Source organism: Parasteatoda tepidariorum, chromosome 6, assembly GCF_043381705.1.
Source record: "Parasteatoda tepidariorum isolate YZ-2023 chromosome 6, CAS_Ptep_4.0, whole genome shotgun sequence".
NCBI classification, from domain to species: domain Eukaryota; kingdom Metazoa; phylum Arthropoda; class Arachnida; order Araneae; family Theridiidae; genus Parasteatoda; species Parasteatoda tepidariorum.
Window position 1 is genome coordinate 35055048 of NC_092209.1, and position 61353 is coordinate 35116400.

Sequence of the window (61353 nt, forward strand, 5' to 3'; positions counted from 1 at the left end):
TAGCTACACAACAGCGGTTACAAAAATGATATCACATTGATTTTTGATTTATTGAGAATACGAAGCATTTGTTTTAACCAAAAATCTAATTTTTCTCACATTGTTTACAGTTTATTTACTGATGCAGTATTTTTACACAGAAATGATCGACGTTTTTTCTTTTGGTGATTACAAGGAGAAAATTCGAGAAAGTTTCAAACCAAATATTTTTTTTATCCTCAATAGTTATGTGTCGTTTAAAATAAATTATATTAAAAAAAAAAAAATTATAAAATATGAAACGGTTAAAAATTACAGAAGGTTTTTAAATTGATCATTAGCTGGGTTTAAAGCGAGTTTGAATCGGGTAATTTTGCATCTACCCCAGAGCCGTTTTTAAGGATGGGCCAAGTGGGCCCTGGCCCAGGGCCCCGAGTTCTAATGGGGCCCCCAAAAGTCTAAAATCTCATTGCATTAATTGTTTGTTCTTTTTTAAATTCTAACTCAATTATTATTTATAACTTAAGAGGGCCCCAAACTCCACTTTTTTCTTCTTTTTTTTAAAGTTTTATTCAGAGCTGAGGCCCTCTGAAGCCCATAATATGCATATTTTTTTCTTTCTTACACTGTTGGATTCTTTTCAAAATCTAATCGCAGTGTTTACAAATATAAAATTGTTACTCTTCACTTTTCTAACTAAAAGAGCAATAAAAAGCTCTTTTCACTAATGAAAATATCCCCACTTTCGTAGCTACCACCCACAGAGTTGTCAAATAGCCTTCTCACCTTACACTGTGGGAAAATGTCTTTAGCTTCTTTATATTGCCTCGGGGCTCTTTTTTCCTAACTTCGAAAATATCAGATATCCACAGAAACACCCCTTTGTCTGATTTCTGCTCATAAATTTCTAGGAAGAAAAATTTCTTGGACTGTAAATAGGGGGAGAGTCTTCTTAGAATTCCATTGGGTCACTCTGTCTTGAGATTTCCATAGTGCCTTTAAATTGGGCCTCGTTCAATTCTAAATTTTCTTTCATAGAAAATGTATATATTTTTTTTAAATTTTTTATAAAAGCATTTTTTTTAATCATCTTAAATATTTCAACTAGCCCAATAGTTTTATTTGCTTAACTTTTGTAGTTGATTTTATTTTGTTATTTTTCAAATTAATCGTAAGAGAATCCGTGAATTGGAATTTCTACATCAAATTTTCGTTGGATATTAAGAAGACATAAATCTTTCACGTTGGAGGTAAGCAAATGTTTTTATTATATCAATTTTGGTTGTGGTTAGGGAAAACATGAAAGGTTTGCGCAGTTTTTTATATATACGTTGTGATTTTTTTGTTTATTTATTTAAATGGCCGGCCAATATTCAATTCCCTCTTTGACTGGCCTGTCTGCCAAAACTCTTGATTTGTTCTGTTCTGGATGAAATTGAGATAACAAATGTAATTTTATTTTAATTTACTTACTGCTAATAGACAGAAACGACATAGGATTTTGTTTAATCGAGCATTGAAATCAAATGATCATCAACTAAACAAATGTTTAAACACGAGAAAAAAACTTTTTAAAACTCCTGTATGACCAAATTTTCCACGTTTCCCCTAAATATGAAATATGTTTAATTTGTAATATTATATTTCGTACACAAAATTAATTTATTTAGTTTGCTTATGATTTTATTGTTTATTGATCATATTCGTTTCTATTTTTAACTCCCTGATTTTTGTTGTTATTATGTGTCTAAAGTTAATAAGGCTTCTCAAATTTTTAATTAATAAGACTTTTAAATTTCCAAATCAAGGTCGAAACAATTTCTTAAAATTGTAAATCGAAACTATATATGAAATTTTGACAGCTTTGTTTTTATTTTAAACGTGTGCATTTAATTTAATAAAATAAAAATAAATGAAAAAAATATAAATAAATGCCTGAATAAAATAAAAAGCTTCGTTATCATATCATCTTTTCAACAATTTGAGTATTAATAAATTATTTAAAAATAAGCAAATTTTTAGTTTAAAAGGTAAAATTTTTTTTAATTTGTTTAAAAGGTAATTGTGCTCCATCATTCGATGATGAGACTATTTAATATCTGTTCCTAAGGATCAGAATTCTCTTTTATTTTACTTTATTGTGTAATATATTTAATACTTTCATGTGATATGCTGCAGTTTTAAATGCCTAAAAGATGACTGAAATTGTCAATTCAAAAAAACAATTAATACTTTTGAACATGAATTTAAATAACTCCATACGTTTTGTTTGGCTATCTCATTTTACATTATCACAGTATTTAGAGCAGACAATTACTTGTCGGTGTGGATGATATAAGTAAAAGAAGCATACAAAAAATAATAATAATAATAATAATATTTCAGTTAATGCCCTCAATTTTATATTTTTAAGCTTCTCGCAAAAATGTGTTTAAAAAATAATTGTCACAAACAAATTAATATTAAGTAAGAACGAAACAAAAATGATATCAAAATATGCTGAATCACTAATGAGATAGGTGGGATGAAAGACATCGAAACCAATTTGATTGAATAGTAAAACTAGAAGGTGTTTCTAAAATCCGGAAATCAATCAGGTTTCAATATTTTTTAGTCACAAAATTTATCAGGGGCTATTCGTTAGATTTCAATATGGGTTATGTTTTTTCTTTGATTAAATATTAAACATTAACAAATATTTGTCTTTTAAAACCTTTCATTCTATAATAAAAATAATTATTCTATAATTGTAATTCTAAAACTAATTGCTAACTGATATAAAGCTTTAGTGTGTTTCATTGATACATTAAATGTCTTCTATCGGCGGAACCCCGACATTACGATTAAGGTAATTAACATTATAACCTAAAAGCAGACTATTTTTAAAATATTTAATTCGAGGAATGTAGATTTTTCATCTCTTTATCATTATCAGTCTTAAATAAGGTTTTATATCCGACAGTTAAGTTTGCAGTCCTTGTGTTATATCTAGTCTAGTTTTGAATTTATTTTTGGTGCATATACATAAGCTGAAAATGAATAAGATAAGCCGAATTATGGTTCACTTCTAAATGAACTGATCAATTTGGAAAGCATTTTTCAAGAATGTTAAGTATCCAAATGACTTAATTTATTGAATTTAAAAAAAATTTTAAAAAATATCCGCAAGGCAGGTTTGTATATTTGGGGCTGATGATTATGAAATCTAACACAAAACTGTGAGATCGGGGGCTCTATTCCATCTGATGACAGTCTTTAATTACAATTTATTAATACTGAAAAATGTTTTTCTTATTTTTTTTTAAGTATGCATGCTAAAAACTAATAATTTAACAATTATTTAAAAAACTAGAAGGCTCCGCTCCCTGTTCATTTTGCTCATTAACCCTTGTGGTTGCTTCCGCATTTATTGCAGAATAGGAAGTTAAGAACAGATGGATAAGAACAGTTTATTTCCATATTTTTTTCTACAAAAGTTACGATTGGATTACCATTTATATTTTGAAGATGACTAAATTTCGGCAAATCAATAAAATTCGTACCAATTAATAAAATTAGAAAATTGGCACCTGCCGCAGAGTTATTACTCAATGAAGATGGACTCAAGGAATAGAGCATTCTCCTCTGAATGAGGTGCACCGAGTTCGAATCCCAGTGATGGCTGGTCGATATGAATTTCACACCCAACTTTTACCGACCACAGTGCTGACGTGAAATATTCTCTGTTATAGACGGATCATGGGTTAGAGTCCCTTTACCGTCAGGCTAACCGTGGAAGGCACTCGTGTTCTTCCTCTCTATGTACCGTAAATGCGGGTTAGTTCCATCATAACGTCCTCCATGAAGGCAAAAATTTCTTCCAATACTTTATCCTGGAGTTCTCCTGTATGATGGATTGGGTTCAAAATTACAAGGCTACGGAGCTGAACATTAGTAGTCGTAAACTCGAAATTGATTGGGCTGTTATAAAATAAACTAATAACTTGGCCACGATAGCTTGGTTGGTAGGGCTATGGACTCCTGCTCGTGAGAATGGAAGTTCGAATTCAGCCGGCCGAATAATACCCATGTATAAAATGGTGACTGGTGCATGTTAAATCTGTCGGGGTCATAAACTCCTCCAAGTTCTTATGACAATTCAATACCTCTGCGAACTGATCCAGGAGTTTCCTTGTCTTCTGGATTGGTTCAAAAATTTCAAGGCTACGTAGTTAAACATTGGCTCAAAATTGAGTCAGTTTTTCAACGATTATAAAAAAAAAACTAATAATCAAACTGTATTTTCTTGTATTCTTTCTAACTCCTAGCATATTTTCTGCACACCTTCATAATTTGATGTTTCTAAGTCTTACAGATTTTGAGCTGCAAAGCAAACTGTATGTCTTACAGGAAATTGATTTTGATGATGTGATAGAAGATTCGCCTCTCAAAAAGCGCGAAAAGTATTGTTACCTTAAATTTTCGATAAAAATAATGTATATAAGTTTTTATAATTAATTTATATGTTTTTTTACTCTTAAAATAAAAAAAAATTAAAAAATTATTCAAAATAAAAAATTTTTCTCTAAATTTACTCATAAAGGGCCCCCAGATAATGACAGGCCCAGGGCCCCTATAAACATAAAAACGGCTCTGATCTACCCCCAAAAAAACTATCCTCCACTACATCCCTGAATACGTAAAAAATGAAATTAACATTAAGGGAACCATATTTCACAGAATGCGGCTACCCTCTATATTTCGTGGTTAAGAGATCCGTATTTGTCGAAAAGAAGGTATTGGTATTATTATTCAGAGTAAGTACGTTTTTGTGTCTGATCTCGAAAATTAAAATATACTTTTTTACATCAAATATGTTAGTTAATTAAGACATTTGAGGTGACTGCCCTCTAACCATTAAGTTTGAGTCTTTCCCAACATGATCATTAAATTAAAAGTTATTCAGAGTAGTCGGTTTCTTTTTCTTTTTGCGCACAGCATATTAAATTTTAAAAAAAATAAATTTTTAAACAGCAATTTAATTGAATATTTCTTATCATTATTTCAGTTTTAATACATTTACGACAAATATTTATATTTGCAATAAATAACTTTTGTAAAAAGTATTAATAAATAGTGTAATAGGATTGTCTGAGGAAAAAGGATTACCTTTGTGCCAATATTATGTATATTAATTCAGTAAATAATGATTTGATGTGCCACCCACTAATAATAATGAATTTAAAAATGTAGCTGATATAGACTTATAGTTAATCTGACTTCTTCTTTTCTAAAAGCTTAACTTACTTTATTATTAATAAATCTTTTGAACACAGCAATGTCTGCACCTTAAAAAGACATAATTATATATTTTTTTCTGTTTTGAAATCTTAACTCATGATGTATTGCATAGAATGTTAAATACAAAGGGACTGAAAATTTTTCCAATTAATGAAAATAATAGATGACAGGATGTGTAGCCTAATCTTTTAACAAAAAAATAAACACCTTTTAAGCACTCAAAAATATTTTTAAGCACTATATACATTAACAAAATGTAAAATAATTTTTAAAGATTTGACATGATGATAATAAACAAAAACTCTTTTCTTGATTATATTAGTCATTATAAAATGATCAAGAGATTTTTCGATATCAGAGGACAGGAAATGAAGCCTAAAATTGAGAATATCTTGCAAAATGCAGCAGAGTTGCACATTAAAGTGCAATAATCTCACCGAAACCAGCTCAGTCGACGCACATGCGGACTCGCAAGTATTTCATCAAACTTGTAAAATGATTGGCGCTTTCATACTGGACTGACTGTACGCCGAAATAGATTGCGTTTGAATGAATTGCGAAAAAGTTGAATAAAACTATGTGGAAAGCACGCTATTGCATAATACGTGGCGAAAATCGACATGGTAAAGAATAAAATTACATTTTCGAAAAGGGAAAATTAAGAACTTTTAAAAACACCCAATGAAAAAAGCACCTTTAAGGTCTTTTAAAAAAAGAAAATGGAAGATAAGTACCTTTAAGCACTTTTTAAAGACGTTACGCACCATGGATGAGTACAAAATAATTACAACAAAAGCTAATAATGCCACTGACTTTTTATTAACAAGGATTTATTCATACATAATATTTTAAAATAAATAAGTTTATGTACAAGAGAAAGACAGAGGTTTTTCAAACAACAAAAATAAATAAATAATTAAATGGCACATGATAAAATGCTATTAATTCTCAATAAATATACCGGTAAATCCAATGACTGGATTTTATAAAAAATCCTCGACTAAAAGCTCAGCCATTGAGTCATTTAGAAACTTGTATATAATACAGTCATATAGGGCAACAGTTGATGGATGATAAACTTTTTTTAAAATCTAACAAATATCACACTAATGTATAACAGAATACATTTTCAGAATTTTCAATCTTTTAAAATAAGTTTAGTTTCTTTGACACTTTTAAAAACTTCAATAGAAAAATAGATATGCACAAAACAATTTGTTAAAATTGCTTTGAGCAAAACATTCTTGTATCAAACTCTTAATGTAGTTTCAGTTGCAAATGGGGATGGGTTGCTCGCACAATAAGAAAGAGATTTTCCCCTGATACACTCACTTCTATTTAATAAAGTGAAGTAGTTTGCTTCATAGAAAAGAATGCAAAAAAATTATCAAAAATTATAAACAACGAAACAAAGTATCTGCCTAACATACCCACTTTTTAGATAAATTAAATGAAAATCAAAGAAGGTCAAAAAATTTGAAAGAATGAATTTAAAACATTAATTTCTAACTTATCTCATTCATTTCTAACTACATTTATAACTAACTTAGAAGAAAAATTATTAGTAAAAAAAATTATTAATAATTTTTTTCTTTTCTTAAAAAATATTTTTTTTCCCCTTGTTTTCTTTATTTTTAACGTATAATATATATACATATAAAGTTAAAAATACGAAGAAAACAAGGATGATAAAATGAATTTCTTTTAGTTCAAGTATTAAAAACTGTATCAGAGAATAATCAGAGATGGCAAGGTTTTGCACACAATGACTTAAACTGTCCTATCCAAAACTCCTACTTAAATCAGTATGTTACATAACAATTTAATCTGTAATTAACGTAATAATTACATAACAATTTATTATTCAGTGTAAGAAATATAACATTTAACCAAAATTATGTTACTAATTAAACTTAAATCTATAAAATAATCTTTGTTTTTAAAATGCATTTAAAATAACTTGGAAATAGATGTTTGATACTATTTGATTCTAAAAATATCCAACTTCCAAATTATCATTTTTATTGAGTATAGTAATTTAGCAAAATTTTGAAAAGTGAAACAGATATATACACACACACATATATATTTAATGAATCATAGAATCTCAATAGGTATTAAATTTTTTTACTACATTTTTTGTTAAGTCAATGTAAATTGAAAATAAAGAATGTGTGCATTATTGTTAGGTTTTGACAGAAATTAAAGTATTAATGGGCTCAATGATTACATGCAGAATATTTTTAAAAATAAAATTCATGGTTTGGGGGACATTTTTAGACAATTAAGTGCAGAAAAATTCATATCTCCTATCTTGCCTATAAACTATTTAGGACATCCAAAACTTTAATCCAGAAAATACAACAAGTTTCTAACAGAAAGTTTTTTGTTAAGGTAAAACAGTTTGAAACATAATAATACACATAATAATAAACATAATAACACGATGAAAAGCAAATTTCAAAAAGAAATAATTCTATGAACTTAAATATTGTTAACAAATCATAAGTTGTTGTACATTGTGGTACAATTTCCCTTTTGTGTTTACATTTTTAGTAATGTTCTTTCATTTTTGCAAACTTTATTTCCAATTAGGATGATTAAATGCATAATTTAATCATATAAGATCCAAAACCAGTAATAGTAGAGTGCCCAACATAAATAAAACTACATACAAGAGAAAACAAAATCAAACAGTGTTACAAACTGATGATGCAAGAACAAAAAAAGAAACATTAGAGTGTTTTGGATTTTTTTTTTTTAAATACTTGAAAATAGTGAAAATTCTTTCAATTCAGCTTCAATAGAATTTTCTGAATATTTAAAACGGTAGTAGCATATGCAATTCTGGAAAAGCTACTTCAGAATTAGAAAAGTTTTATATTTAATGTACAATTTATAACAGTACAAATGAGTAAAGGAATAAATTATTTCAATGTTTTTAAACTGAATGAATTTTGATGCTCTATTGAACACACTAATAACACATAAAGTTCTATGATTTATATATAGTGTTTTACAGAAAACTTAGCATTTTTAAATGTTTGTTTTCTACCCATTAAAATAATACAAGAGGTTATGCAACAGGTTCAAAATCACAAATTTGGAGAGCAAAAGCATTTGTTATCCATAACACTTTTCTGAAAACCCATCAATATCTTTAAGTATGCTGTCAAATTAACATTATTATGCTATTTTTTTAAAAATACCTGAAAAACACAGAGCTTAATGAGTTTGAACAATAGTTTCATTAAAAGTGACTAGCAACTTAGACAAGTTGTAAAAGTTATTAATATTTAGAGCATTGTAACTTTAATTGATCCATATATTTTAAGTTTAATGAAAAATGTACACATGCAAGCTTATTTTTGATATGTTATGTACTGATGAATACAAACTAAAATAAATAAAACTGATGTTTAGAATACAAATAAAAAAGAGTTATCACAAGTCAAGGTGAAAATTGCTTTTAAGCTATTAATAATATAAATAAATCTAAAACACAACAAAAACACAGATAAAAAAAAATTAAAGGCAGCAGTTTGTTTTGGTTCTATAAATCGATAACCATATCAGTTCCAAGACATGAAATATTGAGAAATGCAGACAAATTAAAGTACTTTTCCTTCTGTATTGTGGCACAAATGATGACACTTGTTTATAGCACATACTAAAACATTATGATCTTCTTATGATCCTCAGCAAAAAGATTTCTTTAAAAAAAAGAAGAGATTTCTTTAAAAATTTAAAAAAAAAAATTCCCTTTATCATTTGAACACGCAGATTTTAGCAGTGTTGTTAAAACTAAAATCCTGTATGTGACTAAAACTATCTTTTTTCCTTTAAAAAAACCCAGATATTCTAAACATTAAATAAAAGAAGAAAAAGAAACATGCTGATTAAATCGAGATAACAAATTTTCTAATTAACATATACATTATTAATGATTGAACATAAAGTATCTTTGGACATACATTGTCAACTGTTCTATGAGAAGTAATTAGTCTTTTATCATAAAAACTTATAAATCGGCTGCAAATACTAATACACAATATAAATATATTTAAACAAGTTTTTTAATAGAATAACACAACACCATTTGTAGATACTATTTTAAGAATCACTTGATGCCCAACAAATATTAACTTAATGCTCACATAATATTTCTTTTACATTAAAAATCTTCTGATTATAAAACTGAAATTGACTTTATTTGGAAGTGAAGATATATTTTGAGTTGAAAGTTCCCATAGTTAATAAAGTATGAAACAACATTAGCCATTGCATCAAGTAGTGTAAGCTAACAGTACATATTGCTTAACTGTTGTTTCCTGATTTTTTTTTTCAGTTGTGATTGAAAATAATTACAGCAAATTGAAACTATAGATAAGATTTTAATAGAGTTTTTCTTATAAGTTTGAAATTTTTATTGAGTTTAAATTATTATTATATTACAATTCAAATATTAAACGAATTTAATTTTCCTTAAAACAAGTCGAGGAATAACATTAAAATTTAAAAAAAAAAAATTTAAAAAAAGAACATATATTGACATAAAAATACTTTGATTTCAACTAAGTAGCTGATATATTATCAAACTTATTGAAATATTATTTTAACATTACCCCTATTATTTATGAAATATTAATATCATAACCCCATTCAACATCAAAGGGTTTTTCCTTGTTAAGAGTGTAAAATTAAGAAGGAGATTTTTAATAAAATAAAGAAAAAGCATAAGATCTCTGAAAAAAAATGTAAGAAAAAACTTTACAATAAAAGTAATGATTAAGTATAGGATATAAATGCACCACATTTTAAGTAAATATAGCACAATTAATATAAAAGTAGAATTTAAATTTATGCTTCTTGGATTTTTTAGAAATTTTCCGTTAGAAGACTAGCATAAGTCAAAGAAAATAGATTTAATAATACTTTACCCCCATTTACACGAAGCCTGACATTAGGCATGTGACAACGAAATGAATGAAAACCTGATTTTTCACTTCCAATTTTTTTAACCAGCTTTCAGGCATGTGTTGCCGGGATAAGACTATTCCAATTCAAGCCAGAAATCTAATACATAATCAGGGGTCTGTTTAGAAGAAATTTGGGTCCGTTAACGGACCCTTCACAAAATATATTTTCATAAAAACGGACCCTTCACAAAATATTTTAATTTAAAAACAGACCATTCACAAAATAATTTATCTTTTAATCGGACTCTTCACAAATTTTTTTATCTTCATTGTTGTTTTGTTAATCGAATAAACCCTTCCCAGGAAGGGGGGGGGGAGAGAAAGACAGATGTAAACGAATTTTGTCTTCGACAGACGCTTCTTCCTTTATTCATCCGAAATTAATATTCTGCGTTCAGCAGTATAGGCTAAATACCAAATATTTATACGTTGCATCGCTAATTTAGTAGCTGCAATTGCTGTTTATTTTTTAAAATTAAATTTTTTTAATTATAATTTTACAGTGTTGAGCATAATCTTGTATGTCGTTCAATTTAAAAACTCCTCGAAAAAGTTTTTTTGCAATAGCCGACCCTATTTGTACAAATTCACAAAAGCGGACCCTGGTTGAAAGAATGTGACCTAAGGTTTATTTTATATTCACAAATTACGAGTAAATTTTTCAAAATTTTACAAAAACAGACCTTTCACAAAATTTCTGGACAGACCCCTGATAATGATTGGCTTCTCATCCCACCTCCTAATTCTTTGCTTATTCTTGCAAGATGGAGTTCTTAACTTCAAGAAAATAGTGTAAATCTGACAAGCCTTTTTTCAGGCATGTAACTTCAGAAGAATTCTTTTAGATGCCCGTTTTAAGTCTTCCTATAAGTAGGATGACACACACTAACTCGTCATAACAAAAATGTCGCATTAAAAGCTTCCCATAGTTAAAAAAGGAATTTGCCCAAAGCAACCACACATTTAGACAAAAAACCACGCGCAACCTAACATCTAAACAATAAAGGTTTCAATACACTGACATACAACATAAGGAAGTACTATGTTTAACAGCCATTATTTCTTCCTTATGTTGTTTTCACAGATATGGCCACAATAGAATAAATAAGAATATTTAATAATGACGTATAAAGAATCATACAGTCATAACATAAGGTCCATTGACAGCTAACTCTGTTCCATTGTTCTGTAGTTGGGTGACCATTGTCTCCAACTCTCTCAATCCTTGAGTGGACCTTTCATATTTATGGGCAACTAATTTACGATAAAAATGAACAGCAAAGAAAAGAAAGATAATAACTACTGGAATCAATATTATAGTTGCTGCAGCAGCTGCTGGCACACTGTAATCATAAAACTTTACCCAACAAAGTATAGCAATTTCTGCAAGAAACAGTAAAATCCCAAAGACGGTCGAACAAGCCCAAGCTGCTTCTATGTACCGATGCATTTTCTCGTGTGGAGATTCTGACACTGCAGCCAGACCATGAATACTAGCCACTGCTTCAACATTGGGTAAAATACATGTAGATATCATCAAAGCCAGAAGGTGAACAGCAACTAGAAGCGTTGTGCAGATACTGAATGCTATCAGTAAGCCAGTAGGTACTTTATTAGATAATTGCACCTCAACCATTGCAACCTAAAATAAAATAAAATTGGACTTAATATAAAATCACATGTTTAAAATTATTCTTTATGTTTACAAAACTGCTGAAATACTTAAATAAAAAATTTAAATCTCAAACAGATTTGACCATATATCAGAATCTCAGGTGCGGATAACTACAGCTTCATCTCCATCTATCGAATAAAGCAACCTCGTTTCTATTAGAATGTACCCATATTAGGCAGATAAAACAAATGGCTGAGAAAAAAAACTCCTTAACTCTCTTTTTTTGGGTTCATTTAAAATAAAAAGATTAAATAACATTTTAATCATCAAATTAAAAATAACTACAGTAGAGCGCAGATTATCCGAACGTCCAATTATCCGAACTATGTCCGAATTCGTTTTATTATTTTTTAAAGGTTTAGAATACTTCTTAACTTATATGCAGTTTTTCTAAATTTAGAAGAATAAATAATATCGACTGCACCTGAAAACCATATTTAATTTACAACCTTTTTTAGCAGTCTTCTTATAGTAGCCATACATACATGAATTGTTATGCAGTTAAGCCTGCATACCCCTTTAGACCTCTTCAACTGAAAATTATCGTCCAAGAATGCGAGCTTCATTTTGACTCTCTACAATTCTTGGAATGTGGAAAGATTTTATGAATAGATAAGTGCTAATGTTCTATAATTGGAGGATGGGTAGTTGTCACTTATGGTTAATGATTTGTGATTATAGTGCTTGGAATCTTAAATCTTGGAATAAAATTTTTAACAGAAAAGCAAATGAAACTGAAGTTTTTGAACCAGTATATTTTCCAGATGAAAAGATGCCAGGTTATACAGCAGAAAAAATAGAAGACTGGTGTCGAGACACTGAAAACGACCCAGGATTTCAAATTTTAAATGATGATGAAATTGTTGCTGAAATTTTGAATGAAATTCGGAACTCCACAGACGAAGAGGAAGAAGTAGGTGATCAAGTTCAAGATAGTGGAACTTCTCATACAGAAGCATGCAACTCATTAGATATTGTAATGAATTGGCTAGAACGTCAAAATGATGTTGATCCAGTATAGTTGTATTATTTAGAAAGAATAGGGCAGAGTTGGCCGTTGATTACAGTAATCGATTACAACTGTAATTGATTACAGATAATTACAGCTATGTAATCAATTACTTGTAATCACGATTACAAGTAATCAATTACTTGTAATCGTGATTACAACTTTCAAAAAATTTTGATTACAGCTGTAATCATGATTACAATTTTGATTACAGTAATCAATTACTTGTAATCATGATTACAAGTAATTGCGATTACAAGTAATCACAACAAAAACGATTACAAGTAATTATGATTACAAGTAATCAAAATATATGATTACATGTAATCATGATTACATGTAATTTGATTACATGTAATTGTGATTACTTGTAATCAAACTATACGATTACAAGTTATTACGATTGTATACTATAGTCAAATTTTTTATGTAAGTATTCATGTGTTTACATATTTTTATGTACATAGAATGTACGCACGCATGAACGTACAATTTGCGATTCCTATACATACAATGTATGCACAAACGTTGTTTGTACGTACAATATTCATAATTATATTGTAATATACTTAATGCAATGCGCATATGCTTAGTACATATAATTATGCATTTATGATACATGTACGCATGTATGTTAGTTTGTACAAAAAGGCAATGTTTTGTATCTTTGTATACATAGACAATGTATGTATGAACGTATATGAAAATAATGTTTATGCGTTTGCATGCTTTTATGTACTTAAGTGCATATATTGTATAAATTTACGATAATAGCACGTATATACAATGTACGTTTGTATATAAAATTGTACGTATTTGCGTACAATATGTAAAAATGTTATTTAAAGGTACAATATATGCACATAGTTGCGTAAATAAAATGCGTACATGTATACATGCATATTTATATGTACATCGATATATGTGCACGCAAAGTATGTACTTATGTACAACTTACGTATGTACTTGTATAACTACATACTTTGTTAATACTTATGCGCATGTAATGCATGGATGTACAAAAAAATAGTTATATGCACAATGTATGCATGTGCATACAACGTATACATGTACATAATTACAAGTAATGTACAAATACGTGCGTACATTTAAATATATGTAATTACAATATACACATACATTGTGCATACATTAAAAAAATTTATATGAGTAAAGTTATTAAAATTTGTTTTAAAATTATTCTAAGGTATATGAAACTCGACCTCATATTTTTTAGAAAGCAAACGATAATTTTATTTGGAATTTCTAAATATTAATTCCACACATAAAATTTACCGTTTTTCTTACCATTTAAAAAATTTCTATGAATCATGCATTATGTTATAAAAAAAATAAATCTGTATTGTCAAACATTTCATGAAAATACCTGAAAATAATTTTTTATTCAGAGAATTTCAAAATGATATAGAACAATTAAAGCTGAAAACTAAATTTAAATATCGTTTGATTTTGTCATTTAACTTGCTTGAGTCATTAAAAGTTAACTTACATGCATTTTATTTATTGCATTGTACACATATTTAGACATAAATGTAATGTACATATGTATACGTGTAATGTATGTACGCATGTACAATGTATGTACATACATTCATGTATTGTACGTGCATATATAGTACATATGGATATGCATACATGGAACATACGTGTATTGTACATGTGTGGATACATTCATTGTACATATATACATTGCACCATATGCATAGATAGGGATAGCATGCATGTACACATGTAAAATTTGTACGAAAGAATTATGCCCAATATATTTATGCACATACGTACTGTATATGTACACACATATGTACATTATATGAACATTATATGTTCATTTCATCATATGTACATTATATGAATATACATCTGTACGCTATATGTATATACATCTGTACGCTATATGTATATACATCTGTACAATATATGCATCTCAAATGTGTGTATGTACGTACGTTATGCATGTCGAATGCATGTATGAATATATGTGAAATATAAATACGCCCAATGTACGTACAATAGTTCACAAATGTATTATGCATATTTGGATACTTACATTGAGCATGAACATATTATGTACATGTACATAAATACACTGGACATGCATATCATGTACATGTATACATACATATATTGTACATCCTACAGATATACCTATATTGTACATGCATACATATATTGTACTGTTCATAAATAAATTGCACATACATGCATGGGACATACATTGTACAGACAATGTATGTATGTTCGTACAAACACAAGTACTTGTATATACATGCGTACATGAACATAGATATACATTTTACATACACAAATATTTGCATAAAATGCATATATTCATTGTGTATAAATGTACATGCCTACATTGTTTGCACATACATACGTAATTATTATCTATATACATACGTACATATATTTTATACCTACAATATAAGTGTATGTACATGTGTGTGATACTAAAATGTCTGAACATATGCACTAGATAAAATCATATGTACATACATTTCAGTTACATTCATTTGTACGTATACAAATACGTACAAAATGCAGTACATGTTAATACGTGCAAAATGTATCATTATAAAATACATTCTACTATCTACTGTAAAATATAATCATTTATAAGAATACAATAGTCTTGTAATCGTGTAATTAGATTACATGTAATCATAATTACATGTAATCAAATTACATGTAATCAAATTACATGTAATCATATATTTTGATTACTTGTAATCATAATTACTTGTAATCGTTTTTGTTGTGATTACTTGTAATCGCAATTACTTGGAATCATGATTACAAGTAATTGATTACTGTAATCAATATTGTAATCATGATTACAGCTGTAATCAAAATATTTGAAAATTGTAATCATGATTACAAGTAATTGATTACTGTAATCAAAAAATGTAATCGATTACATTTTTGGCCAACTCTGGAATAGGGGACATGGCTGCTCAAAAAAGACCACTTTCTTTGAAACAAAAGTCTTTGCTGGATTTCTTTTGCAATGGAAAATAAAGAAAAATGTGGTAAAATCAGTAATTGACAGAAACATTATAAAAAGCTGAAATATGATAAAAATAATTCAAAATGAAAAAAAGTAACATAAATAAATAAAAAATATTTAAAAATTGTAAAAAAAAACTTTTTAACATGCCAGAGCTATTTCAGATAGTACTGCCAGTACTGAGCTTGGAAAAAGTGTGAGGGAAAATGAGTGCACAAATAATAATCATTTAAACTAGATTTTAAAGAACTTTCCAATTATCCGAACCACGTTCGGTCCCGAGCAGTTCGGATAATCGGCGCTCTACTGTACATCATCAAAAAGTATTTCATATTTTTTTCTTCTTAATTATGAAGAAAAAATTCAACTAATAATTAAAAAAATATCTTGTTGTGTTCTATAAATATGCTTGTACCTACATTTCTTTTGAACTCAACATAGAAATAAACTTTTAATTTATAACTATAATTTAAGTAATGCATGTAAATGAAGGATTTTTACTGAAGGACATTTTCAGTAGGAAAATAACTTATATTTAAGTTTGTTGAATAAAATGACCATCATTGCACCATAAAAAAAGCCCAAAAAATGTGCCTTGCACCATTCTAGAGAATCGCGTATGTTCATGTTGGAACACCATAATAGATATCACCAAGGAGAAGATTTACTGTGATCTAAGCCAAAAAGTCTATCCCAGTGGCCCCTAAGAAAGTAAAGAAAAAATTACAGAAGGGGATCAACTACAAAATTTTGTAACCAAACCTCAACATGTTCTTGTTTAAAAAAAATTTAAAGTTTAAAATCCATTTGGCCTCTTGAAAATTATAATCGGCGAAACAGATTACAATGTAGAAACCTCTAACAACCATCATACACATATTTGAATCAATATTTAACAAACAAAAGAAATCAGAAATTTGGAAAATTCTAAATAACTTTGTAAAACTTTTGGTTTTTAACTTTGCAAAAAATATTTCATGTTATCCAGTAACGAAACACAACTTAAATTCTGTCAGACTGCCCAACAAATTATTTAATTTAAAATTTTTATTAAAGTAAAAAAATTATGATAGGAATGGGAAATTTCCAGGTGCAATCTAAAAACTAGGGCGCAGGCATGATGATGAATTTTAAACTGGTCTTAGTTCATTTAAGCATATTTTCAATAAAAATATTAATGTATAGTTATTACATATATATGTACAGAGAAAGTGAAAGTTCTTAATTTTTTTTACTAATAAAATAAATGCAAGTTTGAATCTTATGATATATAGATAATAGAGAAACTATTGTTTTAATTATTGTTTTTGTACCCAAATTTTGTCTTTTCTTGAAAACTAATACCTGACACAGTTAATTCAATTTTCTTTACTAAACAAAAAGTAGTAGTAGCATAGAATTGGGTCCCCCTTTATATTAGAGACAAATTTTTTTTTAAGTAAATCATTGTAAAGATTCATTTTTTTGGATGTAAATATGGCGCTTTAAGAAACATTTTTAAAGAAACTATTTATTGCCGTTTGGCGCAGATCTTGGAGTACAAAAAAAAATTGTTAAAAATAAAAGCACCCAATCGTAAATTTTTATCAAACAAAATTTCACGATTCAATACTGTAAGCACAAAATTTTCAATGTGTGAATTAAGACCATTTCCCCTATTAAATATCCAAGCTATCGGCGTCTCTAAACTCGTTGAGTACCTACTAGTTCACACGGACTTTCAATTTAAAGAGATACTGCTTGCAAACAATTTAGAAACTCACCATTGCAAATCCAGATAATAGAGCGGAAGTTCGACTAGAGGCTTTTAATTTGGCTCTAGCTAAATGAAGACGTCGCCAAGACAAAGCATTTACATTATTTTCTGGCTTTGACATCTCTCTCATTAAAGATTGCAGCATCCAGTCGGAGACAACATTAGTGCGAGTAGCGTCCGGTCCAAAAAAATCAACATTGGAATAAAAATGCATGAATATGACAGTTTCACAGGACCATAAACTCTTTACTCATTACAAAATGTTTTCTTTTGTCCAAACGTAATATCTGACATTCACGAAAACCATTTGAAATCACATCATTTACGATCAAATGAATAGATAAATACTGAAATTTAATAAGACAACAAGGCAATAAAATCAGATTTCTTTAGTGATATTTAAATTCGTAATGAATCACGATGATCACATCTGAAAAAGAAAAACAAAGCCTGTATCTGTTATTTTTATTTTTGTTTTATATCGATTGGTGATTTGAAAAATATCGATTCAGAAATCAAATTCTCGGATTATGAATGGTGACGAATATGCGTTACCGCAGAAATGATTAAAAAGTCAATAAAATCAAATTTCTTTAGTGATATTTAAATTCCTAATGAATCACGATGATCACATCTGAAAAGGAAAAACAAAGCCTTTATCTTTTATTTTTGTTTCATATTGATTGGTGATTTGAAATATATCGATTCAGAAATCAAATTCTACGATTATGAATGGTGACGTGTATGCGTTGCCTCAGAAGTGATTTTGCACACGTAATATTAGACAACAAAAATACAACTTTATTTGTTCTTTGTGTTCTCTAAACTTGTTTGAGATTTCCTACTTTCATTGATCGAGCTCAGCTCTATGTTTATGAAAGAACAAGGTTATGAATTTTATTAATTTTAAATGTATTAATTTTGATTAATTCTTAATAAAATACAAGCTTTTTCGTTAAAAATGGGGTTAGAAAGTGACGAAGAAAACTCTCGCAATTTGGTTAGTCTCTTTTAATAATTTGCACTTCCTCACGTACACCTGTTTTGTTGTTTCTAATCGTTCACAAAAGGTTTTGACAGAACAACATTGTTATTGATACGCTTATTAACTAAATAAACTGCTTACCATCTTTGTTATTTGCTATTAAGTTATTAATTATGTGTTTAAAATTTTGTTTTAATTATTCTAGTTTCAAGCAATTGAGAAATCTAATACGTTAAATTATTTATTGAGCTTCATGATAAATATTAAGTAACAATTGAAAGACTCAATTTCTATAAACATTTTCAATTGTAGGTGATATAGTTGAAAAAAAAAATCAAGCTACAATTCAAAATTATTCTATGTCTCCTGACTCAAATACATAATAATTTTTTTTTAATTTTGTTCTTTGTATTACTTATATTTTCTGCTTTTTGGAAATAGATGTTTTGAAGTTGCTGTTCAATAAAATTTGAATGGTTATCCTCGCTACTTTATGAATATGATTGTGTGAAATTTGTATATCGCAAAGCAATATGAAATTTTATTTGCTTGTTTTTTTTAAAAATTATTTTTAGAATGGATGCAAATTTACTATCAGGTGCCCATTAATACATGGCCAATTTTTTGATATTATTACAAAAAGCTGGGGAAATGACTTTAAAATGTTATTTTATAATAATGTAAAATTATAATAATATTTTATAATAAAGTAGGAAAATGTAAGATTTTATTTACACCATAAAATTCAAAATACTCTGCTCAATCCAAGGAACACTCAATTCTGCTCTTTAATCTTTAGAAAGTATAAGTAATAAAATTGGATAATTTTAAATGAAAGGTAATAAAATCCAACATGTGTAGTTTTCTTAGGCTTACTGTATTAATTTAAATGGGATAAAAAAAATTTTGTAGTTTTTGTTTTACATTTATGAGGAAACTTTATATTTCTTAATAGGAAAATTTTAAAAATAAATTTCTTATTTTTGTTTTTTATTTTACAAATAAAGTCACTACAGGATAATACTTGCACTACATAATAATACTTTTTCTTTTTACACATAGTTTTAAAATTTTGAGAACTTTTCAACTTAATAGTTAATATATCTCCAAAGGAATTGATAGGTATTTTGCTGTTGTTAAACTTCTTGATACTAAAGGAAAAATGTGTAGCATGGATGTGCAGAATAATTATAAATTGAGCATGTTATATAACATGTGCACTGCTCTCTTTGATAGGAAAAGGAAGCAGAAAGCAATTTTTGCTCTTAGGATTATTCATTGGGTAAATGTGTATTCTAAAATTTATTAAATTGTGTGGTTTTTTTAATTGACTATTAATTTTCTATGTGACTTACCATGAACTGTGCACATATCACTCATTTATTATACTTTAGTCCTAAGAATACCAATGTTAGAGAAAGGTTTTTAACTTTCTTGTATAATTATCATTGAGGCTTGTCATTAAAAGTAACATATCATCAAATTGAAAGTAATGCATTTATAATTTTTTTCTTAGATGTGAAAATTTAATTCTGTGTTTTTTTTTATTATTGTTTACCAAACTCCCATGTCGGTAACAATAAATTGTACTCATATCACTATATCATCAAAATTATGAAATATCATCAAATTTAAATTCGACAATCTCTTCTCTCTCTTATTTCATATTTTTCATAAGGACTATACAATCTGTGACCCTAGAATTATTAATGTATGGCCACTGACCTTTTGCCTTGTGTTAAATAGGCTGATAAATTATTATCCCCTTTTACTTTTGAAGAATGTATCTTTGTCGTAAGTGCCATATAAAATCTTGTACATTTATACGATTGCCTTGTTTCGGTTATTGAATGAGCAAACTAGGGGGTACCTAATTTACCAGGATATATTTTAATTTGATATGGATAGGGACACAAAAATTTTAAATTACTTAATTTTTTTAAGAATCTTTTTATAAATAGGAACATGACATTAATATGATTTAATTTTTAATCTTGATTTAATTAATGATTTTTTTTAAAGTAAAATGAAAGTAAATTTTTTAAGTTCTTTAAAATTTTACTTAGATTTTTTAATTGTAGAATTTTAGTGCATTTTTGCTCAAATTTTAAAAGAATATAACCAAGATTGATTATAATAATTTGAGTTGAAATTATAGTTTTTTTATTGTTATTTATTTGATGAAAATATAAAATATTCTCTTTTTTCTTATAATGTTTTGTGTGCGCCTGCCAGTTGTTTTACTATGATGCATGGAAATTTTTACTGGAAAAGAGGGTGTCTATGTTATCAATAAATCAGTTAAATATGCATCCCAGACGGATCAAATTAATTTGAAAAACTGAAAATGAATTCTTAAATTTAGAATATGAAGAACTCTTTTTTTTTTAAAATCTTATTCATTACTTTATTTTGGATGATGATGGCCTTCAAAATATTTAAAATTGTAGTCAGTGGTATTTCTTTCATTATTTTTTGTTTAAGTGTTTCAAACTGTCTCTCCACAACCTCTATCACAACCATAAAATTTAAAAATTTCTCATCTATGTTCAAGGCCATTTATGCGAAAGATAACTATACTATTTTTTACTCCTCAAAATTTGAATTATTATTATTTTCCTGAAATAAAACTGAATTTAGTGTGTTTATTTATTTTTTTAATACAAGATAATTACTGCACCATAGTTTTTTGACTTATGCGCTCGGTTCGCTCTCATTCAGTCGTGAATTTCCTCAGTATTTTGATCGCTTTTTTTTTTTAGCAGTTACACCCATGGATTTCAGTGTAGTAATTTTAAAATTGTGTTGCTTTTGAAGGCTTGTTATAGAGTCTCTAATCTTGCATTCAAGCAATCTCCTTTCGATTTCTAAACACATTTGCTCAATTATGCGCCAATTTTATAGTTAATCCATGTGTTTTTTCAATCGCTATTTCCCAGTTATTGCTGCAAAGGATTTCAATATTAGTTTATAATTGTGGTTACTAGTTATTTAGGTTATTTTACGGTACACACATTATAATTTTTTTTAATTGCAGTTATTTTCTATTAACATTGTGCAATGATTTTTGAGGACTCTTTCTGTAACTGATGAAAGTTTGAAGTATAATTTTAACTTATGTTTGTTTTATAGCATTAGAAAACATCTAGTTTGTTTTTGAACTCTAAATTTATATTCGAATTTGTTAAAAGTATAAATTTCTAGGTTTAATTTCATAGAATAAGAAATGTAAACCATTCCCTTAACAACCCATAGTAGGCTAAAGGAGATGGTTGAAAAGAAGGCTTCACAACTTCGTGACGAGCGACGCGATTGTGCCAATATGTGGTCAACATTGGACACATGCCGCCTTTATTTCCTAGATAAGCTGGTATTCATCGCTCTGAAGCCAGGTGGGCTTCAAGCCACCACTGGGGACAATTTGCTAGGATACTTATGTTTAATATTCTTATAATTATTAACCATTAAGTTCCATTTCGTAGTAAATATCCTTCTTCCATTACTGATTAATTTTAAAAGTAGCGCATGAATTTTCGGCATGTTCCAATAGAATCTGTACTAAACTATTTTATCTGATTATCATATAACTTTTAAAAACTTAGCACATGGTTATGAAGACTGAATTACACTAAATACATATAAATATTAAAAAGGGGCACATTATTGAACATAGAAAGCAATCCATTTCTTTTAGATTTTAAGGGAATTTTATATTAAAGAAATACACTGTTAAATAATAAATAAAATTTATTATGATGGATCTGATTTCTCATAATCTTCCAGGTAATAATTAAAAACAAATTAAATCGGTAAAAACTTTTTTACGTTTTGGGCTCTATTGGAAAAGCGATCACATCACTAGTTACAAACTTAGATTAAGTTTTTTTGTACCACTATTTTATTAAAAATATACTTTAGGACAATTAGGATTGCATTAGATTTTGTAATATTTTTTAAACCCGAACTGCATGTTTGAAAATTAAAATGAAACACAATTCCTATAAGAATAATTTCCCACAACGAGAAAAAATTTCTGGTAAAATTACTGTACTGTATGGTATACATTTTTGGAAAAAAATAAAAAAGATATTCTGGTTAATAAAACCATAATATAAGGTATTTAAACAATTCATTTGGTTACTTTTCCTTTCATGCGTAACAGTTTACTGGAAATTCTGTTTTTTAAAATTATATTATCACACATTTAGTAAAAACAAAATTAAATAGTAAATTTATCTTTAGCTGTTATGCTCTATGCTATTATAAGGTATCATGATGAAGTAACCAAATTTTATCACTCTTTCCAAATTTTATCACATATTATAAAACCCTATTTTATTGTTATTTTTACCTATAATAATAATTAAAAAAAAAAGCGGATCGGTAAAAATCTCTCAGCTTCCATCGATATAGAAACAGTAAATTTTACCATATTCTAGCAGTTTTGATCGTACTTTTTTCAGGTAATAATTACTTAAAGAAGCATATCTTGGTAAATATGTAAAAAACCTAGGAATAAAACGTTTAAAAAATCAAAATAATTTTTTAAAAATATTTATTGTTCTAAAAATACGCTTAGAAATCGAGATAAATGGAATTTTTATAATATCATTCCTTGATGTAGGATTGTGCAATGCACTAAAAGAATAGAAAAAAGAAAGAAGAAAAACGGACCACCTTGAATAACTTTTTGGTCTAATGATCGGACCTTCACGTTCTAGGACTCTATCTTAATAATTTCGTGAGATTGACCTCAAATGTATTAATTAATTAGGGCAAATGATATTTTAACACTTTGAATGCCACGCTAATTTTACATGGCTTGCCTGTCTGGCCAAAATGATTTTTGTGCAAACCATTTTAGTAACGATAATAATATAAAAAAAATTAAAAGCATTAAAAATTTATTCGAATTATATGTTTCTAATAATCTTGGCTTCGCCGGTCACCGGTAACCCCCGTGGCGCTGCGAACAAACTCAGTGCCGGTCACCGGTGATCCCCGTGGCATCCAACGTGTTAAGTTGCGAAATCAGACGCAAAAACAAATTTGAATTATTATTATTGTTTTCCTGAGATAAAATTGAATCGAGTGCGATTATTCATTTTTTTTATACGAGATAATTACTAGAAGTCTTTTTGACACATAGCTCGATTCAGTCGTGAATTTCCGTAGTATTTTGACCACTTTTTCATCAGTTAAACCTGTGGATTTCAACGTAATTTAAAAAATTTCTTTATTCTTTAAGGGGTTATCCTTTTCGTTATTCTCTTGTTATTGAACTTTTAATCTCGCATTTAACTAATCTACTTTCGATTATTAAAACAACATTGGCTCGATTATGCACCGATTTCATAGTTAATCCGTGTTTTTCTTCGATCTCTATTCCTCCGTTATTGCTACAGATTCCGGCATGATTTTTAAAATGTCTTTTCTTTCTTTTAACTGTAAATTGCGTAATTAGAATTTTGAGGATTTCTCTGCAGTGCAAAGATAGGAAAAAAATAGAACTACGTATTTCTCGGATAATTGCTAAAAACACGGGAGAGCACAATTTTTTTTCTTCTTGAACATTGTTTGAGTTCAATTCTCAGACTAATTTTTTCCCTCATTCAAATAATAAAATATGTTTAAAAAAATATCAAGTGTAATTGAGGAGCTCAAAATTTAGTCTCGAGTCAAAATTTTTTGATTGTTTTAGTTACAATCGTATTTCACGAGCCTTGTCTATGTGTATAAGTGTTAAAACGAGAGCTGTAAGTTACTTACTGTTATTGAAATCAAATGATTCACTAGTGTAGATGTTGTCTAAACTAGGGCTCTGCAGAAAGTATTAAAAAACTGAAAATGAAGAAGCTTCAAATTTCTTTTTATGAGCTGTTTTATTTCTTTTTCGGTTTCTCCTGCAATCAAACATGCTTTGATATTTTTAATCCAGCATTTCATAATAGCGCTTTGTCAGATTTTGAATTTTTTCTCCCCTCACCTAAATATTCCTGTGACCCTCATGGTGCCTATTTTTTTTTTTTTTTGNTTCTATCCTTTTTTTTTTTTTGCTTCGTTCATGATAAAGATTCTAAAAAATATATGTTAAGAACGCCCTGTATAGTTATGTATTTCAAAACCTCATAGATAGATACATGATATGCTAACCGCACCTGTAGACAAGCTGGACTGTCTTTTTAAATACCTAGAATAGAATTTCAAGTGTCTCGAGATTTAAAATCGTTTAGCTAGAAATCTGATTTATAACAATTAATCTATGTATTGAATTCCTAGTCCATCCAACATTTTAGAACCAACTCCTATTGACGGTGATTTTTAACTAAACTCTTGCAAGCAAACTCTTGCAATTTCAGCTATTGCATGTTGTAAATAAAAAAAAAGACATTAAAAATTTTTTTTTTTTTGAATTAGCTAAATGGTGTTTTTAAGGAATACTAAAACAAATAAGAACTTATAAAATTAAACTACACTTATTTGAAACTAACATTGCATTACCTTAAAATGACCTTTTGTAAATCAGAACCTCATTATTTGAAATTTTTTTTTAAAAAACTTTTACTTTTATTTGGTGAGACGTAGTTTAACTATTTTAAAATGTTTTAATACATACTTTATCTAGGGAACTATACGATTCTAAACAATTTGCAATATTTTTTAAAGCACTAAATTTAAAATAAATTAGCTTAATGGAGCTCTTGCAGAACGGCTAGTCAGCTAGCAACCGGTCACTTCTTCAGCATTTGAATGTGGGAATAATTCGGGAAAAGCTGACAATACTTTTAAAAATTGTGGTTTAAGCCCAATATTAAAAAAATAAAATTTTTATATGTTTACTTTAAATGTTCCAAGTGAACGATTTGACGCTGAGGGATTAAAGTAACTGCAATATTTTCTGAAATGAATAATAGCATTTGTAGGGAAAACGCCTTAGGTGAGACCCTTCAAAAAATCTAACTTTCTGCACAGATGAGAGGCGATTGATTATACTATCACCCCCTCCCTGTTAAGGCCTGTTTAGACGATCCAATTTCTTGGACAGAGATTGATTGATATTGATGGAAACTTGTTTTGCTTTAAGCTTTGATCGTGTAAACAAACATCCAAGAACTTGGTCCAACTTCTTGGACGATAGTAGAGCATGTTCTACTTTCCATCCAAGTTTTTTCTCCCTTAACCAATCAGCGTCTTAGGTTTTGTGACGTCAACAATCAGGCAGCAAATTATGTCATCTTCCTGTCTGTTTTCATATATTTTAGTCCAAATAAATTGATCTGTTGCGGTTCATTTGTGTTATTATGATTTTATTTGAATTTATTTAGTTATTTTAAACTTATGTAAGTATTATTTTATAATGTTGAATATGAACAATGCGCATGCGCGAGTTTTTCTTTTAACGAATCAGCGACATTCAAGAACTTGGATAGTGTCAACGAATCATCCAATTTCTTGGACAGAGAAATCCGTCCAATTTCTCGGATTCAAGAAATTGGACCGTGTAAACAGGCCTTAAGAATAATTGCAAACCACAGAAGATCAATGCTTTCGAAGAAGTTATTTAGGAAAATCCGTGAATTGAATCTGTGTTCGATTTATTACACGATTTTATTGTGCAATCAGTGGCGTAGTTTCGGTGACGAAACCCCCTCTGAAATTAAACATAACTTGATTAATGAAATATTAATTAAGTAAGTGGGATGTACATATGAAAAGTTTTTATTATTCATTTTTTTGTAATTTAAGCATTCCGAATGAATCTATATGTATATACTAAAACTAGATTTTTCAATATTGCATGTAAAGTTACCTTTTGAAAGTATAGTAATATTCAAAAGCCCCTATGAATATTTGCAAACCGCAGAATAAACTTAATGCTATTCTGCGAACTATGCAATAAAGAGAAGTTTATATTAAAGGGTCATAACTTTTGATCGCTCTCCTGATTAAATTATTGAGGCCATTTTTCAAAATTGCAGCTACTCCCTATGTTTCGAGGGTCAATAATCCGAATCAATCGGAAAATGGTAGGCTTATTCTGAGAAAGTATACAAGATATGTTTTGTAACTCAATAGGAATGGAGTGGTTTGCTTATTCTAGTTCTATCTTGGGGACGTTCAAATATTACAAAAGCAGCTAACGGAGGGGGAGGGGTATCCGAAGAGGAGAGGAGCTAACGGAGGGGGAGGAAAAGTCCGAAATTGCATAAAACAAGCTTACTTAATATTTGAACGGCGCCTTTCGATGCATAGAAATTGGCACTTAGTGCCTGAAAATCTGATCATAAATCAAAAATGATTTAAGGTGATGTATTTTTTTTTTTTATCTTTGCCTCGCTGTACAATAACTGAAAAACTGCAACAGTGTATATCAAGGCCGGGATAGCCTGGTTGGTAGGGCACTGGGCCCATATCCAAGAGTTCGTGAGCTCGTTCCCCGCCGACCGAAGACTCCCAGTGTAGTAAATGAAATGGTGACTGATGCACTTTAAATCTGTCGAGTTGCTAAGTCCTCCATGTTCCCATTACAAATCAATACCTCTGGGTGTACTGATCCAGGAGTTTCCTGTCTTCTGGATTGGTACAAAATTACAAGGCTACGAAGTTGAACAGCAGTAGTCGTACACCCAAAAATTGGGTCGACTATTCAACGACGGATAAAAAAATAAATAAAAAAAAAGCTGTAAATCACATTTTATTCAAAAATAAAATTTTACAAATGAAAATTATAATATTAGACCCTTATTTGTAAAAGAGGAGGAAATGTTGAATTTTCTTGCACGTTAAACTTTGGAAAATCCCGAATTTTTATGTAGATTACTGTATTGATTGTCCCATAGTTTTATTATCCTGCTAACTAACTGAAATCTTTTAGTTTTCCTTTTATCGTGAAGAATTTTTAATGCATATATCATGTATGTTCATAAGTTTTTATTTGCTAAAAAATGAAAAAAAGAAAAGAAACAAAACAAAATTATGCACTGTTTTTTTTTTTATACCTAAACGCTTCCTATAAATATTAAATCTATATCTTTATATAATGCTTTTGTTTTTTTAAATTGTTGGTTAGAAATATAATATCGCTCGCATTCATACATAAAGCCTTTTTTCTATCCTTAGAAGATTATTGTTATCGATAACCATTAAGTATACTTAAACTTTTTCGCATTTTTAATCTTTTTTTTATCTATCAAAATGTCCCAGTTTTTGTGTAGAAATTGATTGTTTTTTTGTTTTTCTTTAGTTTCTTTAGTTATTATGCAAAGTTTTTGTGAAATTTGAGTAATATGTGCTTGGCATCAAAAGATTCTAATTATTTTTTATTTATTTACTTTACTCAAGGTTAACTGCTATTAATTTTTCCATCGTATATTTGGAAGTATAAAAATAATCACATTTTGTTACAGTTTTTCCATGAAAACTTTCGGCAGCTGTAATCGTTATTTGCTCATCACGACATTTCTTTTCTCTTGGCAGACAAATATCTAAAATGTTATATCTTTTTTTCGATATAATACTGAATAATTATCAAATAAATGTGCTAGTACTAATAATGTTCCTTTCTTTTATCTATTAAAATGTGCAAGACTGCTACAACCGTCATCTGCCTACATATTATCAAAAACCGGACAATCGTCATTATTTGTCTATTGCGAAAATTGCCATTTTCGGCAACGTGTTAAATAATATATGATTTTTATCATTTTTGCATTTTAAAATGCAAATTTTCGTCAAAAATTATTGGTTTAGTGGCGTTAATTAAATTATTAAGATTGTTAATGAAAATTTTTGATGCCCACATGTATCAAAAATTTTAGAATAAAAAAAAAGCGAGAGAATATATGATATTGAAATATTATCCTGAATATTTTCTTTGGTTGCACCGCGCCTAAGAAAATTTCAAAGCAAAAAAAAAAAAAGAAATAATTTTATTAAACCCATTCTTTTAAATTTGCGTCTATGACCAATTTTTACCTACTCAAATACGCGGACCTTTTTAAATTTTGTACTTAGTACATTGGCAAAAGTGAATCTAACCTAAACGCAACATGCGCAATTTTACCATCACCCCTTATTGCGTGTTTACTCATCAGCTGAGGGACTCGCCGGCTCGTAGCGTGGGTCTGGGTAGTTTATGGGAAAGATATGGCGTCCGCTCAAGATGCTGAAATGAAACTGCCGTCATCAAAGGTAGAATTCAAACTAAGTGTTTGTTTACAATTTAAAAGCTAGATGCTGGTTCTATTAATCATTAATTTATCAATTAAATTTGATTTCAAGTGTTTTCTAAATGCTATTTTAGATTACAAGCAGTTAGAAGTTTCTTTATTGTTGTTCTCTTGCGTTTTCTGTTGTTTTGAATGAATTATGTGCTAACAAAAACCGCGTGCTTATAAATTTAATTTTTCTCTTTTTACTTTTCGTGATTAAATTTTTTTAGAGATTTTGCACAGGGAATAAATTTCTTTTTATTGAATTCTTGATAGCTATATGTTAGCGTTCTTGCATCTTATCTTATTTACATTAATTAATGCTTTGTCGAACTTATTTACTTTCGCCTTTATTTCCTGCCCTTTTAGATTTTCGATATGGTAAAATAAAAAACAAAATTTCAAAACGTGTTTTTAAAATAAAGCCTATGTATAGTTTTAATGCTGAATTTAATAATTAGCTTTTTAATATAATTTAAAAAAACTAAACATAAATGTTATAAAATAATTTGAAACAACTAGTTGAATTTATGTTTACAATTATATTTCAGTATTAAAAGGCTAATAAAACTCAACTAATATTGTTAATTATAAATTAAGTGCTTATTTTTATATTTTTTATGTAGAAAAAAGATTGGTATTCTTGATAATTAATTGACATACTTTAAAATTTTAGATTTAATCAATGCTTTTAAGTAGGTTGGAATTATTAGATAAATTCTAATATTTTGTGCTTTTATTTTTTCAATATGTTAATTATTGCATCATCTTACTATCTAGAGTCCATTTTTATTGATATATTTCTGTTTAAATAAATATTTCTTAAATGTAATATGAGTAAGTTTTAATAATGCTACATAATTATATCATAAATTTGTCATTAATTAATGTTATGAGGTGATGACAATTAAAAATTGAAAGAATTTTTTTTTCCTGTATAGAACTTTATTTAAATTTATTGGCTTTTACAGAATAAATAAAAAATTTATTTTGGGAGAAAAATAAATAATTCTTGAATCATTTCATTCATTTAAAAAAACTTGTACTTAGACTGTTTTCTAATTTTAATTAGATAACCTAAATTTAAACTGATATTGTTTATTGTGTTTATTAAATGTATCTGATTTTATATTTTCATATATCGATAATATATTGGCAAATATTTTTACTGACATTTAAAGTAACTTTATGTATAAACTCAGAATTCAAATGACCAAATTTTAAAGAAAAATTTTGATCAGTACAATTTTAATTGAATTCTAATATTTCTTTTTAAGTTAAATATTATTTCTAAATTTTTAAAAATAGTGATATACTTGCCTTTTTTATTTGTTAGATAGTTGTCATTTTTATCTTTTTTAGATTTGAGTTCAGGAATCTGTTTAGGTTTTTCTGAGAGGTACCTATTTTGTGAAAATTTAGACAAAAAAAAATCAACACAAAAATATGATAAAAATATGGATTTATCATTTCTTAAGAGATGCAAAAATAAAATTTTGAGAAAAAGTATTTTGTGAAACAACCGTTTTTCCTAGAGTTGAATTTGTGAAGGTACCGCTAAACGGTAGTAAATTCGGCCTGGACAGGCCCCTGGAGTTAAATATCTACTGATTTAGAATAGCATGTGAAAATCTGACAATAATTACTACTAATCGATAAAATATCACTCTTACCTGTAAAATTAAAATTATTGAACCATAAAAACGTTTTTTCCAAAACTGAGTTTTATATATGTGTTCAATTATTTTTCAGCTCTTTATAAACCTTGTTCACTATTTGAATCATTAAATAGGTGTTTTAATAATGCAGTAAAATCTCTCATGAGTGACCACTCTCTGTTCTACAATAAAATGGTGTTACCTCAATGGACTTCAAAATGTTATCAAAGGTCCATGATTTTTCGCAAGTGATTTTAATTTTCCTCAGTGTCATTTTTTTGGTAAGGAAGTGCTACACGTGTTGGATCATGAAAACTGGATCAATGAATAAAACTTAGTGTCAATAAAAATGGTCCCTAATTATGTGTACAAACAAATTTACCAATTAAAAATGATAGAACTATTTTAAATAAATAAAAATTTATGTTTTTTGTTTTAAGTTAGTATTTAATTTCATATCATAAAAATTAGCTGACTATAAAAAAGAACAGGTTTGTTTGCTTGAAATGCTTAGTTTATTCTAAAATAACTATTTTTCTTATTTAACTTTCAACTCTAAAAATAAATTAGGTATAGATAGCATCATCTTTAGTGCACTCTAACTGCAACATAAGGTTGTCTAGAGATCGTAAAAAAGAGTTCTCTTCATAAGGGCCACCCACGAATATTTTGAATACATTTGAATCTACTTATTTGTTTTGTTAATATCTTCGTTTTGAAATTTTTTTGTTTCCTTATTTGACCTTTTCCACATTTGATGTGGAGGTTTGAATCAGTCTCTGGGAGAGGTTTTGATGGTCTCTCCTAAAGGTTTTTGTCCACACAAAGTCTATGGGAAGAATTCTGTGCGTCCCAAAATTGGTTATAAATAAAGGAGGTCACTACACAAAGGTGGTTTCTTCTGGAGGTTTCGCTGTCTATCCTTTAGTTTAAGAAAAAAAAAACAACTAGATTTTAAGTTTAAAAAAATCACTGAAAAGATAACTAAAATAAAAGATTCTATTTTTAATTTACATTTATTTTTTTTAAGAATTCTAATTGTATTTGTAGTAAATTAATTTATGTATAAAATTTAAGTTGAATAATTCTTAAACTTTTTATTGATTTTCAGAGAGTCAAGGAACGGAAACATTATACTGAAGATTGTTTGCAAGATGAAGAAATTGAAGGACGTCGTATGTTTTCCGTTGAAGAAAAACTCACCTGTGATCGCTTTGAAAGTGGTTTTGTTGATGAAATGAAAGGAGAAGGTATATTTTTAAAAATAGTTACTTTGTGCTTTTGAGTGCTAAAGATGAAAAAGAAATAAGTTTTGAAACTTTGCTAAATCTCTGATTATTCATCTTTAGAGATTAAACAATTAATGTTTTATAAATAGTAATTCAGAGTGGAATTGACTTGAATAACCTTAGTTTTAAAACTTTAAATTTTAAGTTGCATTAATTTGCCTCTTGGCAATTACAATTTTTATGTATTATGATTTAAGACTAAAATAAAGAAAATATAAGTATTTGTTCATAAAGTGCTCTTAAAGAATTGCATGTGCTAACTCTTAATAACAGCAATTTGAGTTTGCAAGAATTTTATTAAAAAAAAAAAAGAATTAAAAATTACTTATCAGATAACTTTGCAATGTTTACAATTAAATTTCTTCAAGATGGGAGGGAGAAATAAAAAATGTAAACAGTTTTATGAAATGACAGGGGAAGTTTCAAATCTTCTCAGCATATTACAATATAAAACATGTCAAGCTTTAAAAACAATGTTTTAAAAAGTTGACCTCCAATATTATGGAGCTCAGATGATTGTAAAGTCTTTGTAAACAATTAAATATTTTAATTATTACTTATAAATATTATATTACAACTAAATATTTTAATTAAAAGTTTTTTTATTTTAATGCTAATAATGTAAAATCTTTATTTATATATTTTAATTTAATTTTAAACAAACCATCGTTTTTTTATTTAGTTATATCTTAAATATATGTTAGTTATAATAAGTATATCATAAGTTGTATTGATTTTTTTTATTTGCAGCAAATCATTAAAAGAAATTTCTTTTAACAAATTTTTGATTAATTAATATTGCATGCTGAAAGGAGACATTTTTAAGAAAAACATTAACATGTAAAGAAATGTACAGTAAAAAACAAAATAACTTTAGCTCAAATTCAAAAAATAATAGAGAATGAATGAAGAATAAGAAGAAAGAGTTTAATCTAGCTGTTGAAATTCTATTTCAACACATATAATTACTAGTTTCATATGTAATCGTCCCCTTCTCTTGTGGACCACTACTAGGAGGCCAGGAGTCTCTTGGATTTACAGACCATCGCCTCTCTTGTTCTCTATGTTTTTTCTTTCTCTATTTTTTTATTGTCTATTTTAATCTTGCCATTAGAAATAAAAAAATAACCAAGAAAACATTTTTATTCATATTACTTTAACTATGTATTTTTATAATAAATATATTGTAAAAACAATTATAAGTTTTGAGTTTTAAACTTCTGATTAAAGCATATTTAATTATTTAATTTAATTATAGATTTCAATTTGAAATATTTACAAGAACATGGATTTGTGAAACCTGTACTTTTTAAGGACAAGGCCGGATTGGGCATGAGGTAGAATAAAATGCTTTTATTTTTCATTGAAATATAAAAATGAAATTATAAGCTCACTTGCCAATGCTTTAAAAGACTAATTTTTGTATATAAGAATGAAATTTTCAATCTTGATCATGATTTGTTTCATGCTAAATTAAATAATTTCTATTTAGTGACATTTATAAATTGCTAATTATTTTCTTAGACTCATTGTTTATTATTGTATGCAAATTAATTGTGTGTTTCAATTCAGAAAGAAAATTATTATTTTTTAGAATGCCAAGTGCTAATTTCACAGTAAACGATGTTCGCCAATGTGTTGGTTAGTCTTTGATTTCTTTATTAGTTTAATTGAAATATTGTTCTAAGTTTTAAAATTGTTTTTGTAAAAAACAATTTGTTCTTAGGGAGCAGAAGAATGCTAGATGTGATGGACGTAACTACACAGAAAGACATTGAAATGACTATGAAAGATTGGTGTAAATATTTCGAGAATCCAAATAGAGACCAGTTGCTCAATGTGATCAGTTTAGAATTTAGTCATACTAGGCTTGAAAACTATGTAGAATCACCTACACTTGTAAGTAATGGTTATAAATTGTGAATGTGTTTTGGAACTTATGGTAATTAGTCAGATAGTATTATTTCTTTTACCATTAAGCATTTTTTAATTGTATATTTCTTTGGCAAAAATTATCTTTAGATATAGATTATTTCATGAATAATGAATTCTTATTTTTATATATTTTTGTTGACTCTAATCCTTTTTTTTTTCTTTTTGCTATGGTTGTTTTTACTACTTTTTTTTTCCACTTCCAGAAATAATTTTTAAACCATTATGATAACTGTAGTAAATGTATCAGTTTCTGTCAATTCGTTGCATTGAATTGAATTGTTTCAGATAGTATAAATAAACCTAATGCTATTTTACAGTTAGTGTAAAAGAGTTAAATTTATGTGTATGATAGTAACAGATACTTCCTAGTGGTTCACTGCTTGTTCTCCGCCTATGCATTGTTTGGTAAAAACTGCTTCTTTAAATGTTTACTATCACCCCTTAAATTTTTGCCCATGAGTTTTGTAACACCCTGTATGTACAGTGCACAAAAAAGGGGCTACTCTGAATAACTTTTGATTTAATGATCGGATTTTCACGTTCTATGACTCAATCTTAATGGTTAGGTGACCTATAATATGCTAATTAATTAGTGTGGATGATATTTAAGTTACAAAAGTACTTTCTCTGATTAGACAAATAGTATTATTTCTTTTACCATTAAGCATTTTTTAATTGAATGTTTCTTTGGCAAAAATTATCTCTAGATATAGATTATTTCATGAATAATGAATTTTTATTTTTATATATTTTTGTTGACTCTAAACCTTTAATCCAAATAGTTCAGGAGAGCGACCCAAAGTTTGGCCCCCCTAATATTAATATTGGTTTTTGCATATTTCACCATATCCCGAGCTAAGTGAATTGAAAATTTTTTGCACACAATTATAAAATTTGTTTTTCCAGATATTATTCCAGGCAAAAAATATTTCACTAAGTATTTACTATTTTTTATTATTTTATTTAATGACAGTCGAAAAACTTTTGAAGAGTAAGGTATGTTAATTTTTTTATAATTTTAAAGTATCTAATTTTAGATGGCGAAATACAAAATTTGAGCAAAATCGGTTGAATAGTTCTTGAAAAATCAATTTTCAAATATTTGGCTTTTTAAAACTCAATTTCTCAAAACCCATTCAATCAATTTTGCTCAAATTTTGTATTTTGCCATGTAAAATTAGACACTTTAAGATGATGTAAAAAATTGTATTCCTTACTGTTCAAATTTTTTTTAACTATAGCTAAATAAAATAATAAATATTTACTAAAATGTGTTTTTTTCTTGGATTTATTTTTGGATAAATGAATTTTATAATTGTGCTCAAAGATTTTTCAATTCGCTTAAAAAGTTCTCCAGTTACAGCGAAATATGCAAAAAATAAAATTAACATTAAGAAGTATGTATGTAGGAGGAGTATTTGTATGACTCTCCTTAACAAACGAGTAGGATCATATTTCCTAGATTGCACCTGCCCCCTTTATCTTGGCGGTCAAAAATCTGGATCTGTCAACAAAAAAAGGGTATGTTTATTTAGAGAAAGTGCGCTTTTGTGTCTGATTTCGTAATTTAAAATATTGTCTGCACTTATAAATCAGCGCATTTAGATCAAAAATTCTTCAGGGTGGTCTGTTTTTTTATTTTTTGTTTATTATTATTATTTTTTTTTTTTGGTGCACTGTAATTTAAATATTCTAACTATTCTTCTATATTAACTCTATTTAAATATTCTAATAAATATTCATAATAGGATTATTTAATTTTTAGGTACGACAAGTTGATTGGGTAGACTGGGTGTGGCCAAGACATTTAAAAGAGCAGCAGACTGAAGGAACTAATTCTTTAGATGAAATGAAGTATCCTAAAGTTCAAAAGTAATTATCCGCTTGAATAAATGCTCAAGAATGTATCAAGTTTTTTTGTAAATTTAATTATTATTTAATAATATTTACTAAAAGAAATAGAAGTTTTAGATAATAAGCCATAATCATTAATTGTTAATCATTAATTCTACCTCAATATGAATAGGGTAGTAGAGTTATTTCGATATGAAAAATTTAAATATCAATAATTGCACAATATTTTGAAAGCAAAAACAAGGAATTTTAATAACAGTCAAATTAATCCAATTTAAATAATCATTTTATGTGCATGCATAATTTTTTTCATCAATTTTTGAACGGACAAAATGTTATCTAAGATATTGATGATAGGTGAAATAAAATCAAAGTTTAAACGTACGTGTGGTGAAACATAAGCAAGTTAATGCAAAAAAAATCTTCAGACATTTATATTTTCACAGTAAATTTTGGGTGATTACAGATAAACTGATTTAATTTATGCACTGTAAAACTCTTAAAAATCATTTTCTTGATACAATTCGATTCTAACTCTACAATAAGGTACTAACAGGGTGGCCACCCACCTGGAAAACCTTGAAAACCTGGAATTATCAGGGAATTTTTTTTATACTTGAAAAATCAGGGAAATTTGGATAAAAACCTGGAAAAATCAGGGAATTTTAAAGAAAAGCTAGAAATTTTTTTAATTTCACTAATGTAAATTATTTACTAATTTTCTTAATTTAAATTATTTCATCTATTATACCCATTTTTTTAGACGGAAATGTATCTCCAAGCAGTTTAAATATCATCAACTTAGCAATATTTTGCTTGCATCAAAATTTGCTCCATTACAGCTCTGTTAAACTAGAATGCCACATAAAATTCACCCACTGTTGCTAAACGAATGTGGAAATCTTTGACCGCTATGGACTGTGCAATTTAGGAAAGATTGTGGTAGAGGTGGAAGAAGGGATATTAGCTTCTGTTTTTAAATTCTGTCCTTGGGCTGAATCCATTTATGGCTTAAGTTTGTTCCTATGATTTCGTGGTAATTTTTTTCCATTTTGACAAAATGTTTTTGTATTTTTAACTTTATAAAATTCTCCAAAAATTAGTTGGTTATAATTTAATAATAATAATAGATTTTATATTGCACTCTTTTTCTGAAAGCTTTTGTATTCCCATTAAAAGAAATCTGTGAATTATTTTTTCTCAGCAAACCAACCAATCACACATTTTTTTTTATAATCGCTACCAGCAATGTTTATCGACAAATTGTTACAATTGTTGCATTAATGCTAATTTTTTCTATTTCATTTTAACCTTTTATAACATATTTTAATTTTAAAAAAAGGTTTTTTTTAGGAACTAACTATATACTAATATTTACTTTTACTCTTTTGTTGGTCAATATATGATTTTTGATTCAAAATTTTGTACCGAAACATTAAAAAATGAATAAAAAATCTTGCCAAATTGTCAAAATAAATTATTTTTTTCAAGATATGTTAAAAAAATATCATTTTGAATAAAATATTTTATAATATAGACACTTTTCTCGCCTACACTTTATTAGAATAAAGAAACTAAAACCTGGAAATTTTAAGATTTTTATCCGGAAAACCTGGAAAAATCAGGGAAATTTGAAATCTGATTTGAGTGGCCACCCTGACTAACTATAAGGGAAAAGATTTAATGTGTTGAATTCATATAGACAAACAAAAATTTTAATACTTTAAACATATGTGATGATTAAAAATATTGAAATTCATTATAAACTTGCTAAATATGATTAATAGATGTTAATTTTTTCTTCATGATATTAAAGAAGACTATTTTAACAGGGATTTTGTTATTTGATAGAATATTTTGAGTGTAGAATTTTATTTTAAAATTTTGGCTGAATTTAGATGTTATTTGAAGAAGTTTCTCAAAAAGCATGATTTATTTGTAAATTTGCTTTGTTTTATAACAATTTCATGATTAATTGTAATATTTTTCAGGTACTGCCTTATGAGTGTTAAGGGATGTTATACAGACTTTCATATTGATTTTGGTGGAACGTCTGTTTGGTACCATATTCTTCGAGGAAAAAAGGTTTTCAGTCATTTTTATCTCTTACTATTTGATATTATGTGTGTGGACAATTGTTCTACTGAAACTTCTTATTAATGTTCACGAAGTGAATTTTTTTTTTAGTTCATATATTACATGGTGCATAGCATTTTTAAAAAGTGCTTGAAGGTGCTTATTTTCGATTTTCGTTATTTAACAATCCTTAAAGGTGCTTTTTTTCATTGGGTGTTTTTAAAAAGTTCTTAATTTTCTCTTTTCAAAAATGAGATTTTTTTTCTTTACATGAATGAGAAATGAGATTTTTTTCCTTATGTTTGTTGAAATACTTGCAAATCCGTATGTGTGTCTACTGAGTTCGGTGAGATCATTGCACTACCATGTGCAACTATGTTGCATTTTGCAAGATATTTTCGATTTTAGACTTCATTTTCCACCCTCTGATACGGAACCAAAAAATTTCCTGATCTTTTATAAGGGCTAATATAATCAAGAAAAGAGTACTTTGTCAGGAACTAGTTAGTTTATCGTGATTATGTAAAGCCTTTGAAAATTATTTTGCATTTTGTTAATGTATATAGTGCTTAAAATAATTTTTGAGTTCTTAAAAAGTACTTAAAAGGTGCTTATTTTTTGTTGAAAGATTTGGCTTGTATTAATTGACTTTCATGCAATTTGACCCCCAATTCCAATAATGAAGTTGTGAAAATTTTTATGTTGTAATTTCTAATTTACAAATGCACAATCTAGTACATTTTTACTTATTAACTGATTAAATAACCTACAGTAATTTTTAAAAGGAAATACAAGATATTATTATTATGTCTATATATATGTACTAATATTTAAAAAAATGAAGAATATATAAATTCAATAAATTTAATGTTTTTTTTCTATCAATTTTTAAACTTCTAACTCATGTAAAAAGTGCTTTTAGATCTTTTTTTTAAATTCATTTTATTACATTACGCATTTGTTATTTAAATAATACTTAGTTAAAATAACATAGTACTAGAGCTGCAGTGTGTTAGCAGACATTGTGTCCTCTGATGAAGTGCTGTTTTTGCTGACATGCATATTTTTAAAATTTTGTTTTGCTTATTTTTAGTTTCTATCTTTTTATTTAAATTATTTACATAAGACAAATTTAAATTTTAGAACTTTTCCATTTTGATTTATTATTTTAAATTTTTATCTTGAAATTTATTTAATCAATTTCATACTATAGTTGGATTACACATTTACTATTCACACAGAATATGTTATTTTGATGCCATAAGTAAGCCATTTATTTAGTAGCCTTGTTGAATTAAATCATTGAGCTTTGTTTTTGTTGTTAATTGCAAACATATCGTCAGGAAATAGCTGAATGGTTTGAGTTAAAGTAGGATCACCAGTGATTTAATTAAGGATGGAAAACAGAAAAGTCAATAAAAATGTATTCAATTGGTAAATAGAAAAGTCATTAAAAAAGGAATATTCATATATTAAGCTGCATTTAAAATAGATTTCAATCTCTTCAACAAAAAAAAAACTAGTCTTGTTCTGTTTTAAAAATAAAATTCAGACTTTTCGATTTCGGCATTGTATGTTTCATTATTTCATTGATTTTCTTGCATTTGTCAGTCATGCTAAATTTTATTTTTTAAATTCCTGACAAATATTCCTGAAATATTTTTGTTTACTTTACGTGCGAATAGCAGAAGGCTGGAATTCTACGAAGTGATGATGATGTGACCTTTAAGTTGATTGTCTACTTTATTTAATAAGTCATTGAAATTTTACTGTATTTTCATTTTCCTTTTAGGTATTTTGGTTGATACCACCTACAGAAAAAAATCTAGCTCTTTATGAAACATGGGTGTTATCTGGGAAGCAGGGTGATGTTTTCTTTGGTGATACTGTCGAGAAATGTGCTCGTGTTCATCTAGAATCTGGTGACACATTTTTCATTCCAACTGGTAATAATTGTGTTTTGATTACTTTTTAAAAGAAAAAAAAAATTATGTAAATAGTTGTTGCCTATAAATATTTTTTTCCATTGAAGACTTTATGTATTATTTTTATAATTTATATTTCATCATATATATATACAAATCTTCCAACTGTTACGATTTAAACATACGAACTACAGTTTTCTTAATTTTGCTATGCCCCATGTTTCCGGTATTGGATCCCACGCTTTTCCTACAGTCTGCCATGCTCAATTCGAGTAAGCAAGGAATGCACATTTGGGAGTATACTTTCTTATAGTGATCCCAAGGAAAGAGAATCGATTTGCAAAAAACGATCACAGTCTCCTGTCGATTTGGTAACAGTTATCAAATGTAATCATCTTGCTGAAATTAGTAATCAAGCAATTCTATTCATTATGATACATTTATGCCATTTATAGCTAGAAACATTTATAGTTGATTGAATTATTGATGTCAAATCATTTTATTTGATGGTCAGTTGTCTTAGTTAGGAAAAAGCAATTAGTTGTAGTCTTATAACATGCATTTTACACTATACAAAAATATTTAAATCTTCATACTTTTAAGTTATTTATATTTTATAAGATTTAGGGGATTGATCATATTAGAGCTATACAATTTACAAATGAAATCTTGTTGATTATTTGCGATTTTTCTTGTTGCTAAGTTGTCATCATGTTTCCTTACACTTTCTTCTTTAATTAAGTTTTTCATTATGGATTGCAATTTATTCAATAATTACTTAAGTTATTTTATTACCATTTTCTTTAAGAATTGTTATAAGCATTGAGCATTTGAAAGTTATGTCTGTTAAAACATTGATTAAAATATTTTTTTCAGGCTGGATTCATGCTGTGTACACTCCTGAAGACACTTTAGTGTTTGGTGGCAATTTTTTACACAATTTTGGAATTGAAAAGCAGCTACGTATAGCTGAAGTAGAAGATTTAACTCATGTATGTAATAATTGCTTTTTACTTTTCATTTTCTGATGAAGAATGTTTTGATTATATTGTATTGTCAGAAACCAATATGACATTTTTGATTTTTAATAAGCTGTGTGATATATGTTTGAAAACAAAAATTGAGTAGCTTTTGTATAAACAACAATTAAACCTTTCTCTTAATAAAAATTTCATGTTTGCATGCTTGTAAAAATTTATCTCTATTAATTAGTATTTTGATGTTGTTTTGTGGAAGACAGATAACAAATGCAAAGTAATTTTACAATCTAAAATTGTTAAATTTGATTCATTGTGGACCCTGAGTAATCACGATTTTGAAATAATTTTTGGGCTGTAATGATGTTCCTTGCAATAAGGAAAATTGAAGTAACAACATAAATTAGGAAAGTTAACTATCAATGTATATATCCTAATAAATAAATGCAAAAAGAAGGAAATAATAATAAAAATGCTTTGGCTATATTGATACAATATTAGAAAGCACACTTTTTTGCAGATATAATCGTGTGGGCTGATGAAAAGATTATATCTTTATTTTACGGAATTTTTTTTTTAAATTTTTTTTTTTTTTACTTTTTTTGGATAATTTCCCCCCTTTTTTTTCATTGTTCTGTTTGTTCTGATTCTTTTTTTCATTGTGTTTTTCATGTTTTGTGTGTGTGTGTGTGAAAGAGAGTGAAAAATGCCAAACTCCGTACCAAAAAAATAAACAAACTTGACTATAACCTTGGCAGATCACTAAGATTAAAGGGTAGTGTCTTCTGTCTAAAAAATTCTCATATTTCAATTTCATACAAAATTCTAAAATCTTTTTATTTCTGGGATTCTTTGGATTTTTCTTAATTCCAAGAAAATTTTAGACTAACAAAGATCTCATTTTTAATATCTTTATTATCCTTTTCATGAATTTTATAATTATGACAAAATTTGTTGATAAATTACTTGTATTATCATTTTAATCTTTGCATAGCAAAAAAATTTTTGCTTATTTTTCTTATATGTTTAAGAAATTGTCCAAAACTTGCTCAACTTAAGCCTTGTCAAACCTGATTCATTATATTTATATAACCAGATTATCAAACATATACGTGTATATGTATGTTTTAGTGCTCAGTCAAAATGTTTATTTAAAAAATTTCTGATTTATATCACTTTTAGGGGCATAACTTATTATTCACATAGGCAAAATATACTTTAGTTTTTTATTAGTTTGTTTTAATTTATTTTGTAATTTTTGCTTTATTAAACGTTTCAAATATTTAATTAAAAATATTTTATGTAAACACTATGTTTTGTAACATGCAGCATTCTTATTTTTTGTTTCATAACTCAATTAATAAAATAAAAAATTATTCTTTCCATTTCAGGTTCCTGTAAAGTTTAGATACCCATTTTACACTGAAATTCTGTGGTACGTTGTTCAACGTTTTGTTCATTGTTTACTGGGCAAAAACTATTTAATTTGCAATGAAAGTGGTGAAGTGATACACAGAACAGATCCTCATACGGATGCTTTAAATTTAACAGCTAATTCAGAAAAAGATCAAAAACCACTTTCCTTAACCCATAATACTGTGCCAATGAATGGTGAGAACTTCTCTTTCCCTTTTAAAGGAATCGGTGATACTTCTCAACAGGAATCTGTAAATGGTGTCAAGCCAGAATCTAATCACGGTGATGAGATCAATCCAGTAACTCAACCAGTGGAATCAAATCATACACCTGTTGAAAATATTCGCAAAATCAGTTTGAAAGAGCATGTACATATCACAAGATTAGAATTCAATGGTCTTAAGGTAACTTCTTAAGGAAATATATTAGTAAAATTTATTACAGTGTAGTGTGAAAATTCTAATTGTTTTGTTGCTTATAGGCAATTCTTAAATGGCTCAGAGGGTTGCCAGTTTCTAAAAAAGGAATACCACTTTATATAAGCAATCCTGATGGTTTATTGAATGATTTGGAAGTGAGTTATTTTTCTGTATAAGGCTTTTAATTAGGGTGTTTTAGTACTCATTGCCTTTAATGTATATTAGTAGATACCTTGGTAAAAAGTATTCGTATTAGAGATTATAAATCTATTATTTATGTAATGAAAAAAAAATTAAAAAATCTGGAGAATCATTATTGAGGAAGGCAAGTTAATAGCATCAAAATCTTTTTAATTGCCTGGTAACATTCTTCAATTTCTATTTTTTAATTTACTTTTTAATATGTACCCTGTCAGGGAGATTTGAAGACTATAAATCTTACTTCTTTGGTAATTTTACTTTTGATTGGGTTTAATTCCTATTAATTTTAATATTTTCTTTAAAATTTTCAGAATACTTAGATTTTTGTTTTGTAAAGACATAAATTTTTAAAATTTTTCTTTCTGTAATTTTTATGTTTTATGCTCAGATCTTTTTTATATATAATTTTGAATGTCTCTTTATTTAATCATATGTTATGTTTTAATTGCAGATTCTATTGTCTGAGCATGAAAATGATGATCAACGATTAGCTATTACTGGAAAACCATCTTTGTTTTGGTTTGATGTTAAGGTATTATGTTAATTATGTATTTTGTTAATTCACTTATGTGTTCAACAGCTACTTCATTGCGATAACTGCATAATTTTATGCAAATAAGCTGTTGACTTTCAGTTTTTCCACTGAAGGGCCAGTTTAGTGCTGCCATGCCTTAGGATCTTTATTTTATATATAGGAATGAGACATCTAACATAGATATCATTTTTTACCAAGTTCATCCTGTGATGCTTATGATTTGTGTTTGTGAATACTTTATATAGAATTTTTCATACTGACGCATTGTAGAAGATTAATATGAAGAACATGATAGAAATGTGACTTTACTCTGTTGGCCTTCCATTTTCTCAGATCTTAACTCTATTGAGTATTTGTAGAGTAATGTTTACTTTTATATCTAGGTACACAACTATCTAGTCCCACACTATTGAAAATGTTCTTCTTCAAAACAAAATGAATATTGAATGTGTACAAAAAATTTTTTGAGAGGGAGGTTGCATTAAATTAGCGATTCAGTGTATATTTGGGGGGGGGGGGAATTACTTTAAATAAATATTTTGAAAACAGTTTTTAGAATATGGTGTTAATTTAAAAAAATGTTTTTTAGTGCAGAGATGATTGTGTTCCGGAAAAAAATCCGGATTTCCAGATTTTTTGCTAACTACGATCCGGAAGTTTCTGGATATCCAAGGTCCAAAAGTTTCAAGAAATCATCTATCACATTTATGTATAAAAATTCTTGTATATTTTATTTAAAAATATTAGAACTAGAATTTATGCTGGGTATCTCTTTCATTTGTAAATATTTTTTCTGGTAGAATGATAAATGTGATTAGAGATAAAAGTAAACTTATAAATAATCATACATTTAAATTACACTGCATATAATTTATTGAAAATTTCATGTTTTGAAAATATCAATGATTTAAATTTATAAAGACATAAATTTTTTGAAATTCGTCAGGATTTTTCTCAAGAAATTTTCAGGATTTTTGAGTTGGGCTCACAATCACCCCTGTTAGTGTTATATTACTATCAGTTTAAGTTCATGGCTTAAGTAAATATTTAGTTAGTAATTGTACACTTTAGTATATAAGTATATATATAAGTTGTTAACATTCAGAAACTCTAAGCTTTAAAATTAAAATGAATATTTGTATAAGCATCAGATATTTTTAGCTTAATTCATGTTTCCCTAAATTCTTAAGGTTTCGAATCATACTGAAAATACATTAGTCTAATTGATATTAGAAAGTATTATTGTACTTACCATTGACTTTTAATGATTTAATATTGTAGAACTTATAATTTTTTGAAATTATCTTTTTTTATTGCATTTTTTATGCATCTAGATGAGTTTACATATTACATTAAATGAGAATATTCCCATTATTTTTTAAAATCACATTAGTCTTTTCAAACTATAATTTTCCAATGATTTAAGCATTAACCTTTTGCGTACAGCGCTGCCATTCTTGTACAGTTGTTGTATCAGACATAAGCAAAAGGTTAAGTGTATCTTCTCAAAATTGTATTTTACTAGTTTTGTTAGCTCAGTATAATAGCGTTATTCTTACAAAGATAAAGTTCTAGTAAAATATTTCCTTCTTGATTTAATAAATTAGATTTAAAATGCTTTTAACCTCTATTATATATAAACTTTCAAAACATATATTTTAATGGCTTGGAAATTATTTTATACTACAGTACAGAACCCATTATCCGGAAATCAGAAAACTGGAAAACCAAAAAACGGGAACGAAATTCGATAAATTTTCCCGCCAACTTTAAAAAATAATTTTTTTTTTTTTCCTCATAAGATTTTAGGATTTTTCTTTCTTTTTTGAAAGATGTTTACCTTACCATCATTTTGGAAATAATCATTAGTGTATTACTTCATCGTTTTTTTTTCTTCTTTAAGATTATTTCCAAATATTATTATTTTTTTTTTTTTAGTTGGGCTTAATAATAAAAAGCACGGTTTTTTGTAGCGATTCAGAAAACCGGAAAAATCAGTTATACTTTGTTTTGAATGATATAAAAAAAAATTTGCTCACCATCAATAATGTAACGGTTATTTTGTTACATTTAGGCGTGATCTGTTTTTAATAAATATAAAATTTGTTAGTTATTCATAATTAAATGTTTGCTTTTTTTATTTGTGCCAGAAACCAAAGCCCAAACCTCGAGCCGCTCCATCATCAGGTTCCTCATCCAAAGGCTCTAAATCTGGTGGCTCTAAAGGTAGTAATAATAGCAATGCTAGAAGGAGAAGAACAAGGTGTAAAAAGTGTGAAGCTTGCTTAAGAGCTGATTGCGGGGAATGCCATTTTTGCAAGGATATGAAGAAATTCGGTGGGCCAGGTAGAATGAAGCAATCTTGCATAAGTCGGCAGTGTATGGCAGTAAGTGATTTTTCTATTATTTGTATCAATGAATGTAATATTAGATCAAAGCAAAATTGTGAATAGTAGAGATTTTATATGATTGATTCTGTGAAAGATATGTTGATTGCTAGAGTCTGTGTTTGAAGAAGAAAAAAATATCTATACAGTCCGACCTCTATTTAACGAAGTCGCTAAATCCCGATACTAAGTTCGTTATGTGTAAAATTCGTTAAATGGAAAATCACCTTTTGAAATACTTAAACGACACAAAAATGGTTTTAAATTCATAAACACTAGACATAATTAAAATAGCAATCGATACACCTTTATCTTGTAAACTAGTATCTACTATTTATTTATTTTACCACACTGTTTGGCACAGCCTGTCCTAATTTGGATCTTGTGCCACTAAACCCTACATTCAATCAATCAGTCTATTTATTTTATAAATCTTAGCCTTAAAAAGAAATCTGCTTGGAAAGCAAGAATAGAGCAAAACATTATCCAGTGTTACACAACCATGTTATAAAATTTTCAACTAAAAAAAGCTGAATTTATGTATAAAATTATAGCTGCATTTATTTGCTGTATAAAATTATAATTGCAAAGTAATTTGAAACATACATTACCATGCATTCTTAAGTTTAATGGCTACTACTGATCAGACCCGTTAATTTTGTCTCGAGTTTTTTGCTTGAAATGCAAACAAAAAGGGGAAGGGATTTTACTGCTTTCTCTAAAAGTGAAGTGGCTTCGAAAATCAATTCGAGATCATTTCCCCCATAAAATGCGTTAAAAAGTTTGAAATGTTCTGAAACATTTTGGAAAATAGGAAAAGTGGATCTCGAAAAAAAGTTCATTGAATAGAAAATTCACTTTGCTATTTGGAAGTTATTTCACTATGAAATTTCCAAAATGTTCGTGGTTCCTTGAAAAAATTCTCAAAATAGAGAAATTTGCAAAATGGAAGTTCGTTAAATAGAGGTCCAACTGTATATATATTTAGTTCCTTGTGTGGAATTTTTATTCCTGTCCTCTTAAATTCTGAAACTGCTAGCGTAATTCTTTTCAGTGATGATATATGAAAGTTGAATGCTATGAAGTAACTTATTTCAAACAGTATTTTATTCTGTATTTACTTGGAAAATCTCCTCATTTATAAAATGGAAACTAAATGTCACCTGATGCTTTTTATGAAACCCTATTAATTAGGTTTTTCTTTATACAACAATTTGGTGGTTAGATTCTCTTTGTTTGCATATGCATAATCATGTATTCTTCAGTTAAATCTAAAATATTGAGTAAAAAAGAGCATGATTTTTCTCTATAATATAAATAAAATGAATATAGGCCTTGCTTTGAACCAAGGATAAAATTTTTTTGATAGAGTTCCAACTTTTTAAAAAAATTTAAGACTGAGTGAAATGGCATGAGATAAAATTTTAAAAAATCCATTACTTCAAATTCAACTGAGTCATTCTACGTGATATTCGGCACTAAGACAAGAAAATAGTCTCCTTTATTTATTGTTTTCTACTGAACTAAGTGTACAACTTCATAAATCACATGTTCAAAATATTAATTATTAAATTCAAAATAGTAATTATAGTATAAATAATATTTTTATTTTAAAAAAATGAATAACTGAAAAATTCTTAAATTCGAAAGAAACTCCGATTAAGTTACCTTTTAATTAGCATTACATATTTACATTACAAAGCAAACTACCATTTATTATCTAATGAATGAAAATTAGTTTCATAAATTAAGTGAGAGAATTTTATATCTTAAGTTATAACTATTAGTCTTAATTATGCAAGTTAGTATTGCTCACATGTGGCAACATTAATGACCAATTTTGGTAGAAAAATTGGTTTTTATTTTTACAATTTAGAGATCTAATTTTAATTTACTTTAAAGACTTCAAATTTACTTCTTTTCATTTAATAATTTTCAGCCCTAAGAATTTTTGAAACTTTCACTCCTCTATTAAATTTATCACTCTGCCAAAAAATTTTGACATTCACGAATAAAAAACTACAAAAATCTCACCTTTTTAAATTTTTTATTTAGTAATATTTTTAAAAGTAATTTTTAAGTAAGTAAATTTTAGGATTCACTATGGAGAATCCCCAGTGTATTTGTATACAATAAATTATCGATATACATTGAAATAAAAGGATAACAAAATGCGACTAAACTGCTAATTGTTTAAAACTGATTTAATTATTCTTTTGATTGTAATTGTGAGTAATAATATTACATCTGTGCACATTCACTTTTTTTCAGCCTGTTTTACCACATACAGCCTGCTGTATGATTTGTGGCAGAGATGGCTGGGACAAGTTGACTAATCCGCCAGAAAACGAAAATTCTAGTCTTATGGAATGTTCACAGTGTTGGGAAATATTGCATCCAAAATGTTTACAAGAGAAGAATCCTGACCTTCCCATGGAAAGTTGCATAAATATGATGACCTACCCAATAGTTGGGAGTGTCCTAAATGTTGTAGAAATGGCAAACCAGATCAGATAAAGGTAATTTTTTAGTATTTACTGTGTTTTTTTTAATGTTTACTAAGATACGGGTGCTAACTTGTTAAACTATGTATCAGTAATATGTTACATGCGTGGCGTGATTGAAAAATTCTTTTGTGATGTGTTTAAGCTTGTTACCAAACTGTTGTCAATGTTAAAATGATATTTTTATGATAGTTGCCAAGAATTTGTTTTTAAAAAAAAATAGAAGATCGTTACCTATAACTATAAAATAAATGCAAAAGATTACTGAAATGTATAAGGTTGCATTTAACCTTAAAAAAACACCAGTGTAGTGTATACCTAAAAGATATATGCCAAGCAGTGGCATAAAAAGAGCGAAACTGAAAAAACTAAACTTATAGCAATTTATAGACACAAAATTATTATTTGATGATACTTTAGAGGCATATAAAAGAGATACATTTTGAAGTTACTTACCTTTAAAATTTCCTTTTCTTCAAAATACATTGATACTAAACTGAAATTTATCTATAGTCATTCTTTTATCAAATGCACAACAATAAAAAATTGAGTCCACAATCATATTAACTCTTATTGCTCACAACATATCTTTTTCTTAACAGACATTCAACTTTCTATTCAAAATAATGCCTACTATAACATTTATTCCGCAGAAACTAAAGTGTCTCGCGAAATTCAAACCTTAAACTGAAATTTAATACTTAGATTTCAGCAGAAAATGTTGCATAGAAAAACAAAAGACCAATAAAACATTCATTGCATCAATGCACTTCTCCTATCTCTGCTAACAAAAATCATCATCGCAACATCAAGTATCCACCTCCAATACAATCTTGCCTAGATCATTCAATTCGTTTGATTCTCTCATACTTCCATTTACATCTCCGTGATACGATTTTAAAAAATGTCAAGCCAAATCTACTACTACTGATTGCTAACTTTATCGCCCTCCCGAATATCGGCAATGTTGCCGATATCACCATGTGACGTATCCTAAAACACAATAACACAGAAATATATACAGTTAGCGTTTACAAAAGAATTAGAAATTCATGGTAGTGCAATTTTAAGGTGTATATACTGCTTAATTTTATATAGGTTTGTGGTATTGGTAAAATTGCTCATGAATTTACTATTAAAAAAAACAAGGAACACTAAGATAAGATATATAGATATGTAGTATTAATAAAATTGTTTATGAATTTACTATTAAAAAACACAAGGAACTCTGTGATAAACCCTAAGATAGATATATAGGTATGTAGTATTAGTAAAATTGTTCATGAATTTACCATTTAAAAACACACAGAACACTTAGATAAACCCATCTACCTCCAAAATAATGCCATTTATTTGAAGGTGGAAAACAATCTTTGCACATCTGAGAGCAGTTAACCTAACAATCAATCTTAACTCCAATCAGTGGCGTACGCAGAATTTTTTCAAGGGGGGTGTTCATAATTTTCTGAAACTACTAAAAGAAATTCGATTATGTAATAAAGCACTATTAGTTCCCTAATTTAGACAGCTAGACAATTTTGACTTTTTATTTAGACAACATTGTTTAGTTAAATTTTGATTTAATTTTTTAAGTTTAAGAACATAATGTAATATCTTCTCGCATGTAATATCTTCTGAAAAAAGTCCAATGTCATATGGGTGGGAAGTAACACTTTGAGGGCCACTTTCACATTCATCAGATTTTGTTATGCTAGAAACGTTTTCTTCAACGGAAGTATCACATTTCTGTACAACAGAAAAACTTACATTGTACTCCGTTCCCCCTTTTATATAATTTTTCACCGCATCTCCAAAATTCTCGAATTGTCTCAAAGACGACAGAACGTCTAAGATTCCAGAATCATCGCGTAAAGACCTCGCGAATGACAGCCAGTCTCGAAAACTATCGCGACTGGCAGAACAGAAAGGAACCAGTCCATAACAGTATCACGTGAATTTGGTTTCAAAAGTACAACCCTATTATAGTAAATGTTTTTTTCAGTATTCTGAGAAATACCGTGAGATAAAAAGGTAGGCATAAGGCAAATAAAAATATATAGTCTTAAAAAATAATACCCGCATAATTTCTACTAAAATTTTTATTTTTGCCATTTTGTCTGATCTCAAAGGGGGTGTTCAAACCCCTAAACCCCTCCCTTGCGTACGCCACTGACTCCAATGTTATTGTCTAACGATTCCCTTAAGTTTCATAAATTTGACAATAAATGACTGATTTCACTAATCAGTGAGTTTACAAACCAGCAAGCATTGCTCTTATTTTTTGTTTACCTCTTTGTTGTGATGTTTTCCTCTTTATTTTCTTCAAATTTCAAAAGCCACTATCCTGATGTATCTGATTTATTTCCTTTTAATTAATATTTTCTTTTATACTTAAATTAAGCAATTTCTCTGTTCAATTTGAATTTGATTTTTCCCAGGATGAAGACTAATTGACTTTTAGAGTGAAAAACTGGTCAATAGGGTTTGCAAGGTCACCATTATTTTATTGTTTTATTAATATAACAAGTACTAGTTTCTATTATTATCATTTATAAAATTCTCTTTGAATTATTGATTTTGAATAGTTTTCTTGACCCTAGAAGTTGCAACCAAATATTACAATTTCAAATATCCTTTGTCTAATTATAAGGTCGACAACTTTTTCATTAAAAAAATTTTTATTAAATTTTTTATTTGTTTATTATTATTTAGAAATTTTTTTTTCCAATGCAGGTAGGTCCTCTGACATAAATATTTTTCTTCATCCCACCTATAGTAATGAATTTAAAGTTTAGGCCTTCATTCTTCTATGAAGCTGCATCTTCATATTCAATTTTTTAGTTTTCCATTTAAAAGACTTGTTTGAACATATTTAAAAGACTTTGAACAATTAATTGCCCTCACAGTTTTATGGTTTGATATTACTCTCTGTGAGATTTATTAAAACTTCTGATTTTAACCTAATTAAGTATAAATGTTTCTTCTAATTTTTCTTTTATCTACAATTAAAATGTATCTACTGTTAATAATTTAATTATTCACAGTGGCAGTTCCTAATGACTTATTTTGTAAAATGTACTAAAATGTAAATATTTTATTATATAGCCGAGACAAATGAAAGGAAAGAATACCAAAGGTGGTGATATATCTAGATTGTCCATCTCAAGTAATGAGAATGGTATTATGGACTGCTCTGCTATCAGTGATGCTCAAGAAGTTATGGACTTGCATCATATGAAAATTGAAGTTAATCAAAGTCATTTACATTCTGACATGACTGATGCAGTTAATAAAAGGATATTCGATGGTGAACCTTTAGATTTGGTGCCTCAAAAGAAAAAAGTATGTATTGTATCATTTTTTGGCAGTTATATTTTTATTTTCTGTGTAGAAAATTTTTATAAAATGTGACTATTTATAATTATTTTTCAATTTTTGATTTAAGCTTCATTCATTTTTTTCGTAAGCATCATTCATTTTTTTTAACCCCTTAACGATCGGTTAATTTTTAAGAAAACGGTCATAAAAGTGCCTCTTTTTTTATACAGGTGTTTGATTAGTGCTGACATCTAGTTTAAAATAAACTAACTATCTACAGTCACCTTAAAAATATCTTGGTACTGCCATCTGCTGTGTAAAATGAGAAATAAAATGTTCTATGGGCAATAGAAATGAATTAGTTTCATTCTTATTGGCGCATTACTCCAGCCCGGGAATATCACGGGAGCGAGAAATAGAGGGCGAAACCTCACTCCATTTTCATTGGAGTGAGAAGGAAAGGGTTAAAGTTAACACCCCCCATATAAATTGAAGTTTACAATAAAAGCAAGGTTTGTGGTAGTCTTTATTTGAAATTCATTTTGAATTTTTTCATGGCATATTATTTTATTAAAGTTCCACTATGATATAAATTTAAATCAAGAGTATTTTTTTGCATATTTTTTATTCTTTATGCAGCCCATTCATCATTTGTATTCCTTTTCTTCCATAAATTTTATCTACTACTAAACAATGATAATAATGTAAATGATGCTGAAGTATGCCATTCATTATCATATTACAGGCAAGCAAAGGGGGGAATCTATTTTTTAGATGAATTACTAAATAACATTTGGATGTTAAGTGTTTATTTGCATATTAAATAGAGTTGTAAAATATTTTATTAAATGTTTAAAATAGGTAGCTATTTTTTTTAATTATGTTTGCATATTTATGGAACAAAAGTGATCCGGAGTGATTGTATCCCGGAATTCCAGGATTTTTGTATCATCCTTCTGAATCTAAAAATTGCGAGCAGAGCAAATGATTTTTCTGGGAATATCGCTGAATGCTGCGTTTCTTAAGATCATTAGTTCTTGAGCTTTCGCTAATTAGAAACATAATCCATTTATATTTTCATGAAATTCCTCATTCTAAAATTTAAATTTCGAATTTTTTGCTAAATCCTGTTAACGAGATGTTTACATACATACAATATTGGCGGTTTCACAGATTTTTGATTATTTGGAACTGCTCCGGAATCCGCTATTATCACGTTTCGTATTCACTTGATTTTGAATATCAAACATTGATCTCTGTGTTTACCTAATTAAAAAGTTATTCATTGCTAATCATATTCACATGATTTAGAAAACGTTTTTTTAAAATACAGTATTGTGATTCACAAGAGTTTAAAATCCAATGTCACAATTCAAATTCACACATTTTTAAAATCCAATAATTTGATTTGTATTCCTGCATTTGTAATATCAAACATCGATTTTTGTATCTATGCAGGATTTAAAAGCTCTGCATTGTGATTCATATTCATGCAATCTAAAAATCATGCATCGCGATTCGTATTAAAAAGTTTTTAAAACCCAATATCGGGATTCATATTCATGCAATTTTAAAATCCAATATCAGATTTCAATATTCATGAGATTTTAAAATCCTGTATCGTGACTCATTTTGTCTTGATTTAAAAATCCAATGTTGAGATTCATTTTCATGCAATTTTAAAATGCAATATTGCAATCAAAGTTTTTCTTGAATTAGTGTTGGTTGGTAATTTAATTAGTAAATTTTATTTAAAATTATCTTATGCGTAGCATGTATGGTATATAAATTGATATTTTGCATAGAAAATTTTCAGGGTTTTTCACTTAGTGTATTAATTACCCTTGAGTAATTGTTTATTGAAAGCTTTAATTAATAGTTTAACGAAGGTTTGAATTGTTTAGTTACTTTTAATTTAGTATTTAAAATATTTGACATTTTGTTTTAAATAAATTAAAAGGAAGTATTTTTTTTCCTGTCCTGTTTTTTTTTTTATCTTTCAATTGCATTGCGTGAGTGTTACATAAATATGATATTAGGATAATGTGTTTCATTATGTAACATTGTATTTTAAATTTTAATTTATTTAATTGAGTGCATGTTTCATGCTATATAGGGAGCTAAGAGAATTAAGAAACATGTAAGTTATCTTAAACAATATGTCAAGACGCATCAAAAAGACAAAAAAAAAAAAAAAAAAAAAAATTGGAACTTTTTGTATATTTTTGTTTAAATAAATATATTATAAGATACAGAAAAGGCACAGTTTTTGATAAATATATAAAAATAATAAATAAATAAATACCTACTACCTAATAATAAGTACCCTGAATAAATTATGATCTAATGATTGGGTTTTCACATACTAGGACTCAAAGGTTCAAGGGAGTGATCTCAAATATGATAATTAGTGAGTGTGTACTATATTTTTTTTAATTTACAAAACAAGATACAAAAATTTACTTTTTTGAATAAACATATTTTTTGCTATGGATTTTGATTTTTGATCCTAAAATATAGGTGTAGCTGCATTCTGAGAAATATAGTTTCAATAGCTTGGTCAAAAGAGAGTTCAAAATTTTGAACCCTTTAAAGTTAATTTTACTTTTTGTGTATTTCGTCATATCTCAAGAACTTTTAAAGCAAATTGGAAAAATTTCTGCACTCGATTCTGAACTTCGTTTATTCAACGATAATTTAATCTAAAAAATAAACATTTATTGTTTTTTATTATTTTATTTAATGCAAGTTAAAAAAGTCAAATTGTAAGGTATACGAATTTTGCATCTTTTTAAAGAATAGTTTTATGTGGTTAAAATTGAATCATATATTTAAAATACTATCTTCGGAAATATTCTAGCTATTTTGTTCAAATTTTGTATTTTACAACATAAAACTACATTATTAAAAATAATGTTAAAATTTGTACATTTCGCTTAAAAAGTTCTCAAAATATGAAGAAATACGCAGCTCTTCTGACGAAACTGTTGGAACCATATTTCCCAGATTGCCGATACCCCATATATTTTGAGGGTCAGAAATCCGAATCTGTTGGAAAAAAAGAGATATGTTTATTCAGAGAAAGTATGTTTTTATGTCTGGTTTCATTACCGAAAATATTGTCTGCATTATAACTATTAGCATATTTGAGATCACCAACTCGAACCATTAAGATTAAGTCCTACTACGTAAAACTGGAATATTTGTTCAAAAGTTATTCAGAGTGTTCCATTTCTCTACTTATTTGTGCACTGTACGCTAATAACAAAATAACTTGGTTTTCTGTAAACTTAAAAGCTTATGTTTAATTTTCTTTTCTACATAATTAAAATTTTTTTAAAAATCAAACTTATGATCTTAACCTTTTTAATTTTAAAGCTTTTATCGGTGTTGCCTATGTAGTTTAATGTACATAGATTTTCTCTCTTCAGCTTTTCTATACAAATGATATGTGTGTATTTGTGTGAAACCTAATCCTAAAAAATTAATAAATCTGAAGTGAGGAAAAAACTATCTTTATTTGTCTGTAATGTGATGTAAACTATTTTGTTTACAGTTGAATTAACTATGTACCTAGAACTTTATACCATCAATGTAATTATTAAAAATTTTAAGAAAGTTGTCACAATGTTCTGTGAAAGTGTTTCATGTTCTTATTTTAACAGGTAAAAGTTGAACTGTTACCTCCAATTAAGCAAGAAGTGATTGATGAATCAAATTATGATTCAGAAGATAATAAAAACAATTTTCCTTACACTCATGGGAATGTGCAACCTATCAGTAGAAAGTATTCCTTATTATCTGATAAAGAGGTATGAATCGAATCTTTTTTTATTACTAATCACAATTGTATTTTATTTGTGTTTGCTGTTATTTCGTTATCGTTCTTTAATAATTTTGACAACTAAATTCGTATTCTTGCAATCATCAGTTTTTTATTAAAATAAATGAAGATTCAAAAAATCATTCTATGTAGCGAGTTAAAATAACTTATCTTCTGCAGTACATTTTTCTTCAGAAATTGATAAACAATTCTTTATTTGTTAAGTTTTTTTCTTCAATTTGTAAAGAGACCTTTTATCCTCTCGAAATTTTTTTTAATTAGGGAATATGTTGAAAGCAATTGATGGTTTAACTAATTTTCATTATCAACATCTTAAAACAATCTTCATTTGTATAGAAAATTAGTTCTGAAAATTAAAAATGAAAAACGTTTTTAATGCTGGGATATTTTTTGAATTTCTCTAAAATTGAATACACATACCGAGATATTGTCTCTAACCCAACCAGATTGCAACACTACATTGACCTTACTTCACAATAATTGGTTTGAAGTTAGTCTTTCTTTTATGATTCAATAATGTCTCTGGCTTCATACTAAAACAATTAATAATAAAATTCTTAGCTTAAATACTAAGTTATTTATCTGTCTGCGTGTGTGTTCTAAGTAATTTTTTAAAAAAAACTTTTATTTCTTTTAGTCAATAAAAGATAGACAAGCTTAATACTACTATTATAGAGTTAATTAACTCTTATATTATCATTTACATAAAATGTTTCTAATGAAATATCAATAAAAAAATTTTATTTGCGTTTTAATATTAAAACTTCATTACAATTTAATATTAGCTCTACATATATATTTGCTGATTGTTTTTTAATTTTTTTATTTCATCATTAATTGAATAGGCTTGAAATCATTATGCCAAAAATTAAATACAATCATACTTGATATGAATAATTGGTTTAAAGTTAGTAATTTTTTATTCACGTATCTATGATATTTCTATGACTTCATGCAAAAATGACCAACGGGAAAATTTTATGTTAAAAATTAAATTAATTCTTGCGTATTAGGTCTTCATGACTATTGGTTTAATAAAAGTGATTTGCTGTCTTGTTCGTCTAATGTTTAGTTTTGGTTGTACTAAATAAATTAAGAATATTTTTAGCCCAAAATATTTATTTTGATATTTTGTCTTCTTGAATTAAATTAAAGATTCATCGTTTCTCCCAAGTCTTTGGAATAAAATAAGTAGTTTAAATCTACATTTCAGTATCCTACGTATTTATTCAAAATTTTGACTTGTTTCTTCCTATTTTATTATTATTGCTAAAAACTTAATCTTTTTGGAATTTTATTTTCATTTTGGCACTTGTCTTTTAATTTGTATGATTTGCAAAAAAAAATTCTGATTTAATATTTTGTTATTATTTTTTTTTATTTAGAATTTGAGAGAAATTAATGAGAAATTCTGAAGTTGATAGCTAAAGATTTAGTTCAGTTTTTCTTTTCAGAAAAATACAAAACGTACTAAAGACTGGTGGGATTCACTTAAAGTTATTTTCTGTTGAAATTAACTGGTATAGTATGTTTTCCGATATGAGAAGACAATTTGGCAGTTTCATATGTTAATGCTGCTGAAAATTATTGTGATACTTGGATATTTGTGATATAATATATATTATCCTAGATTTGTTCCTGTTCTTCAGAGTTTTGTAAATATTATAGTTAAACAGAGTGAGCATTTTAGTAAATCATGTTGATGCTCACTATTATTCTTTTTTTTCTCTCCCTTTTGTGTATTTATATGTTTTAATTTGTTTATCCGTTAAATTGTTGGCATAATCTTAATAAAAACATTGTTTTTATTTATTTTACTTTTCTGGTATAAGCTACTATTTGCTCTGTAATTATAATCAAAAGGCATATTTTCTGTAAATTGTTAGTTTTGCGTTCTTGTAATTTAGAATAGTTTCCTACCTCACCTTTCGTGGAAATTTCATTATGTAAATTTCAAACCATCCAATATATACATTCTAAATCTTACTACCGTTTCATCACGTCAGAGTTTTTTTTTTCTTTGTTAATGTTATACATGCTAGTATTAAGTTATTCCCTATTTTCCACTACCATGGCTGATACAAAATAGGGACAATATTCTAGCTTTATTTCCATGTTGTACTGAAATTGTATTGTTTGAAACTTTCAAACTTATTGCATTTCAGAAATATCTAGCCTCAAACTTCATTTGTATTTTATTATTAAGTATTCTATTTTCCTCCTTATCTGAAAGTTTATTCATTTATGTCATTCATCAACTTTATTATAGTTGATGTGGTTATAGCTTTATACTTCCAAGAATTCATTGAATTTTATTCATGAAAAATTTTTTGGAAAATTTCAATTATTTCTAGTTGCAATAAATAACATATCGGGTATAATAAAGCACCTTTTCAAAATTTAAAATATTGCATTTCAGAAATATCTGACCTTAAACTTTATTTTAGATTTTATTATTAAATATTCTATTTTCGTAATCTAAAAATTTATTCATTTTTGTCATTAAATGTGTAATTAAAATTTTGCTTTCAGATGAAAACCTTTTAAATAAAGGGACAAACATTTATGCTTTATATTATACAAGTATTTCTAGTCTCCCCCCCCCCCCCCCCNCCCCCCCCCCACCATATGCATTAAGTGTAGTAAAATTTGATAAACTGATGAGTTCTTTGCACGAGTTTAAGAGTGTTGAATTTCCATGTTCTAAACGCTGTTATAATTTGTTCTAAATGTGTAAAATTTCAGTCTCATTAATCTCTTGTAAATAAATGCCTTACCATTTTTATCTTCAATCATTACAAATGTATAAAATAGCATATTTTAAAACTTTTATGATTTCTTTTTGGCAACATTTGTATTTTCCATTCATAATCTTGTCTTTTCTTTTTATTATTATTATTTTAATATGTTGATGTTTATTTTGCATTTATTTTGTCGAAATATTGTTACTAATTGTGATTTACTTTTCAATGAATCATGATCATTGAATCTTCCTTTTTTTTTCTTTTTGTTTAACTCACTCATTGTTCATTTTGCACTTGTTTTCTTTTGTTGCTGCTTATTGGAATTTTTAATTGAATAATAAAAGCATAATAAATTTGGTTGTTTTCATTTAGCATTTGTCTTATGTTTTCTGCTTTGATAGTGCATGTTGGGAAATAGTATCCTCCTTGGTTGCATGGCCATCGTTTAAAAATTTAAAAGCTTGCTAAATCTTTTTTACTTTCTGCATCAATCCTTTCAAAATGACTTGTTTGTGCTTGCTTGGTGTCACACTCTTAACTATTATCAATGCAACATGAACAGCATTTTCATTTTTTAACAAAAAACTTTTAAATTTTTAGGAAGAAATCAATAATGGTTGCGTATCTACCCAAATCAAAGAAGGCTTTGATCGTATTAAGAAACAAACTGTTTCTCCATCTCATGTTCGATCTTGTGCACGATACCCTTTACATTTGAAAAAATCCATAAAGAATGAACAAGGCAAGGTACTGCGTGTCAAAAATATAAATGAAAAACTTGAAATAAGAGCAAAGTCTAAGCTACCCATCGGGATGCCGATCAGACGCCATGGCGAAACGGCCCGTGAAAGACTCTTCCGGAATTTGAAAGGGCTGAAGAAAAATTTACTAATAAAGAAGAATTTTGGAAAATCAGAAGAGGCTAATAATAGCAAACCATTACTTAAAGAAATGAAATTTGTTCAATCTCTGGGTGATATCAAAATAAAGCATGAAGTTGCTCACAGCTTCGCTGATGATGAAAAAACAGAAATTGCAAGAATTTCTGCAGAGAAACTTATAAAGTCAGACAAGAATCCAGATAAATTACCAAACACCCAAAGTAATAAGATCTGCTCTATGCTGCAGGATAGCCCTCACCTGAAGAAACCGAAGTATGTCGTTCGTCCAGCTCCCATAGTAGAAGATAACAACGAAGAAAAAATGAGGAATTCTTATCCTGGTTCTGAGAACTTAGCAGTTGAAAAGGAAGTCATGCTACCAGTTTTTCAGTTCCTGTCTGTAAAAGACTTGTACACCTGTCAATTGGTTTGCAAAACTTGGAATCGCTGGTCTGTTGACCCTAGACTGTGGAGGATGATGGACCTTACACGTAAGAAAATAACAGCTAGCACGCTGATTGGAATAGTGCGACGACAACCCGTTACCCTCAACCTTAGTTGGACTAATTTATCTCGAAGGCAGTTGGCGTGGCTCATCGCCAGACTTCCCCAGATGAAGGAACTAGTCGTGAGCGGTTGTTCCTCTGCTTCTATTTTAGCTCTGTGTACGTGTAACTGCCCTCTTTTGCGTTCCCTTGACCTTAGCTGGGTTGAAGGATTGAATGATTCTGTCATAAGGGATCTCCTAGCTGCCCCACCCGATTCCAGGCCAGGTTTTATTGAGAATAAAACAAGGTTACGTCATTTAACTGAAGTTAAACTTGCGGGAGCCGATATCTCTGATGTATCTGTAAGATTGTTAGCTCACCACTTGCCTCTACTATCAAAACTGGATCTAAGCCATTGTCATAAAGTTACAGACATGGGTATTGCTGTTTTAGGAGCAGCAAAATCAGCACGATTACAATCGTTAGACGTCTCGTCTTGTTCCAACATTACGGACACCAGTCTCGATGCCCTGAAACGCTGTACGCACCTCAATTATCTCGATCTCAGGGACTGTGGCCAAGTTACTGAAGCTGCGTGTTCAAAGTTCGTAGGTCAAAATCGGCTGACACTTATTCAAAAAGAAGCTAAGTTTATAAAAAGGCATATTTAATCTATATTTTCACTGTAGGTATTAGACAATGCAGAGCTCATTAACTAAAATTATTTTAATAGTGTTGACACGAACATCGTTTCAGATTAATTGCTTTGAGACTCTTATTTTAATAAGCTTCTTTTTGTGTGAGATATTATAAATATAAAAAAAATCATAAGAAGCTATCATAATCATCATCTTAAGAAGCACTTGTATATTTTCAATTGTAACCATTGTGTTTTATGTTTAACATTTGAAATACTCATTAAAATGTTTCATATTGTATATTCATGATATTTTAATGTACATACAAATAAGCGGATATATTATTTCTTTTTCTGAAAGAATGTCATTGTGAACCAGAAATGTTTTTGTTCATGTTTCTATGTTTATTTTAAATTGATTTTACATATGTAATGTTCCTGTATTGTGATCAGAAACCCATAAAAAAGTTTTGTCTTATTTTAATTTGTGGTTTCTTTTTGCTTCCATAACCAGAACAATATAGCGATGTCGCTTAGAGCTATAATTCAAGATTACCGTAAATTGGCATATAAAACCACTAAATTTGGTATGGATTGTACGTTAAGGCATGCTAATTACACTCTGTAATTTCTAAATTGGTGAGTATGAGAAACTTATATGAAATGTTATTTTCTATGTTCTAGTCTGAATAGAATAAAAGTCACTAGCACTAATTATTTGGAAGTTAAACTAAACTAAAACTCTGGCGCGACAGCCCATAGAGGGCCAAGGCCTACTGTGCCCATCTCAGTTTTCTTGACCTTGGGCTCTGGGGTACAGAAGCAGATGCTCCGGTTAGGTGGTCAGCCGAACGCAATACCCCCAGTGTTTAGTTCCCAAGCATGCTTGGTATTCATTTATCGACCCACTGAAGGGATGAAAGGCTGAGTCAACCCTGCCCGAGGATCAAACCCAGGACCTGTGGCACGGGAGCGCGAAGCGCTACCACTCAGCCACTGGGCGTCTATTTGGAATTTAAAAAAGTTTACATTTTGTCATATTTATGGAACTGCCATTCTTATGCAAAAAAGCGAGGTATTCTTGTATGCAGATTAAAATGAAATGAATTCCAGTGACTGATAGTTTAAAGGTTGTAAGGTTATCGTGTGTGTAATAAGTACAATATTTTGCTCATATTTATTTTTGATATCGAGGAAAAAAAACTAACTTTTTTCTTACCTCATAAGCTGGTAAAAAACAAATAATTAAGTGTAGCACTATTTTTTATGGCTATAATTTAAGGATGTGTAATTATTTTTTCGTGTTGCTTTATTGCCTCTACGAATTTGATCCCTTATCAGCATTGAAGGATTTCAAGTTTAATTC

The 61353-nt window shown here is 28.0% G+C and overlaps 2 protein-coding genes across 2 annotated transcripts; one reads left to right on the forward strand and one right to left on the reverse strand.

Annotated features, from left to right (window-relative positions):
* Positions 1-6056: 6056 nt before the first annotated feature.
* On the reverse strand, positions 6057-18185 carry LOC107451804 (calcium release-activated calcium channel protein 1). Its single transcript, XM_016068027.3, has 2 exons — positions 17711-18185; positions 6057-11880 (listed from the first exon to the last, which is right to left on the reverse strand). Exons 1-2 carry the CDS (start codon positions 17915-17917, stop codon positions 11374-11376), a joined length of 714 nt encoding a protein of 237 aa, XP_015923513.1. The 5' UTR covers positions 17918-18185; the 3' UTR covers positions 6057-11373.
* A 10533-nt stretch (positions 18186-28718) lies between these two features.
* Positions 28719-60471, forward strand: LOC107451805 (lysine-specific demethylase 2B). Its single transcript, XM_021147955.3, is given in 18 exon segments — positions 28719-28879; positions 31669-31807; positions 33105-33183; positions 33441-33487; positions 33573-33745; positions 35547-35653; positions 37627-37720; positions 39504-39657; positions 40513-40628; positions 42005-42433; positions 42511-42603; positions 43101-43181; positions 45335-45571; positions 47843-48022; positions 48025-48090; positions 51181-51417; positions 55059-55205; positions 58582-60471. Coding segments are annotated over 18 exon segments (3864 nt in total). The 5' UTR covers positions 28719-28834; the 3' UTR covers positions 60022-60471.
* Positions 60472-61353: the final 882 nt, after the last annotated feature.

What these genes read in the sequence shown, in the direction of transcription:
- LOC107451804 (XM_016068027.3), bottom strand. Translation starts at nt 17,917, where the DNA reads ATGCATTTTTATTCCAATGTTGATTTTTTTGGACCGGACGCTACTCGC. An exon ending in TATTATCTGGATTTGCAATG is followed by an intron (nt 11,881 to 17,710) that starts GTGAGTTTCTAA and finishes ATTTTATTTTAG; the next exon opens with GTTGCAATGGTTGAGGTGCA.